Consider the following 72,089-nt stretch of genomic DNA (forward strand, 5'->3'; position numbering starts at 1 on the left):
CAATTCAATTTAGTTAAAAATACCACCTCGAAGTCATGATCAGTATTTCTTCTGGCCAGGCCACTAATCTAGTTATGGCCTTTGAACAGCCAAATGTTGTGAGTTTGAAACAAATCAAGTTTATAATGGTAGGCAAACAAATTTGGGACTCGTGGATGTCTGGGGTTGTGGACATCTACCCAGAGAAGGCATTCACTTTTAAATCTTATTCACTTAAGTTCTTTTGTTTACAAAGATCATTTCTTAATGTTAAAAAACAAGATTTCAAAGGTTACAAATTGTGAAATATTACCCAGTTATAATGGAATAAAATTGAAGAGGGAGCAGAGGAAAACTATGTGAAAACTAAATAAATATCCACTTCAAGATAAGTGTCTCAAGGAGAGGGCTACGTAAATTCGAGTTTATTCCTATTTCAGAACTAATATCGTATATAACATCCATGTTTTATAAGGTTTTGGAGGGCTGCTGAGAACATTTATGAAGGATTAACTTTTTCAAAGTCAAACAACAAAAGATGGAGGGGGCTTGAACTGAATTCACTATAATTATGCAGTACAGATAAAATAATTATCTCAATATGGATGAACAATATGGAGCCCCAATTGGAAGCTCATGGGGTCTAAAGTGGTTGGAATCCATCGTTTTTGCATTGGACTGCTTTAACATTTTCATAATCATAATCAACCAACTATGTACATAACGCACAATGCAACTCGAATGCCGAAAAAAGTTTTGTCGGAGAGTGTTGTGTTAGTAAGCATCTGTCACCGCAGCTAATGTCGTTTAAGACATCTTCTTTTGACATATGCAGCAGGCCAACAGACTGCTAAGTTGTGAACTGCCTCAAAACTGTAGTTCAACACTGCGGACAATGTTTTAATTACAATAGCTTTTGCAAATAGCTGTTTGACAACACAGACTTTAGTCCATATGCTGATATTTCGCTTCCAGTTCCTTCTCTGAACACGTCACAGCCTCTTTGTAAATGTTTGCTTCCTAGAACCATGAATAGAAATTGTCATGTAAAAAAGTGGACTTGCCCTTTAAGAGCGTCTCTTTTCAGTGGCTGTGATCCACATTAGATGACCCTGATGAAGTCCTCAAGTTGAAACACATCGGTCTAACAATAAAGTTGTTCTACATCCTGCAGTGTCGTTGGAGATTTGACCTCTTTATACATATACAGCACGACATGTTTACTGAACGCTCAGTGCAAAAACTCTGGCTCTTTTGATGTGGAGACACTGGGGGTGCACCACACGACAGGATGAGCTTGGAAAACATCCAACAGTCTTGATGAACTTTTCTCAGTGGGCGACCTCTCACAGCCACAGGTGTTTTCAAAATGCAGCTGAAAGGTAGATGTTGTCGTTAATACGGCGAGTGTAACTGCAGCTGCTTCATTCTTCACATAGAACTGGACACAACATCACTGTCTGGAATATTCTGAATAAATTTAGCCGGAGCTCATATACTGGGGTGTCAGTTTCTCTTATTGCGGATAAGGTACATTTAGTGCTTGAACCTCCACACTGTCTGTCATCCTGAGAAATCCAAGACGCCACAACATCACAACAGAGAGAGAGAGACTGCATGTAGCTTCTCAGAAAGTATGAACCAAGACGTCATGTGTAAGGCAGCACATATTAGTCTGTCCACTGTGTCGGGGAGAGGGGGATTAAGAAGATGAACAGTAGAGGAAAAAAGGGGGCATTAGTTTGAAAGCAAAAGAAAATAGAAAAGTGGGGGGAACAAGTGAAAGGGTACGAGAGAAAAGGGTAGATGGAGAGGAAAAAAGGACAAGTGTAGAAAAGGGTTTTGTAATCTTGGTATAGTGGTGTTGTGCCGTCTCCATGGCGACAGGCACAAAGGCCCGTGGTTGGCCATTGATGGCTAATTGTATTCTTCACAGCTCTTTTGTTAATTGTTGTCTGCCCAGCTCCCACTTCCTGCTGGGCCACGGCACAAAGCCACGAACAGGAGGGATTAGAAATGGCACATCAGCTCCCCCAATGCACAGCCAAGCTCGCTCTACCTCATTCTCTCGCTCTCTTTCATTCTCTCTCCTCCTCTTTTTTCCCCCCTCTTTCTTTCTCTATCACTCCCTGTCCCCATAGAGCCGCGCCTCCTTTTATCTTCACACCGTCTGCACTCCCATGACCTCACCAATTTCTTTCTTTCTTTCTTTCTTTCTTTCTTTCTTTCTTTCTTTCTTTCTTTCTTTCTTTCTTTCTTTCTTTACATGAGGTCTTCACTTGTTTAGTCACATTTTTATGATGTCCTGTCAGCCTGTTGTCTTCCTTGGAAGTGTTATTCACACATATAGATTAGAGAAGCCAATACCAATACAGAGACAGTAAAACAGATCTTTTATGGATGGATGGATGGATGGATGATATGATTAATTGATTGATGGATGGATGAATTGATGGATTGATGGTTTGATTGTTGATGAATGGAAGAGTTGGGTTGGGTAGATGTATTGATGGGTTGATGGTTGGATGAATTGATTGATTGTGGGTGGATGGATGGATGGATTGATGGATGGATGGATGATTGATGGTTGGATGGATGATGGATGGATGGATGGATGGATGAATGAATGGATGGGGGGTTGGTTGGATGGTTGGATGGAAGGTTGGTTTGAAGTGTTATTCACACATATAGATAAGAGCAGCCAATACCAATACAGAGAGTCTGGTGGTGTTTCGTCGTCAATTTCCCTAGTGGAGGTCACTGAGGTAGTCAAACATCTCCGCAGTGGCAAAGCCCCAGGGATTGATGAGATCCAGCCAGAAATGCTAAAGGCTCTGGGTGTTGAGGGGCTGTCATGGTTGACACGCCTATTCAACATCGCGTGGGAGTCGGGTACAGTGCCAAAGGAGTGGCAAACCGGGGTGGTGGTTCCCCTGTTCAAAAAGGGGGACCAGAGAGTGTGTACCAATTATCGGGGTATCACACTCCTCAGCCTCCCTGGTAAAGTCTACTCCAAGGTGCTGGAAAGGAGGGTTCGGCCGATCGTCGAACCTCAGATTGAAGAGGAACAATGCGGTTTTCGCCCCGGACGTGGAACTACGGACCAGCTCTTCACTCTCGCAAGGATCCTGGAGGGGGCCTGGGAGTATGCCCATCCGGTCCACTTGTGTTTTGTGGATCTGGAGAAGGCGTATGACCGGGTCCCCCGGGAGAAACTGTGGGAGGTGCTGCGGGAGTATGGGGTAAGGGGGTCTCTCCTCAGGGCCATCCAATCTCTGTACTCCCAAAGCGAGAGCTGTGTTCGGGTCCTCGGTAGCCAGTCAGTTTCGTTCTCATTGGGTGCTGGTCTCCGCCAGGGCTGCGCGTTGTCACCAATCCTGTTTGTGATATACATGGACAGGATATCGAGGCGTAGTCGTGGTGGGGAGGGGTTGCAGTTCGGTGGTCTGAGGATCTCGTCACTGCTTTTTGCGGATGATGTGGTCCTCATTGGATCATCGGCTTGTGACCTTCAGCACTCACTGGATCGGCTGGCGGCCGAGTGTGAAGCGGCTGGGATGAGGATCAGCACCGCTAAATCTGAGGCCATGACTCTTAGCAGGAAACCGATGGATTGCTTACTCCGGGTAGGAAATGAGTCCTTAGCCCAAGTGAAGGAGTTCAAGTGCCTCGGGGTCTTGTTCTCGAGTGAGGGTACTGTGGAGCGTGAGATTGGCCGTAGAATCGGAGCAGCGGGGGCGGTATTGCGTTCGCTTTACCGCACCGTTGTAACGAAAAGAGAGCTGAGCCGCAAGGCAAAGATCTCGATCTACCGGTCGATCTTCGTTCCTATCCTCACCTATGGTCATGAGGGCTGGGTGATGACCGAAAGGATGAGATCGCGGGTACAAGCGGCCGAGATGAGTTTTCTCAGAAGGGTGGCTGGCGTCTCCCTTAGGGATAGGGTGAGAAGCTCAGTCATCCGTGAGGAACTCGGATTAGAGCGGCTGCTCCTTTACTTAGAAAGGAGTCAGCTGAGGTGGTTCGGGCATCTGGTAAGGATGCCCACTGGGCGCCTCCCTTGGGAGGTTTTTCAGGCACGTCCAGTGGGGAGGAGACCTCGGGGAAGACCCAGGACTAGGTGGAGAGATTATATCTCAACACTGGCCTGGGAACGCCTCGGGATCCCCCCGTCAGAGCTGGTCAATGTGGCCCGGGAAAGGGAAGTCTGGGGCCCCCTGCTTGAGCTGCTCCCCCCGCGACCCGACCCCGGATAAGCGGATGACGATGAGTGAGTGAGAGCATTTTACATATTATGAGAATGTTAGCATATTGATGATAGTAGCATGGTGCTAACTGCTTCTGCACAGTTTTCAACAATCACAACTGTCTGCTTGTCCCATTAAAGAAAACTTTTACTGTGGAAAACTTACTAAATAGCTTTGAGACACCAGCTGGGACAGACAAGCAGCTCAACCCACATTTTCAAATTTATTCACACTGGTGTTAAAATGCCTGAGGTTTTAAAATAGCAATATGAACCTAAAGACTTTTATTTTAAAATATGTTTCTGATATGAAAAATAAATATAAAAGTAAGGGTATTGTTTAAATTGATTTAATAGTGCAGCAATAATACAAATAAACATGCTTGTGGATGGAATATTTGTACCAAAAAAAGACACTCAATATTTTAAACAATGTTGTCATAAAGTGTGTGAAAGTCTTTGACTAAATTGGATGGGTTTGAGAACCCTTTTTAATAAACCTTTTATAACAAATGGTTTCAAGAACAGATGATTAGTTGTTTTTCATCCACAAGTTCACCAAACAATGTCAATTTTAATGTTCGTTTAACATTTTTTCTGAAAACTCTCACTGCTGTTGAGTTTGTCAAATTATTACCTTTTTCTTTCACAAGCACAAATGACGTATTTTGTTTCCCTCTGTACCATAGGAGTGGTGGCAGATAATTTGGTGTGAGCATTCTGTTTCACTTGTTAAATCAAAGAAGCCCTTTCCCAACCTTAATTGGACCTTTTTGAACCTTTATCTAAAACTGAAAAACTGCATCCCCCCCCAAAAATTTACGTATTAAGATGATAAGTCATCTAACTAAAGAGGGAAATGCTCTTTAAAGATGATAATAATAAATGATGCAAGTCATTTACCAGATATTTCAGTCACTCTCTAAGATTTGTTTAGGTCATCTAATGTGTGAAGAGCTTCAAGTGATTTGGTCACAGTTCAGTTAACAATGACGTACAATAAGTGTGTGAGTTTAATTCACCCTTAAAGCACATGTGCAGGTGAACATGTTAAGCAGGTAACGTTCCACTTTCAGGCATCAGCCTTTTCCGAGCCTCTTCAAGGTGGGAATGTTGCACCTTTATTCCACCTCATCATTCTGTATAAATGTTATGAACCCGGAATAGGGGGTTACAGGGTTTCCACCTTCATGCCGGCAGTTGATTCACAGAGCTCAATCAATGTCTGTGTAAAAGGGAGAACCTGTGATGAGACAAACAGCACATATCATGCCATCTACAATCACACACAAGGGGGCAGTAATATGTCACCCTTGTTTCGTTCAGTAGCGAAATGAAGGCAAGAAATATTGAAGATGAAGCCCAAGGGAGGTAAGCAACTTAGCTTGCTAACGTTAAACAAAGCTGTTGAACTCGAGTCCACCTGACGCCTGTAATTCAGAAGACTATACAATAGCGTTGATGCTATATCAGTGTTTATGGCAGTAGCTGTCTGGGGCAGGTGTGTAGATTTGACAAAGTGCACAGCGAGAGTATCTCCTGATGCCATGCTGAATCTGCCTGCAGAGGATGGTAAAAACGTCATGGATGTTTTGATGGGTCGCTGATGGGTAAAGAGTGATGAACACACCTCTAGAATTTACAGGTAGAGTAAGGAAACAGATTTGATATGCTATTGCTGAGATTGACCGGTTGAAATTAAATGCTGGAGTACGCAACGAATAAGGTATGTTTCTGACTGCAAACCCCACCCTGAAGGCTCCTGCACTTACAGAGAGTACTCCCTCTCTCCAGCAGGGACTTTTTGTGGGGTAAAAACTTAAGTTAGACCCTTGTCCCTGCGAATGAAACACAGAAACTAGGGAAAAAGAGGGGCTATGATGTTTAATCTAATTACACCAGTTAGCAGAACTTGTGGTGCACAACACTAAACCTGCAGTTGGATGTATATATATGTCAGTACACACAATTCATTTTGTTGAGATGTAGAACAAAGACACACTTGTCGACTGCCTTAGAAACTCTAAAAGAAATGTGTTTCCTTTATTTGACTTTTCTAGGTGTACATACAAAGCCGTGGTACAACGACATGATTGTTGTCTGTGTATGACACACCTTTTATGACACATGTGAAAGTTATCTGCATGATGTAACTGTCCTTTAAAGATAACATGAAAGTTGAAACATAACAATAATTAAAACACATTACACCAAAACCTCCCCTTGAGTCTGTCTCTGGATTAGATATTGATGTATTGGAAGAGAGACGTCTGTCAGTGCTGAAGGGAACTATAACCCATCATAGCCATCAATAGACTGATCAATTAGTGTGTAAATATGACGAGGGGGCAAGAAACAGAAAATCGAATCTCTCTCGTCTGCTTCACTCTTCCTTTTGTTTTTGTTATTCTCTCTCTCCCCCTCTCCCCCTCTCCCTCTCTCTCTCTCTCTCTCTGTCCTGCACCTGGAAATCAGTCCCTCTCCCTTTAAGTGGGAGGTGAGCGGCAGGGATCTGCACATCGACTGTGACAGTAGGAAACCCGCAGACAGAAAGTCACCGGGAGTGAGGAGTTGAGAGCACAGGTCCGCTCCGCCATCTCCAAAACGTTTACGCACGGCGCAGCAGCATTCCGCCTCCCTCAGTCTCTCTCTCGCTCACACACTCTCTCTCCTAGTCTCCCGCTACTCCTACCCGAAAAAAGAGAAGAGAGGAAAAGGGATCCACGACTAGCAGCCGGCTGGCTCCACTCTGAAGGACCGGGAGCCGCGCACGGAGCAGCCTCTGTCCCAAACCACCGCGCTTTGCATGCGGTGAAGCAGTTAAAGTGCGGAGAGAAAGAGGAGAACGTTTTATTTTATTTTTTAAACCCGTGGACAGACCAGGGCGCACGAGGACTGGTGAGTAGTTGTTCACATGTCAGTGTCTTCAAATGCACTTCATGCGTTAATATCCTCTGTCTAATACAAATCCCGTTGGCTTGGAGAGTCTCAGCAGAAACTCTCCGCGTCGTGCACCGTTTGCTTTGAAAACTTCCCAAACTCTCCTGACTGTCATGAGTGGAGCTGCGAGGTTGCGATCAAACTATATCAGCCCATAGGGAGTTGTTTCAGAATTCCTATCTTAATCTATTTGCTTCCCTGCATCCAAACACAATTTGACTGTGACCTGACTCAACTTCTCCCCACCTCCACCTCCACTTCCACCGGCAGCAGCAGAAGCTCCATCTCTTTCAGTCCTTCCTGTCACATCTTTATTTTCTGTTTTCTCAATGTGCCAGACTCTGCTGCTGCTGCTGCTGCTGCTCTGCGTGGAAGGCAGCTCATTGGGGATTGTGGGGATGATGATGATGGTGATGACGGAGAGGAGGATGGAGGTGGTGATGATGATATCAGAACTGTTGGCAGGTGCAAATGGGCGGCTATCAGCAGGTTCCCCCAGAATAGGTACAGGCGTTAACAGTTTCCCAATGATGTGAAGTTGTCCTTAAGTGGTCCTGTTTTTATAAAATAACATCAAGGAAATACTAAAATAACATCTTGTCATGTGGCGGTTATCATGAATCATGGGAAAATTGTCTGTCAGTGTGGTCAATGGTCCCAGCCAGAAGGTCCTTTAAGAGCATTCAGGGGTCCTTAGCCAGGGAAAGGGCAGGAGTAAGTGTCTTTCTCTGCGTGCGTGTGTGTTAAATGTGGATCAACAGTGAGGCAGAGTCGATGTGAAACGCCTGAGGACCCCCGTCAGTGTGACATCTGCTAGCGGACAGACAGACAGCAGGTCTGGGACCAGTTCAGAGGGGACGTCTCAGCCTCAGCGCAGAGTGGAAAGTGTTCGAAAGCTTGTGGGCATTCTGCCACGGCGGGGGTCGCACTGAGCAGTGAAGTTGTAGATTTGTGTGTGTGTGTGTGTGTGTGTGTATGTGTGTGTGTGTGTTTGTGTGCTTGTCTTTACAGTGGATGGCTGAATACAAAGCTGTCCGTCAGTGGGGAGTCCCTGACCTTTCTTTCCGTCAGTCTCCTTTCTTTCCTCATCCGCTCTTCGCTCCCATCTTCACACCCCCTACTGCTGCCACCACTCCTTTTTCTTTCTTTCTTTCTTTCTTTTTTTCTTTCTTTCCTTCTTTTTGTCTTTCTTTCTTTCTTTCTTTCTTTCTTTCAGCTTGTGAGAGGGACTGTCATGCTGCATCTCTATATCTCTAGTGGTGAACACACAAACACACGCATACATACACGCCAACACGCAAGCAAACCCACACACACATGCACACACACACACACACACACACCTAAGGAGCACAATCTCAAGGAGGGGTTTGGCATTTCACCTTTCACCTCTGCCCCTCCTCCTCTCCTCATGTGCAGCTTTGTGTTTCCAGGTGAATGGGTTCATGGAGGAAAGGTGACCCGGGGGCTGGCTCTGTACTCTCTCTTTCAGTCGGTCGGGTTGAGTGCATCATTCTCCGCAGTAGATATTCTATGATTGGCTGGCAGGTGTCAGTTATAACTGTTTTTCAGAACACATCAACAGTATTTAAATGAACATTAATATTGGCCTGAGCTTGTGCCATATTGTTATACCTTTTTACATTCCAGTTAAAGTGTTAAACAACCAATTAACCTGAAATAAAATACCTGCCGATCTTTGATAGACAACCACATTTACTGTTCACCCTCGTCGGCACTCGCTGCACATAAAAAAAAATATTTTAACCCATTTCCTTACTCGTGCCCTTTTTATAAACCACACTGGGCGGCTGTGGCTGAGGGGTAGAGTGGTCGTCCTCCAACCTGAAGGTCGGCAGTTTGATCTCCAGTCTGACCCATCTGCATGCCGAAGTGTCTTTGGGCAAGATGCTGAACCCCCCATAGAATAACTAAGTGCTGCGAATAGATGCACTGTATGAATGAATGTGTGCGTGAATGGGTGAATGTAAAACTGTACTGTAAAGCGCTTTGAGTGGTCATCAAGACTAGAAAAGCACTATATAAATACAAAGCCATTTACTGGTAGTTAGAAATTATCTATATCTATCTATTTCTGCCTGTTTTTATTCTCTGTAAATACCCTATACAACAGCAGTAACTGTTGGGATATGACATTCTTTCTTTGATTTAAGATTGGCAATTGTTAATTTCAGATATTTGGTATGCAATGGTAATATATCAGAGAGACAAACCAATGTCTCCATAAGGGCAACCGAGCAGACAAAGGTTTTTTCCCCATCTCTTCTACTGACCTCTTATATCCGCTGGACATTGTTCTCTGAATCCTATTGAACCAGGAGTCCACAGAGAAACACTACAATGGAGAATAATGGTGTGTCTGTATGTATATGTGTGTGTATTTGTGTGTCTGTGTGTGTATGTGTGTGTGTGTGTATGTGTGTGTGCATGCTCCTCAGTCTCTCCTTCAGCGCAGTGTGAGGCCAAGCCAATCACACGGCACAATGCTGGGTACGGGGAGGCCTTGTGATCTCTTTAAATAAAACCTTCTCGCCGCATTGTGTCCTTTGGAAGAAATCACCAGAGCTGTGAACGTGGAAACACTCAGACGGTCGCCCGACTGACAAACACGCTGACAGTCGACAGTTTCATTTACACATCATTGCTCTGACTTCAGGCCGAGCAGTAATTCAGAACCATGATTTATTAACGGCAGCATGTTGTGAGAATAGAGACTACATTATTGAAATATTTATTTTACATAAGAGTTTGGGCATTTGGAGCTTTTAGAGTTTTAGAACTGATTCATTAATTGACAGTTTAATTTTCTCCTGTCAGTTGTAAAAGTAAGAGATTGTTAAATAATAACAATTCACAATTATTTGTAACAATTTTTTTTTTCTAGGATAAATTGAAACACATTGTAATTATTTGTCATTCTCCTTCATTTAACCAAATACAAAGTCTCATTCAGAATAATATCTTTAAAGCGAGACCTGGCTAAGACATTAGTTCAGGAATATAGCCACACAATAGATATAATACAGAAAATAAGATGAATGGAGTTTTATATATTGATGCAACATGTTTTAAACTTCAATACAAGTGATGCGAATTTGACTTTTTACGCTTTATTTTATTACTTGTGATTGTTCTCTTACAGAAAATAGATGGAAATTGTCTCAAGACAATTTGCTGAAAAGTAAATGATAAAAAACTTAATTTTTGTGTCAGTTCACCTTCATCGTTTTGCGAGCAAAGATGTAAAAACCTGTCTGGCTCCAGCTTTTGAAATTCTGCTTTTCTTTGCCTTGTACGATAGGTTTTTGTGCTTTGGGATGATGCTGTTGAGCTGATGGGACTTAAGTTGATGTGGGTTTGTTCTCTTTGGATCCATGTTTCTTCTCCAGTTCTCATATGTGGATAACGTGTCTCTCTTGTTGTCTGTGCCTTAAAAAGTTGATAAAAGTTTTGTCCGGGTTAATTCTTCACTATATTTCCATCTACACAGATTGTATTGCTCACCGTTTCTACTTCTGCATTATGGAAGAGGCTGTTGCCCTCATGATGAGCCGTTATGAGCCGAGAACACCTAGTTGTCAGAGATTCTGTACTTTAGTATCTCAAAGACATAAACATTCTGTGTTGAGTGCTGAGAAACTGGAGTTTAATGTACTTTAAAATGTGGTTGAGGTGTGAAGATCATCTTGGTCATTGTTTAAGTGTCAATCCCCATCTCACCTTCACTTCTTCACATCGTTTTATCTGGGAGGCAAACGGCCTGAGGAAGAGCTGTAATTATAAGTGGAGATGTTAAATGTGTCAGGAGAAGCTGCTGGAGTTCTAAGCACAAAGGTGGAGCAATTCTTTCCGGTTCTGCTTACATCTTCACATCTCTCCTCTTTCCTCACAGGATTTTCTTTTTAAAGACATTCTCCACCTGTTGCCTTGTGGAGATCAGAAAACTCAGACTTGTATGCAAACACACACACACATACACACAAAGCCACACACATACACACATATAGGGACACACAGTGGTTCGACCTGGGCGGGTGATACAAGTGCAAGTCTTACACTACTGATGAGCTACTCTCAGAGACAACAGCCCACACAAACACTCACAAAACCACTGTGAGCATCTACACACATTCAAGGTAAGAGTTCCTGCTTCACATGCAGCAACCCTCTTCTTATTTATAAACCCTCAACAAGATGAGTGACATGTTTTTGGCTCGCAGGCTTAAGTGCCTAGTTGGCTTTTAATGCGTTTGTTTCTGTGGCAGATTCTTCTGACACTTGTGTGTCTGAAAGCAGCAGTGACGAGGATCACACTCCACACGCTCAGGTTTCTCTTCCTATAAAGGTTTTTCTGAGTAAGTGGGAGATCTTGCTCTGTCCTGCACATACATGGTATGCCAGCTGTGCCTTGAATGTGTGCTCAGTGATCCGTGCAGCTTGTCATAAGCTCATAATAACGTGTTAATAATGCAGGACTGAAGCCTGTGCGTTCAGCTGTGGCTGGTCTCTTTATCAACTGCTGTAAATCAGTTTTGGCAAAGAAAGAACGGAAGCATCTTTGAACGCTGCCTTGCATTTCCCATGCCACTTTTGAACACTCTTTAATCCTTAGAAAAAAATATGCACACACGCACATGAATTTTCGGAACTTTCCCTACGTGTGTGCACGCCCGTGTCGAACGTGTGCACGGTTGTCAGTGTTCCTTCAGCACGCAAACGTCACAATGCAAGCTCCTACAGGACCAAGGTGTGTTACATTAAATACAGAGACAAGAGGGAAGCTTTTGTTGGGAAGTATGTGGCGTGTTTCAGGTTCTGCTCTTGGGAAAGGGCCGTAACTGCAGGTTTCTTTTGTCTGGCTGTTCCCGTAACACTGGACACACAACAGCCCCGTATTGTCTGGCGCACGGGACAGGACTACGCACGTTTACATGCTTTATGTGCCGCAATAAAATGCTGTAAAAGCTGCCTCTTCATTTACAGAGGGAAAAGAATAATAATGTCAGAAGTTGCATAGATAATTTAGAGTTGCTATGACCGTAATACATTTAAAGCTTAAAAAAAGGATTGTGTTAGATGTAATTAAGAGGTTATTAAGACCAAATAATTAGGATTGTAAGTTTAATAATTTACAGTTTCACAAAGATAGAGAGGCTTTAAACCTTTATACGTCTCCGCTCCTTTTACATCTTCTTCAGCGTTATCCGACAGATTTTCTTTCTCATTCGCAAAGACTGTGGATAAAGGTGCATTTCCATCCTCTTTCCAACTCATTTGTTTATTTCTGCGCCAATCGGGAGAATTCACAAACGCTCTATTGATAGAGGAGCTTGGCGTGCACAAATATAAACATGCCAGTTTCCTGGTTCATTTACATGACTTTTCCATCTTGGGCTAAACAGTGTCCCTCTGTTGTCTGTTGTCTGTTGTCATCTGTTGATTTATTTCTCTATAAAATATAATGCAGATGCGTCTGTGTGTGATAATTTGCAAATGACCATAGACCGTTTGTTTGTGACACCTCAGACCGATGGCAGGTTTTGCATTTCCTTTAAAAAATCTGTGAAATCTGAAGGGACAGTCGACCATTATGTGCCTGCTTTGTATAGGATGGTTTCTTGTTTGAATGGAACATTTATGGCCTGTGAGAAACTTCTTTATGCCACAAAATGTCTATGACTACGTTCTGTTTGACACTTTTCTTACTTTTTGAGCAACAATCAACAGGCATCTAATTTCACCTCCTGCGGCAATGTCTGTGTTATTTTATCAGTAAAGTTAAACTTATTTCCGAGGTTGGCAGCTTTTTAGCATTTTATCTTTATCCGAGCACGATAACGTCGTGAAAATCTCCAGCTCACTCTCACATCCTGCACAGATAGATAAGTATTCTCTGTCTCTGTCATGTATCACTCGCCATACTCAACACTCAGATGTAAGTGATCAGTGAAAAGAAAACGGATCATGTATGATATAAATCAAAAAGGTTGTATGAGCACAAACCGTCTCGCCACACGCCGTCAGTGACAGACCCTAAACTTTTGTTCCTATACTTCCTCTGCTGGCTGTTCCCAGGCCGCTCGCTGTTCCCCTGCAGGCAGATAAGGATTTCTTTCCGTGTTTTAATTCTTTTTCATGTGTCTTGGTTTTCATCATTAGTTGAAGTGTAACACAATTGAGGGAGAAACCACCCTGATAAATTTGAGCATGTGGCATTTGACTAATTTATCAGCCTGTCACCTCCACAAACAAAGACTCCTGCAGACTGTGAAGACGTCAGTACCATTTAGAAGAGGGAAGAAAAGGAGGAAGAGTCATTTAATAAAACAGATGTATTGTGGCGTTTGGAGTTGTTATATTTTTTATTTCATAATTTGTGAAATTGAGGTTTGTTGTGGCCTAACTTCAGCATTGGGTGAAACCATATTTGGTGCAGCAGCAGGACGTTGTGTGTGTGGGACTGAGTCACAGTGAACTACACTGTGTGTGTTTGGATGCTCATGGTGATAAAGACTCGGCCCGGAGCAAAAATGTGGTAAACTGATGTGTTTAAATAGTTTATGGGCAAACAGCAGGGGGATGAGGATGATACAGTATGTCACTGCTTGTTAGCTGGATCACATCATTTTTGGTTTTGGTCCTTTAATGGATTTTAATTAGTAGAAAGTAAATAAAGAGAAATCATTAGGGTTGTTCTTCTACACAATATTGTTTGTTTTATCAGCCGTCATCTTCCCCTGCAGCTTAAATTTCGACCTCTCCCCCTTTGCTACTCATTTGTTTCGTTGCATGCAGGAGAGAGTTTCAGTTCAGGTTCTCGGGTATTGATCTGGTGATCAACAATCACAAACCCTTTGTAGAGAGGAGACCAATGGATGGATCACCCAAACATTTTACTTTTAAATGTCCTTTGTGTAAGATTTAGTTGAAATGGATCTATTGGCGGAAATTGAATTTACAGTTATCTTTGTGATGTTTTCACTAGTGCGTTTCATCTAAATTCTACAAATTGAATGGGCCCTTTATATTTAAATACTTTATGTTTACTTCAGGAGAGGGTCATCTTTACGGAGGCTGCCATATTTTTTACAGTAGCCCAAACTGGACAAACTAAACACCTTTTGAGTCTTTATGACGACTGAAGGCTGCCTCAGGTTCTCTTCCATGTTTGGAAGAGTAGGGTCAGGTGAGGGGTATTCAGCTGCAACATGAAACATCACCACCAGTTGTCACTAAATTCTACACACTGAACCTTTAACTGAAACTTGATCTAACCAGGTAATTTGTGTTTATAAACCTAAATAAACCTCAACCACAGCTTCATAAAACGTTCCCCCCTCCAACAATAATTTGTAACAGTTTTGGAACGTGCAAACAAACCATCCAGCAGGTTGGTGTGTCGGTTCAGAAAACGCCTATATGCGTTATTATAGAGGGCGTGGATGTATTTTAATGAATCCATTTAAAATGTCTTAATTTTGTTTAATTCATGCTCCACCATGTTGAACAGTTTGTGATAGAGCCTTGTTACGTGACCTGAGGCTTACTGGTTCTGAAAAATAATTATGTTTGGTTTTTATCACAGTTGGTAACGTCGGCACATTTAACTGTACATGCAGTAACTTGAACACTGAGCAAAACACTGAACCCCAGTTTCCCCATGACTGCTGGGCTGACAGTGAATGGTGCTCACTGTCACTTTACCACATGCTCGTGCTATGGTTCATACATCTGTTTTACCATCCACGCAGACAGTGAGACCTTATAGTTTCATCTGTGGAAGACAATTCATTATTCTCGCTCATGCAAGAACGTATCTTTCTCTCTTCACTCTTCCTGTCGCTCGGTATCTGTTGACAGAGACTGCCATAGATTGAATTCATTGAAACTGTGTAACTCTGTGTATAGTGCTTTGATTCGATTAGATCGGAAACAATAAAAAAATGCGTGACAGTTTTCCACAAACCCAGTACGGCATCTCACATTGGCCTGTTCAGGTCGGTTACTCGGCTGTCTGACTCCGGTCGGGTTCGAACATGTACGCGGCCTGAGCTGCACTCTGGTGTAGTTACTCTGTCTGCCTGCTGCTTGTTGCTGAGCAGGTAGGGTGTTTTGGCCTTTTTAGAGCTTATTTGTTGAAAACAGCTGCTGGCTGCGGCTGAAAGCCACATTCAATAGGCTGGGAGAGGAAACCAAAGCATTCGAGTTGTGGGCTGGACAGCTAAATAAGAGGAAAGTCACTGTAAAGCTCTGTGAAGCCGGGGGGGAGCTGCAGTTTCAGGTGATAATTCTCTGTACATTCTTACACATTACAGTAAACTGATATTACAGAAACACTCATTATAACAGTGTCACTTGTACAGTAAACAAACTCCTGGTGCCTGCTGACATTTCCTCCTTGCTGTCCATGCTCCTGTCTTCGACATCCTCTCTGCCTCGTAACTTGACATATCTGTTTAAATGGATTTCTCTTAACATAAGGGTTAATGGAGCATAGCTTAATTCATTTTGTATCCTCCCACCAGTGTTCCTCCTGTGTGTTTCCTATTTCCAGATGCTCTGTGGATGTATCAGCTGTGTAGACAGTTGTGTGGTCAAGGCCTGTGTTTGGAGCCAGGCAGCGTGTCATTACGGCGGCCGGCCAGCAACTTCAAACATGATCCTTAGCTTATTGGAGCTGGTTAAGACCTATGGTACTAAGTTGTTTGTAGCATAAGCGGCTATACTTGTGAAACACACTTATACACACACACACACACACACACACACACACACACACACACACACACACACACACACACACACACACACACAAACACAGAGAGCGGAGACCTCCTGCAGCTTCTCAATGCGGAGTCGAACAGGCCCTCAGCAGAATCACCTGTTGTGTTTCTTACTGCTCAAAGGCGTTTCCATAGAAACACCTCAGAGCCCAGGCCCTTTGGTCTATAAGACCCTCAGCAAACAGAGACCCCCACCACCTCCATCACAAACTCCATAAAAACACACACATGCACGCACACACATTGTGCACACGTGGGTGCTTTTAAGAAGCAGCGGTGAATGGAGTGAGGATATAAAGTGTGCCGGGCTAAAGGAGAGAGCACATTGTGAGAGTCGGGCCTCCTTTGTCCGCGCCAGCCTGAAGGAGCAGGGGGTGGGGGGGGGGCTTTGTGAAGGAAGAGGAAGAAAAAAAAAAGTGGCCTTCATACACATCCTTTCTTCCCTTTCTCTTGTTCTATTGCTTTATTGGGAGTGCGTTTTGTCTTCTCTCCCCCATCCTCCCTCTCCTCCTCCTGCGCTCTGATAAATGCCACAGTAGCCTTTCGCTAGCCGCCACAATAGACGACCTGTTTCAGAGAACCCGAAGGGGTGGGGTGGGGGTGGGGGGCACGAGAGAGAGGGATGAGAGGGAGAGAGGCATGAAAAGGAAAAAATGGCTGCTTTTTAACCTGTGCGTCTGAAAAGCAGAAGAATAAAGGGGCCGTGACTAAAGCCAGAGTCTTGTTCTCAGCTCTTTTCTCTCTCGTCAGTGTCTTTGTGAAGGGCACAGTTGTGTCATTGGCCTATTTATACATCTTATTTAGAGAGAGAGAGAGAGGAGGAGAGAGATGCAGCAGGATGGAAACCTACCAGACACTTTATGGACATGTTATGATTGTTTAACATGTAGTTTTAACCAATGTTAACACTCATAAGCCAGTAAGTCCCATGACTCTATAAACTGATCGCTAAATTATCAGTGACTTATTTGGCTTTATGTCATTAATATAGATTTTTTTTGTGGGACATTAGTACAGTAGTATTTAGATATATACCATAAATATAGAAATACCATTCTATAAAGTAATCTATATGTGTAAGTCTAGTATTGGAGGTTGACTGAATCAGTCTCAAATGTAAAATGCACATAAGGAAAACATTATGACTACTGTGCTAACAATGTAAGTATTTTTAATCTGAATACACTTGAGTCGTTTCATCCACAGCAGCAAATTATATTTTACAGGATGATTTTGGGTTTTGGATGAAAAGTCTTGATTTGCTAAATAACAGCTGTAAAAATGAAGTGGACATCCGTTTTTGGAGCTGAAGCACAAAATAGAACGTAATACAGTAGTGGACTTTTTAAACCACTTTTAGCGCTATAGAGCATTTATAACCTGTTTTTTTTTTTTACATAATTTAAAGTTACTGTTGAGTTAAACGTGGTGGTCTTTTAACCACGTTTGTTCCCAGTTTCTTAATCATTTTCCTTTTTTCTGGTTATTCCATAGTGAAACACAGATCACATGGAGCTATATCCTGGTGTGTGTGCATTTGGTTGTGCACTTCCCTTCAGCATTGTAGGGACATAACACCAGGTCACGGACCTTAGCTGCTGGTTGATCCTAAACATCAGGTTTAAAAGTTTTGTCTGAACTGCACCCTCCAGTACCTGTTACCTGGTGTTTCGGGTCTGGATGACACTGAAAATCACAGTTTGAGCCTGAAAGTGCTGCATTGAAGCAGCATATCATCTTAAATGTGCACTTACCTTGGTTCAGATCAGACTCATCTGTGAAAGTTCGTCCTTTCAACCTCAGTGGCACAAACCATGTGGGAACTTTGAGCGTTTAAAGTTGTTTACACACAGTTTTCTGTTTCATAACTTGTATACAGGAGTTCATGTGGCTTTTATGTAGTATCAAAGTTTGCAAGCGCAAATTGACCAATCGAGGGAGGAAAGTCTCAAAATTCATCTTGACTATTGACCTAACATTATTTTCTACTCTTATTGTTCTACACGCTTAGATTCTCATAGCCCCTTGTTTGAGCAAACATTTTAAATAGAGACCTAACTTCACTATAAAGCGCCATTCATTTATTTTAGCGTGAAAGACTCAGCATCACGCTGTTCGTTTGTCCTTGTTGGGTCGATCTCACATATCCTCCTTTCCTCCTCCTCTGTTATCGATCTAAAATGTATTGAATCATTTGGTATGACCGAGTGAAGTGTGAGATAGAGATATGTTGCAGTGTATGTCTGTGTGTGTGTGTGTGTGTGTGTGTGTGTGTGTGTGTGTGTGTGTGTGTGTGTGTGTGCGTGTATGTGTGGTGGGCGGGCCTCGATGAGGGCAGCCCCTGAACTCCAAGAGGAAAGAGGGAGTAAAATGTAGTCTTTGTGATGTCTCTATCACTCTATCGCAGTGCTGGAGTTCTCAACACTGCTCTTTGTGTGATGAACTGACCAGCGACCGCAGAACAACAGCACCATATCGGGGCTTGTAGCTCTCTGGGTCCGATTCTCCACGCACACACAGCCACACACAAATACTCAGAAATACAAAAAAAAAACTAAATAATTTGAGGAAACTGACTGTGTATTCTTGATGAGCTCATTCTTTGGACTGTGCACTATGGTTCAGTACCCTTGACATCAAAAGCCCAAGAGAACAGAGGAAGAGAGGGGAAGGAAAGGAGAAGAGAGCGAGGCTTTTGTGTCTCTAGTCCTGAGAGCTCATTCTCTAATGAGGCCCAGTCAGCAACGCAAGGAAGCTTTGTTCAAGAACTCTGTGCGTGCATTCGGTTCGTGTATGCGTGTGTGTGTGTGTGCGTGCAGGCGTGCTTATCACTCTTTTTAAACATCACTTGAAGGCAGTAAGATAATAGTTAAAAAAATACTGTGTGATATCAGGTGTGTAAAGTAAAAAGGTAAAAGTAAAAATCTGTCTGTTTCGCTGAAGGTGTGAAGATTTCTTGGAGACTTGTCAGCTGGTGTAAAACCTGTTTTACCGAGTTTCTGCTGTAGGTGTTCCCTGAATTCCCTAAATGTTATTGAGTGTTCCTTACCAACTGAGCTCACACCACCTAATTCTGTCACTCCTGATGTCAACTCCACACAGCTCAATAGAGGAGTCAATGCCGAGTGAGGCCTCACAGCAGACAATCAGACACTGTATGCTCATGCAGCTCTATTTATCCTGGATTACACTGGATGTCATAATTCATATGCGTGTTGACACACTCATGCAATTGGTCCATGTGGTTCACGTGTTCAACCTCAAGCCAGGTAATCAATGCAGACATAATATAAACTGATTAATCTGGGTAATTTGAACTTCATGGGGTATAGTTTGCATCAAGCCAGCCATGAAGTGGGGAGAACAAAGAATTAAATTGTCGGATCTAAATAGTCTCAACATAGTTTGGTCAGTAAATGTGGCGGTGCCATAAAGCATCTAACTAACGCTGCAGTGGAGTGAATGTGGAATATGTAAACAGTTACAATGTTAATATTCTGACCTGTTGGTATTTTTATGATTTAGATTTCTATACACTTACAGGAAGTAGTGTTGTATAATTGACATTTGTATTTTTTTGGGACTGCCAGTGAACTTAGGGGTCACTGTGGGGTTAAAGTTCAAATTGTTCAAACATTGGGCCTCCAAATCTGTTAGAAAAATAAATAACAGCCTTGCATATTATGGTAAAGCCACATGTTTTTCTCTTTAACGCACTTAGCATGCACTCAATGGTTAGCTGTTGACGAAGGCTGGATAACTTACCACTAACTCAAATAAAATGTTCTATATAAAATGTAAGAGGGTGGCACTTGAAAAAAAAAATTTTTTTATAACAATGGTTAATTTCACCTTTCCCATGGTCACACACCTGCAGCTGCTGTAATCAGAGTGAAACAGAAATAAAACCTGTGTCGCACGGCTTTGTTCTGCTCTGTTGATCACATGGACTGTGGTGGCCCCCATCTAATTCAACACATTTAATAATGATTACAATTGATTTACACTTCTCATAATAACCTGAAAATGTCATAATTGCAGAGCTGTGTGCAGATTTGCCCGGCTTTCTTTCTCTCTTTCTCTCCTTCTGACATACACATTGACCTGTCCGTCACTGTCACACCGGGTTCTGTCTTTGTGGCCCATTTGACTGTCCATCAAAACTTCCATAACGTTTTTACCATCTGTGGCAGGCAGACCTCTTTGTAACACCTGCTCTTGCTCGTCACACTGGTGAACAGAGAGTGATCAGTGAGCCGTCGCACTAATAACAGGTCCGGTCCCGCTTAGTTCTCAGCGTTGTGGACAGCGTGTCTTCTGGGTTTTTATTCAGACAAAGCTCTCATCTGAAAGGTCACTTGGTGTGACTCTCCAGTAGTCAGATGGTAGGTGGGTATTCTTTCCAAGTATAGCAGCTCTAACATGTTTAATTGCTCTTAATGTGAACTTCTTTGCTTGGTCTCCATCACTTTGTCTTGTTCAATTTAGTTCCTACTTCATGTTTCTTGCTGTACTGAAGCTTCGGGGTCGTCCCTCAGTTGTAGGTCACTTTGGATAAAAGCATCCGGCAACAGAGAAAATGTTAATATTGTTTTTGTGTATTTCTAAGGTAAAGATCTGCATATTGTGACTACAGACAGAAATTTTCCGCAACAAACAACCCGCTGTTCAATTTCTTCAACAGTGGGTTGTGATTCTCACTTGTTTGCTATGTTGTGTTATTCTCTGGCCTGGACAATACGTCTCTGTCATTATTCTGATCACGCTCTTCCCAGGTGTGGTCACATGTCCAGGAAATAATAACTGAGGATAAAGCCAACTTTGTTAGAAAGTGTCTGAAGCTACGATGTTATCACAGATTCGGTTGGTTGGATGTTAGGTAGGTATCGTGCACATCAGAGCTGCGGCGAACGGTTACCTGCGACAGCATGCTAAGCATGCAAATGAAGCCCCTGCGCGGTGGGATGTGAAGAGGCTCTTTGTACTAACCCCTCATGAGTGGAGAGATGGGGGTAGGAGGAGGTGTAGGAAGGGGAGGTCTGCTGGGTCAGGGGTAGCAGAGGAGTAGAAAAGACAGGCGTTAGTGGTGTGGGAGCACCAGGCGCTATGACTTGTGTCAGCTGTTCAGTTCCAGTCTGGGAAGGTCGTTGGATCCACTCACATCCCCCGGCTGCAGCAGGTCAGTACTCACGACTGAAAGAGAGGAGGGGTATGGATGGGATGACACTACAAGGTGTGTTGTGTTGAATTTAGTTATAGACATATAAATGGCATTTATTTCATTTTACTCTCAGCTTTACAGTTTATTTATTTTGAATAGAACTTTCTTCTTTATCCATAAACTTCTGACTAACTTAAACTGAAACTTTTTCTCTAATATACTGAATGTACATACAGATATCCCTCTCAGATTACTACTCAGAGGTTTAGGTTTCGAGAAACCTCTTGATTCACAAGCAGATTTGTTATATTATTCATATTTTGATATGATGACATATGAGATTCAGCTTCTTCCAGCGATGTTTCAATTTACTTGAATCTCTTGCTGTGATCGACCCGGGTCAGGCCCTGTGGGCATGAAGGCACCAGCTGGCAACGAGCACTGGATTGTTCTATCAACCTTTTTTTTTGAACAATTTATTTATTTCAATTTTTCAAACAAACAACAGTGATACAGGGCATCAAATCCCTGCCCCCCCCACCCCCACCCCATGGGCCAGAGTGGAACGAAAAAGGACAACAGCAATAACCACAGCAACAAAAAAATAAATAAATAAATAAAATAAAATAACAACAACATCAGCGAAGATAATCAAATCAAAACAAAAAAGATAAAAATAAATAAAAAAAAATAAAAAAAATACATTAAATAAATAAACAAAAATAAACCACAACAAAATCCAGATCACACACAATGTAACAACATAACAACAGTCCCATTCAGTGTATCCAGTCCTATCTCAATGTTGACCACCCGTGTCACGCCCAGGAGCAGCTCCACTGTGTAGGAATGCCACAAATCCTCCCCAACACCTATCAAAAACTGATGGCCTCCCCCTGAGACCACACAAAATCTTTTCTGATGGTAAATATGATGAGAGCTCTTTAAGCCACAAGGAAACACCAGGGGGGTCCTCACTTTTCCAGTTGATAGCTATGCATTTGTTAGCTGCAATCAGGGCTAATCTGATAAAACGAGTGTTGACTCTCATATTAATTGGTAAAATCGACAGGTCCCCCAATAGTGTCAGCCGTGGATTGGCCGGGATTTCCACCCCTACAATTCTTTTAACAATGTCCAAGATAGAGCTCCAGTACTGCTCCAAACAATCACACGTCCAGAACATGTGGAGAAGGGATCCTATTTCAGTCTTACACCTAGGGCAGTATTCAGAGTAGTTACTACTTATCTTATGGAAACGATGAGGAGTCAAGTAAACCCTGTGTATAAGATTAAACTGTAATAATTTGTGTCGGCTGTTATAGGAGAATGATTGAGAGCTACTACAAATCTTCTTCCATTCAGAGTCCTCAAAGGCATAATCAATGTCTGTTTCCCACTTAAGTTTTACCTTCAAAGCTGTATTTTCTGACAGGCTCATTAGTCTGTTGTAAGCATAGGATAAAAAGCCTTTAGAGTTATGCTTGTCTCGCATCATACTGTCTATCTCAGAGTCCTCTAAGGGGGTAAGTTTCCCACCTTGCTGTACCCTAATGAAATCCCGGACTTGTAAGTATTTATAAAAATGTGCAGAGGGGAGCCCAAAAGAGAGCCTCAGTTGCTCAAAGGATCTCAAATTATTGTGCTCATATAAGTGTCCAAAGGTGCATATACCTCTGCTATACCACTCTCTAGTAATACCATCTCTCAAAGCCCCAGGTAAGGCCGGGTTAAAATGAAATGGAGTAGAGCCATACAGTGTGCGAACACTATGGGACTTTGCTCTGATTTCATCCCAGATTTGTGATGTAAACTTTATCATTGGATTTGAGGATACAGGTTTTTGCTTGTGATAAGAGTTAATAAATGGAATGCTACACAAAGCTTCCGCTGTATGAGACTGTTCAATCTGTTTCCAAGCTGGAGGGTGTTCTAAATCTTTAATCCAAGTCCAGATAGCTCGGGATTGAGCAGCTAAATAGTATAACCGAAAATCTGGTAAATTTAGCCCTCCCTGTTCAGGGGGCCGACAGAGTGTTTTGAGCTTGACTCTGGGAGTTTTACCATTCCACAGAAATCTAGATATCAGTCTGTCCAGGTTTTTAAAGAAAAATTTCGGAATTGGTGTTGGCAATGCTTGAAACAAGTAAAGAAATTTGGGTAAAATATTCATTTTAATACAATTTATTCTTCCAATTAGGGATATGGGAAGAGACTTCCATCTGTCTAGGTCTGCTTCAACTTTTTTAAACAGGGATTCATAGTTGAGAGAGTAAATCTGATGTAGCTGGTTGGATATTTGCAGACCAAGGTAGCAAATTTTACAGGGGTCCCAATGAAAGGGAATGTCTCCTCTTGATAATCCCTGAGCAGCTGGGTTAAGAGGCATCATCACACTTTTCTGTTTGTTTATCCTGTACCCCGAGATGCAGCTATATTCCTCTAACAGGGTGCAGAGGGCAGGTAGCGACTTCTATCAACCTTAAGCAAATAAAGCTAACTATGAAACATTTCCCCAAACATTTGTTTATACATCGCCGTGCACTTGTCACAACACGCCAGCACAGCAGGATGCAAACTTACCGTAAGAGCGCTGTCACGAAACGTCGCTCAACAATTGAACGTTGTGTCAGAGACGTATTGTTAAATGTTTCCAATTCAGGGCCAAGTAGGAGGGAACCTGGTGTGGAAATATGCAAAGATGTAGGTGGTAGATATTTTACATTCTTTTTTATTTTTGATAGATCGTTGTACTGGAGCCAGCTGACAGAGGCATACTTTGTTTTGTTTTTCTCTTTGATGTGTTCCTGCAGAAAACTTCGTGCCATTACACCTGTCAGTCTCAGGGATGACAATGAGAAAGTCTTTATTTACTTATCACCAAGTAAACCTCTTTAGATTTCTAACACTTTATCCAGCTGCTCTCCACTGCTGACACACTCTCTCTCTCTCTCTCTCTCTCTCTCTCTCTCTCTCTCTCTCTCTCTCTCTCTGTCAATTGTGCACTCTATGCTATTCTGCCTCAGGCACTAGTTGGAAAGTGACAAGGAGGATATAAACCCAACAAGCTGCTCCCGACGGGAGGGGGGAGAATGAAAAACACTGAGAGAAAGAATAAGGAAACAAAGGGAGAGAGGGAAAAAAATAAAAAGGAAGAGAACAACCAAAAGGATTTGCATTGCCAATCCCCGGGGGTGAAATGTTAGGTTTTTACGTGTTAAGACTTGTTGGGTAACTGACGGTTTTGTGTGAAGTGATTCTTGTGTCGTGGGAAGTGTAAGGTTTCAGTGTTGTGAGAGCTCAAAGGAGAGGAGCTGATTTTTATCTGAAGGTGGAGACATGTTCCCTGTGCCCCCTGGCAACCTCCATCACCTCCTCCTCTGCCGCCACCGGAGCTTTCAGTTCACAGTGGGGAAGACGACAAGTGGAGGTCTTTAACAGCACATTAACAGCTTCTTTGAAAGGGTTAGTTTGCCCAAACCACTAAAAGGGCCATGTTTCACTACGTCCTGCACGGAAAATGCTACTAAAAAGATTCATTCCCACATTTCTATTACATAGTTAAATGTTTTTATTGTTTCATTCCCATATTAAAAAAAGTTGTTTGCTCATGATAAGTGTTAATATGCAGAGAGACGGCAGCGACTAGCCTTTCCCAGCGAAAGCTGACGTGCAAGGTTAAGGTCTTTATTCTGTCATTCTCACTTTCCAATAACTAGTCTTAGAGATACTTTGAAATTAAATAATAACTAATCGTACCCAAGCACACCACTTACAAAACAAAATTTAACACTGTGCTGTGCCTTAGCGCTAGGAGCTATGCAACTCAAAATAAGTAAAGGGCAAACATATGGAAACACGGTCCTCTGTAGTGGTATGGTACCTGCCGCCTTTGACGATTACACTTTTTTGCCCTTTTCTGCACGGCAAAAGCACCAGTGCAACATGTGGCCCTGCAGTGAGTCTGTGGTGCCATGAACAAAGTGATGCTTCCTGCAGCTATATCGCAAAGCCAGCACATCACTTCAATATGATTGTAAAATAACTTATCCTTGTTTCTTCACCATGATTTTAGGTTTATTTTTGCGATTTTAGTCTTCACCTTTAGCACTGACATGAACCATCGTTTCATCATCCAATTGACAAGCCAACAAGGAAATTCTCTCTATGTGAACGATGAAAATTATATGTTGGAACAATGACAGAATCAAGTCTCTAGACACTAACCGGTTCTCATTTCAAAGCATTTACAAAAAAGCTCATAATACAGGTGACTTCTGTTGTGACTGCTCTCTGTATGTTGACACTGATCTCATGTGTACAATTTATCAAGATGTGAAAAATCCCTCATCATCTGCTCACCACTATGCCGATGGAGGCGTGGGTAAAGTGTTTGAGTTCACAAAATACTTTTGGAGTTTTAGGGATCAACAGCGCTTCAGACAAATCCAATACTATTGAAGTATTATTGATAAACTACAGAAATAAATTTGACCTGAAACGCAGTCATTTAAATCATATTTTCTATCCTAAATGCCCTCTGATACAGTGTACACTTGGCTGAACTTGAATGTCACTCAGAAGAGTGCATACCTCCTCCAAGGCTCTACAGTCTCCTCATGAGACCACTTTTAAATTGACTAGATCCTGGATTTGGATTTGGATCTGCACCAAATTACACACATCCACAAATATCAGTCCCCTAAATATGAGAACAGCTTCAGGAGTCTCCAGCAGCAGTTTTCAGTCACTTTGTTTTACTTTGTGAAACTGCAGCTGTTCTGAAGTCTTTTATTCTGATTTCTCTGCTGCGTGTTGTGAGCGCCTATAAATGCTGAACAACAGTGTAGGTGGTTCGAAAACAGGCCTCAATCAGATAACCTTGGAAGAAGGCAGGGCTATTCAAGTCATGCAACACACACACACAAGGTCGGGTTCCACATGGGCGCAGTCAGCTGCAGATAGGCTAAGTGTGTGTTTAACTAGATGAGAGTGATGTGGAAGGAAGCGATAACCTTGACTGGTTTGCATTGTTCCGGCTGAGACACTAAAGGCATTGTTAAAAAAAATAAAAAGCTTTGTGCACACACACCTTGCCACATTCCTTGCTGTCAACAGCTCTGTGGGTCGCTGAGATTCTGTGCATACCTCTGCATTGGGTGACACACACACACTCTCTGTCTGTGTGTGTGTGGAGGCGTGTGAAAGCCACCTGTGGCAGCTCTACGGTCCAGCCTCTGTGGAACGTAGAGGGGAGACCCAGGAATAACTTCCAGCGTGGGACAAAACTCAGTGTGCTGCCACTGCCAGGTCCGACCCCCCGCCGTCACACAATCAACCCCTCGTCGATACCAACATAGGTTGCTGCCGTGTTGGCTAAACAATTTGCCGCCTTTCCCTCTCCACCCCTCCGTTCTCATTCCTTCCTAATGCTCTGCAAAACCACACACCAAACCTGAAAATAGCAATCAGACGAGATTAGGCTGATACAGATCCTTGTGGGTTTGAAGCTGCTCATGGCTGATGTTATTCCAGTGGTTACCAAAGATGGCCAGTACAATGTCAGGGTGGAAAGACACGACAACTGAAGAACCAAGTTCTTCTGTTAAATCTTTGCAACAAGAGACACAGCTACACTCACACACACACACAAGTGTGATATCAAAGTCAACAGTGGTCAAGCAGGTGGCATCAGAGAGCGGTCCGTCCTCCACTTACAGCTATTTGTAATGTGCTACAGGGCAGCTGTGAGAAATGGATTTTATAGGATTCATGGTTTGAACACACACAAACACACACGCACACACTCACACACACTTGGCAGACCAGTGGCTTTGTGTTGAAATGCAGTAATAATATTACTCATTTGGCAAAAGGCAGATGATTTTTATTACGTCGCCTAGTTATAGGAAAGCACATCCAAGAAGCTATTAATGTGGTTATCCTTAGCAGTAAGTGGATCACCTGGTTTAACATTACATGACATTTTTCGGTTTTGTGCTTATTTGCTCTTTAGTCCAAATCTCAAAGGAAGATTGAAAGGTACAAAAAATAAGTACCTGTCAATAACAGTAAAAGATCTAAAGCAAAAAGTCCCACAGCAGCAACAGATTTTTTTGTTTCCCAACAATCATATTGTTTGATTTTCACGTTATTCTATATCCTTTGTCTTCTTGGACAAGTAAAAAGTAAGGTTTTTCAATTTTTTTTGCCTGTCTGAGTTTGCCTAACACAAAGAGTGGATCTTGTCACACAAATTAGTGGAAGTTGCTTTCACAGTACAAGTGATATGAGCAGTAGTTGAAGCAGTAGGCTAGTACATCCACTTATGTTAAATACTTTACTTGATTCTACCAATTTGTCACCCCCCTCTACCATTCAGGTAAAATTGGTTTGAATCATTCCATCTCTAACCTTTGTTTGTGTAAAATGAATAATCTCTGGGGGGCTTTTCATTATATAAATGAATAAATTCACACTCATTAACACTGGGATTATACATTTAGAAATCACCCTTAAATCTGCTCGTCTGGTTCTGCTTTGAAACATGTGATTGCAACTTGAAGGCAGCAGCACATGTGAGATTGTGATTCTTTTTCATTGTTACACAATCGGCCCAATGGAAGACAACAAAAGTGTTTAGCATCGACATTCTGAATCAATACCTGAAAATGTCATGATCATGATTTTCAATTTGGATTTTATTACCAATCTCCCATTTATCTTTTCGATCCCATCTGACTAGGCTGTTATTGGTCACATGACTCACTTGACCAATAGGAAGTGAAATGGACCTTGTTAGTTCTAAGAGACTCAACAGTTAAATCATCTTAATGGCAGAGGTACTGCATGTCAACAATGGTAAATAGTCTGTATCTATAGCGCTTTTCTAGTCTCAAAGGGCATTACAGTACAGTTTTTTACAACACTTTTTTTTTTACTCATTCAAAGACACATTCATTCATCTATAAATATGTCACAGCCATCAGGGGCAATTTGGGGAAGACTGGGATTGAACCGCCGACCTTCTGGTAAGAGTACGACCCGCTGATGACTCACAATTTATTCACCTTTATTTATAAGACACATATTATCATAGTGATACTTATACTTTACACAATATAAGGGCCAGATTGCAGTAAAAGTTGAAGTTTGAGAGAGTTAAGGTAGGGGGCAACTTCTTAGAGCTGATATTTTGAGTGTATTTTAACAGTATCAGCAGGTATGTACCCACGTGAAAATGCAGAGGATGACATACACATTGCTACTGACAGTGTCCCTCGGTTCGCCGACTCATAGTTGGTGGTGGCAGTTTGCCAAGGAGATGTCGTATTGTAACAGCTAAACTAAAGCTAGAAGCACAAAGGATAGTGGTAGCTAGCAAACATGGCCCTGATCATGTGAGTCAGGCCTCAAGCAAACAGTTAGGACACAAAGAAGGTAAACATAAGTGTTAAGTTATGGGTAAACCTTGCACCTGTAAATATAAGAAGGTTTTGACTGGAGGCGAACAACACGTTAATTGTGTTGAGCCGTCACACATAATTAAATCAGTGATTGTGCTCTGGCTGAGCTGTTGTGCCTGTTGTAACACACTTTTGTGTTGCCCCAAGTTTTTATTTCATCGGTTCCGCTGTGGAGAAGATCACCAGCCAGCGACCACAGAGAGGCCGACCTCATTGCATCTCAGGTTGTGTCAAATGACCTGGTCTTTCCTGTTTTCCCTTCAAAGCTGCATTTTATTGTGCAGCGTAGAACACACATAAACATGCACCTACACGTGCCCACACGCACATGACTGAGGTTTGGAGCCTTAGACCCTGGCAGACAGGTGGCTTTGTTCAGAATCACAGTGTGCAGGCTGGGAGAGCTGGGTGAGGTGGAGTGGTGGGGAGCTCTAATCATTATTATGCTTCCCGCAGAATGGTGGCGCTCCGCTTTTTTTTTTTGCCGTGTTCCCGAGTTGGTCGGCACATTCCGCTGGCATTGTTATCCGGCCTGTTTCCTCCGGCCGGCGGCTTTTGTCAGCCTCTCCCCCATTGTCCCGGCTTCCTTTGTTCCCTGGCTCCAACAATGGCTTTTTTTCTGCCTCTTTATATATATGTGCACTTTTTGCCCTTGTGTGTTCTGTTTGTTTTGTTCTGCTGTCTGCTGTGTTTTTCTTTCCTCCTGCTGCCGAGCTGGGAAATAACACACACGCATACGCACACACACACACACACACACACACACACACACACACACACACACACACACACACACACACACACACACACACACACACATACACACACAAACACACACACACACACACACACACACACACACACACACACACACACACACAGACAGAGGCAAGCTCAAGTTGATTGTTCAAGTTCACTGTGGTTCAAACATCCCTCACTCTCTCTCCTCTCTCTCCCTCACTGAGATGTTGTCTGCCTCCCTCCTCTATACCCTCCTATTATTTACTGTCAGACACACACACACTCGCTCATACACACACTCAGACAATTAGCGTCTGTGACTTTAGCTGATGGTAACACAACCAGCACCTAACCTTTGACCACTGACCTAAAACAGTGGCTCCTAATTGGAAAGACACACTTCAGAAAGCAGAGACTCCAGCCCCCCCTCTTGTCTGGATGAATCTAGTATAATATACTTTCAATCACATCTGATCTTTCCTTCTTTTGATCACAACCATGAATATAGGATCATAGCCACAATCCCTCTTTCTCAGGTATACAGGGTGTTAATATGAAACATCTGCAGCTAAACTGCAATAAAAAAACAGCAAAGTGGCCTTGATCGTTACGAGTGAAAAAATCGTTATGTCAAAATACAGCAGCCCAACATTCATGTATTTTGTATTCATTTGAAGAGGCAACTTATATAGGAGTTAAAGAACATTTTACCATACATGACATCTATGTCATGGTGTACATTTTTGGATCAGATGTTTAATTTAGAAAGTGAAGTTAAAGCTTTTTAAACTCATAACCTCTGCTAAGGAACCCACTGACTTTTGTTGTGGATCTGGATCAGGGGGCAGATCCAGTAATTTAACTAAACTTTTTTGTTTCGGAGTGGCAGCCCCTCGCCAGCAGGGGATACTGCAGCCCCCTAAGCACCCCTGTTTCCAGTTTGCTTGGTTATAAAGTATGGGATTTATTTTGGTGATCCCAACTTTTCATCAACTTAAGCTTCACTGTTTTTGGTTTGGACTGAAACGTCTAAAAAACTCTGCTCTGGTTTATGACCAACCAGATGTTGGTTAATATTACACAGTAGCTACCATTTTGCTTGGCATTTAGCTCAAAGCACCGTTGTGCATGACAGTTGTGGTTTGTGTTTGTCCTCCAACAGAATGGTTGATCCCAGCCCTCCGGCGCTGCACCTCCTCTCTGGCGGGAATGTCAGCATGGCAGGTGTTGGTATCAAAGAAGAACAGGAGGAGTTTTGTGAAGGAGGCGGAGTCATTACCATCGTGGAACCCCCGAAAACATCTCCCTCACGCGATTGGTCAGGAAGTCAGCCACTGGAGGCCCGCCAACTAACCCCACCGCTGTCCCGCTCCCCTTCGGTAAGGACATCAGCAGGACAGAGCAAGAGAAGTTGTTGACAGGCCCATACGAAATGTGGGGAGCATCACAGTTTCTTATATGTCAAAGAAGTAAACAGGCTTTTCCCGATCCTGCTCTCATGATTTGTCTGTTTCTTTTCCCTGGGTCCTGACAGGAGGGCTCGCCAGGTAAGGAGCTGACTCACAGGCAGAGCCCCATGGGACTCAAGGAGGTCAGGAAGCATGATCGACCAGAAGTGCAATCCAACTTCAAGGAAGGTGTGTCTAAATAACATAATGATAAGAAAAAGATCTCTTGTTTGTGATCATGGTATTTAGAAGATGATTCGTGGCTGTGCACATTGAATGGTCAAAGCCTGAGCCTTGAGGCCTCCACACACCACATACCAACTGCACCCAATCCACACAATCTATATCTGTACAAAGGCATTAATTCAATTTGCACTATTATCATTCTTTTAATTACGTATTCTATGTTGTTCTCATGAGACGGGCAGGCTACAAACATATGATCTTATAGAATATAATGTATTACTGCAGATTAAACTACCCATTAATGTTAAAGATGTGGTTAGAGGGTACATGCTCTCTGAAGACATAAAATAGTATGGGCACTATAGTATGATATAGTATAATAATAGATCATATAGATTTAATATAATATTAAACCACTGACTGGGGCCTTACTTTATTTACTTTTAAGGTTAATAATAGGACATTTATATTCAAGGAGTATCTCCACAGTGTAGTATAAGTCAAGTAAAGTCCAGAGAATTGGCCATGAGGTGTATAGGCAGTTCGCTGCGGGAGATTCTCTGCACACATGCAACTCCTCTTGAGAGAATACGGAGTTCAGTGCATGTCTGAAAGCAGCTGTGGTGAAAGTGGTAAACTGTTAGCATGTGGACATTATTTCTTTTGGCCTTAATGAAATAACATTGTTATGCAAAAGTCATCGCTGGTGTCTGAGAGCACTTGAACATCACTTCATCACATCACAAAAAGTCAGACAGGATGATCATGCAGATTGTAAACAAGTTCAAACATATTAAAAATGAGCTCCTGTTGAAAGAAAACTATGGAGCCCCGAAGAGATCAATGTTTTGAGGATTACTTTTGTGTTCCATCGCAATAGGTTTTGTGTCTGCACACGCCCGAGCCCGAGAGAAAGGTAACCCAGCCCGACCCGAACCTGTTTTTTTCTCTGTGATTTGAACGTAGCTTGCTTACATTGGTCAACGGAGGTTGTCGCAGACACTGAGCAGTTTGTGTGTTACGTTGACACTGAGTTTACTTGCTGGTACCAGCTAAATTACTACAGCTAGGATGCCACAGGTAGTCTGCGTTTAGTATGACCAATAGTTTAATAATCGATTGTGTTCATCAGCATGAGTCAGAAGACTTGATAAAATCCGACCTGAGCCCTGTAAGCTGTACATAGAGTAGAGCAGAGTTTGTACTACCTTGCACTCTTACATTTGAACCTATAACAAAATGCAAAAGAGAAACTATTGTAAGGTAACAAAAAAGTATTGCAAGAGTAGGCAAAACGTATCCTCTTCCAGGGCTCTGTAGGGGATTTTTCAAATTTGCATATTGTGTCTCTTTTTATCTGATCCGTACACATTTTTTCAAATCATTTAAAACTGAAGTTGAGGCAGTTGTTTATATTTTAAACAAGAAAGTGTTTGGATCTGAGTAGTCACCATTTGAAACCTTTGTATCAGTGCAGCTCCACAGTCTGTGTCCGTCCTGCACCTCTCCCCTCATCATTCTCTCTCTTGCTCACTCACTGCATATACACTTCCATACACAATTTTCTCACCGGCCAGGCTTTGACGACTCCACATCTGATGGGTTTAAGTGCACTACCTTCTGCTGCTATTCAGCATTAAACAATAAAGCCTGCTGAAAATCGATGTGTAGAAGCGACGATTTTCGAGCGAGGCGAAGAAGCTGTTCCTGAATGGGTTTCGGGGAGTCTGGGTGCTTTTTGTTTTTGTACGATTTTGTTCTGTCCCTCACATGCGGAGGAGAAGGCTGCTCTTCAAGATGCTCCTTAGACCCTGCCTGCCCTCAAGTCTTTCACCATCCTGCAGTCCTCGCCTTCATTTTTTTCTCAAATTCTCCCTGCTCGCTGACCTTGGATTGTTCCTCTGCCCAAATATTGATCCACTCAAACACTCAAAACTTCTCCAAGACACACAAACAACCTCAGCCCTTCGCCACCTCAAATGCCTTCTTCAATCAATGCCATTAGGGAGGCGGAGGAGCAGCTGAGATAGAAGTTTGGCGTTAGATGGATTTTATTTGAGAGAAAATATTTTTCACACCATCTAAAGCAGCCTGTTGTGTCCTGTTAACAGTGATGCCCACCATTGAGAAGCTGCTGAATGCTAACTGGAAGGAGAAGCTTCTGGATAAAAGCACAGTGGGGGCAGGACAGCTGAAAGGTCAGCTTCCAGACACCATCCACACCTACATACGATTTATTTACAGTAGTATTATTTCACACACAAGTATCTGTTTTATGTTTAAAATCTGCTATGAACGTCATTTGCTTTATTTCAAATGTGATATCTGGCTTTGGGAACTGGCTCGATCATTTTGCTGTGAAAATTATTGTTTTTTGCTGGTGTTCTTTCAAAAATGTGGATACATTGTGACAACATACATAGCAACACAACAAAGACGCACGTCTTACCCCCTCCAGGTACCCCCGAGTCTCTTGCAGAGAAGGAGCTCCAGTTGTTGATGATGATCAACCAGCTGAGTGGTCTGAGGGAGCAGCTGCTGGGGGCGCACTCTGAGCAGAGGAACATGGCCGCCCTGCTGCTGGAGAAGCAGCAGCAGCAGATGGAACTGGCTCGACAGCAGCAGGAACAGGTAGCGCACGCGATCCAGGCATCTGCTGCCAAATATCATCAAGACAGGCAAACATGGTGTCACTTTAAAACAAATTTCTTTGTCCGCACTGACCGTTATCTTGATAACAGTTGTGATGGGACCTTCTGACTAAACAGACCCAGGAACTGAGAATCCTCTTTGTGCATTGCTGTTTGTGTTTTGACTGCATATGACGAAGCGGAAGCATTACGCAAATCAGACATATAGAACTGTATAGGGATCTTTCTTGCTAGAATAAAATTTGCATTGATGCTGACATTGTCCGTGGTATTCACAACTGTCAGAAAGGAGAAGTGAGGTGGGAGATTGACACCCTGTCTTCACTTATATGAACGCTCTGCAAAACAAGCTTTTTCCTCTGTGTTTAATCTCAATCATTCAAACACCTTCATAAACCTTGGGGAAGCTTGGGAAACAATGTCATCACAGTTTACCTCATACATGGCCATGCACTAGAAACAATACAAATATTTATTACCGGTTTCTCTAGTTTGGTCTATCAGTTTGCATCTAAATTTATCCTCACTGCACCCCATAACGGGGATTTATTATTCATTACTTAATATTACGAGTTTATAATCGCCATATATTTGTTATCGTAAATTATTTACTCTTTTCTCGCAATATTCCCCTAATATTATGATTTCATTCCCCAAATCTCATATTTCTTGTAAATGTAGGTTCTAAAATTGATGAATGGATTAATTGCTGTCATTGAAAACATCCAAACCGGCATCCCTTAAATATGATATAATCAAATGTGTACGCATTGTGGTATGCTGTGGTGTATCAAGCTGAGATGATGAATGAAGAAAGGACGATGGCCACTTGGTCGCTGTGCCACTTGCAAACCCTTGTGTGTGAAAATGAACATGTTTTGTGTCACAGATTGCCAAACAACAGCAGCAGCTGATCCAGCAGCAGCACAAGATTAACCTGCTCCAGCAGCAGATCCAGGTCAGCTCCTCTCAATACACTCAAACATCTCCACACATCACAGCACGAGCAGCAGGCGATAAGGCCTCTTCATGAGCTCATCAGAAACCTGAGCTGTTTTGTAAGGTGTGTTTGTCCTGCCCTGTCCCAGCAGGTGAACATGCCCTACGTGATGATCCCGGCTTTCCACACCAGCAGCCAGTCCCTCCAGGTCACCTCTGACTCCCAGATGACCCTGCCATTGCAACCAATCCCCTGCAAGCCAGGTCAGTCATCAAGCTAGCAGAGAGGTGTCATGGTCCCCTGTCCCGTTTTGATCCAGATATTGCTTGTAATAACAGTTGATGGCTCAATTAAACTGGGAGCTGGAAGAGGACACAACAAGATAATGTAATTCAAAAAGTGCCCATCAAATCTCAAATCAACAAGAGCAATGTGGAAAAAGAGAATAGAAATTGGACAGCTCTGTCTCAAGCATGATGGATTTGAGGAAAGATCCTTCACCTTTGTCTGGAAAATAATAAATGTGGTCAAAATGCCTTAATTTGATTTAAAGGTGAACTACATGATAACTGTATTCAGCACTTGTAGAATAACTACTCTGCTCGTCCGCACTACTCTGGAGTTTTGGAGCCATTGGAGATGTTTGGAAACGCTGCTGGTCTCGTTTTAGTTAGAAAATCTGCCGACATGTAGACGTTTGGAAACGATGACACTCACAGGTTCATTGGTTTGGCCCTTTTTATCACAGCTTCATACCGTGGAGAAGATGAGCTTTTCTTCGAGCAATCTGGGACAATCCGGAGAGACTCACATGCCCAAGAGGTGTTCCCATGATATATGTGTTTTCCGGATGTAGCCTGAGAGGATAAGAAGTGGATTCTTATATGAATCTACTGAAATGATTCCTCTAATATACGATTGAGGGCCTGTTTGATTGCTTTCTGGCACAAATCGCTACACCATGGTTGATAATAATGTCAGACAGGATTTTACAACTCAAATTCATTTTATTTTGATCAGTAATTTGCTTTATTCTATTTGGTCCAAGGCTTCCATACACTGACAACACTGGGGTTTATCAGTTCTTTCATATTGTAATCTTACATGGCCTGTTATGAAGGGTGACAATGACTGTGTTCTCTGAAGGCCAGAAAGTTAGTGCTGAGAAGTTGCTGTCACCGTCCATCCATGCTGGTAACTCCTCGCGCTCGAGTGCTTTTCAAGAGAAATTTCAGCATATTTGTGCACTTCAACTCAAGGCCTGTATTATAGAGAAATGAAAAGGCATAGGTGAGATACAGATGTAGACTTCAGTTGGACAATATGGCAAATAGAACCTTTCATACACTCATGCTTGTACAGTTAGCAGGCTATAGAGGCCACCGCTTAGAGAGACGCAGCTTTGTGCAGTTTTGCTTTCACGATTCTTAAAAGCTGTGCTTGTTGGTGACCTTGTCCTCTCTATCTTTTCAAACCAAACTGATCCAAAGTCGGTCTTTAAAACATTGTAGGTGGAATTTATGGATAGCCATTCATTTGCTTTCTTTATTTGAAGAAATGTGTTTGCCTCCGGATGTTTTGGCGGATGAATGCTGGAGGACTGTGGGGTTGTGTGGAAGAGGCCAGCTGTAGCTAGAAATCCTCTTTTCTCTGCTACACTCACACTTTAATTTCAAATAGTAGTATCTTTTTATTTGCCTGTTCATTTGCATTATACTTTGCAGAGTCTCATTTTAAGAATAATCTTTGTGAAGATAAAACATATTCTAATTCAGAATTTTTTTATATGCTTTGACATACAAAGAGTGAGAATAAGTAATTTGTTTGAATCTATCTTAAACCATGCAGCGTGTAATAGAGTCTTGCACAGGTCCATTTATATAAATCCACACCTGCAAAGATCCACATTGGATGCAACCTGTTACCTGTAATTAGCTGCTTTCAAGACATGCACTGAATTGAGGAGAATCTTTAGACTGTAGGCTCTGGACTTTCTCTGGAGTTTATCCTGCCAGCCCCCTTTTGACACCACACAGAAACAGAAATGAACAAAATGAAATGAATACAGATATATCAGGATGAGAAAGAATAGGTCTGTTCTTGGAAAAGTATCTGTAAATTGTGGCAACACCTGAGCTCCTGCAGCTGTTAGTGAGTTTCCTATGCGACGACATGCTTGCAGCTATCAAACGCTAATACTTGCTAGTTGGGTATCTGTAGTAATTTGAGTGGACATGAAGAGGTCAGGGGTGATGTCACAGGCGTTCACAACAAAAAAATCCTTACAGCTGACTCACAAAAGATGAATTAGATGTTAAATTTAAATTCTCACTTACTGCTCTCTCTTATTGGACTGTACCCGTGCCTGAACCTTTGAATTTATATGAATATAAATGTTATCCCGTTACACAACTGATCCAGTGCTGGAGTCTGATTTGCAGCGCACCACATCTGGGTGACAAGCCTTAATGTGAGCCTCTTTGATGTAGTTGTGTTACCTCACCTTTAGCCAGGACTTCTCCGTCTGTGAGGTATCAAATCTAAAATGCTTCCACACACATTCAGGCCGGAGCTCTTAGTAGTTCAGTATGACTCGCTAATTCCCTCCATGTCGTGTTTGTGAAGGGAACACAAATTGCTTAATTCCACTGAACGGGCGAGTTACGGCCTGTAGGGCCGTGAGTTTGGTTTGGGCAATTAGGCGATTTACCCCAGGCCAATCGAAATGTGTCTAAGATTCAAGATTATGCCATTCTGATTAAGTTTGATGATAGCTTTCCCCTTAATAATCCCGGCTATTGCTATTGGAAAAAGAAAAACCTGAAAACTGCCAGAAATAAAGCATTGAGCTGAATTTTGAAAAGACGTTATGATAATCCTGCTGGATCCTAGTGACGCTTTTGACACCATAGATCCTAAGACTCTGCTCCAGAGACTGGAACAACAGGTAGGGAGAAAGGAACGGCACTAGACTGGTCTTAGTGATATATATCAGACTTGTTGTTGCTATCATTAATAACATCTTTACACTCCTATTGTTTTCATTATAACCAGTCAGAGCTGAAACCTGATGGAGCACAACTGTTCCTGGTCCCCCAGTTATATATTGCAATTTGTTATATTCAGTACATTTAAATCTAAGTTTCAGCTTCAAGCAGTGACAGTGTCTTTTCATACTCATCCTCCGCAGCCATGGACTATCCTATGCAGCTGCTACCGAACCCTCACCCCACCCAAGTGAAGAGGAGCAGTTCCTTCCGACAGGTACAACGTCACCACAGATTAAATGTTAAACAGTTATTTAAATGTTCATCTCACTGAATCAAACTATATTCCCAAGTTTGCATTCACCAGTGGAACAGGAACAGCGGATTATGTGTTCTCTTACTGTTTATGTGTGTATGAACAGTGTATGTGTTGCGCTTTGTGTGCAGTTGGTGTAGTTAAAGAAAAGCTCTCCAGATTATAAAGATAATGTAGTGTCTTGGTATGTGGAGGCTGAAAAGCCTTTAGAATACACCACACCCTCTCTCAGAGGTTTAATGTTTGTAGTTTAAGTGTCTGTGAATGGGTTCATCCATGTGTGTGTGTGTGCGTGTAGGTGTGTATTCAGGATGAAGTGTATTTGCATGACTTGTTCTCAAGCAGAGATAGACCAACACAAAGGGGAGGACAGGATGAGGTGAGCATGGAGACAAAAGACCAGAAACGCTACAAAGGTGTGACGGATGCGCTGCGACACGTCAAATCTGCTGTGTATAACCGAATACGTGCACACCCTCGCCTTTTACAGTCACGCCTCGATGTGTGTGAGTGGCCCCACCCTTATTCATCTGCTCTCCCTGTGTGTTTAGGAGGCGAGTCAACCATTGAACCTGACCTCCAAGCCAAAGGGGATGGAGCAAGGGAAGACGCCCAGTCCACATAGCCTGGAGCTGGGATCCCTGGCACTGCAAGGGGTTTACAGACTGAGGGATCTCCAGAGAGAAGTGTCCCACAGTCCACCCCGATCTGCCCTCAGTGAGTTCCATTGAAATGGGAGTGCGTAGTGACGAAGGAGACAAAAAATCTTCTTTGAGGTTGTGCAAAACAACGTTGTGATTACAGGGTTTGAGAGGCCACCCTCATGCTCACACATCATGTTCTTAAAGATACTGTCTCTAATATCTTGTCACCTACACATGTAGACAGTTGTATCAGTGTAAAATAAATTATTTAACTCCACAAATGCCGCTAGCAAAGACAACAGGGTTAACAACACTTGTAAATTATTATATTATCATTATACGCTGGTAGCCGAGGCTAATGCCGGTTGTTTTCTTCCTAAAGAGGGTCATGTGATAGGAGGCTGACGATCAGCAAAGGCTACGTCGTGACCAAAAAGACCCAATCAGCAAGCGGTTGTGAGTGTCTACATCATTTGTTCAGAGTATCTCCGTTTATGCCCGTCCGGACTTTAAAGCAGCACCAGAGTTTTCAAACTAAAAGTGTTAATGTGGACGCCAGGTGTATCAATAGGAGAGTTGCTGTTATCGTAATAGCATCTTTGTTTGAATCCGCACATAGCAGCTTTAAATGAAAGGAGTAAAAACCTTCTCCGATTCAACCCAAAGCCTCCATACTTGGTGGTGTCTCCTGCCTCTTTCCTTTAAAACATGTCATGCAGGGCAACAAAAGCAATGCATTTTCACATTTCTAAAGCATATGTTATGCCATAAACAAAAGGAACAAAAGTGAAGTCAGCGCGGGCTCTAGTAGCCAGAGAGTTAATAGACAAGTGAGCAATGGGAGCTTTCGGAACAGTACCACCCCCAGTGTTTGATTGACAGATGATGTGTCATCTGTGCAGGCACACCACAGTAATGATCGCCTGGCAACAAACATGTGGTTAACTTCAAAGCAGGATCTGTGGGTTATACCACTGGAAATGAAGCTTTTTGTACCTTTACATACGCAGGGAAAAGCTGAGCGGTAGCTACTTTATGTATGTGAAAGTAGTAACTGTGAGACAAGAGCTCAGGTGACTGACCGCTCTAAATGCTAGTTCTTCTCTACTTTCACAACAGACTGACGGCAGATCGTCACAGACTTCTTTATGCGCTGGTCTAGTTCAATGATGTTCTGTCATGTACCATTTTCTGTGTTTCACTATTACCTATCAGGACTGTCACACGTGGTCAGAAGAAAGTTCTCTTTTAAGGAGGCCTTAGCAAATATGAATAACGTCTGCATAACGGGCGGTTTGAGATGAGTAAGAACTGTTTTTTGTAAGACCTGTGGATCTTGCAAAGCTATTGTAGGAGAATACAAAACAATATTTTTGTATATTTTAAGAAAAGCACTTTGTCATCAGCATAATTTCAGTACAGCTGCCTCTGACACTTTCTCTTCCTGTGTCTAATGCCGTTTTTCTCTTCTTTTCAATGCTCTCAACATTTGTTTACCTCGTTGTCTCCCGGTGCTTTTTGTCTGCAGGTTTCCTTGGAGACGGCGACGTGGTCACCCAGGCCATCCACGATGCCCAGCTGCTCCTGAAGAGCAACAGCAGCGGCGGGCGAGAAAGAGAGAGAGACGGCGGGGAAAAGATGGTGAGTTGATCGCCCCCAGTTAACACACAAACACACGCTATGTCTGCACGATATGGGATAACGTTGTTGAATGTTTGAATGTTGGATGCAAAGCTCCACTAAGTCCACTTACAGTGACCATTTGGGGTATTTTGGATACATGATTGGTTACAAGTTTTTACCCTGTCTGGATTTATACGTCTGACCGATCACACTGTTTTTGTGTCAGATCACACTGTTTTTGTGTGTGTATCAGTGTGTGTGTGTATGTGCATGTCAGGGGGAGGAGAAGAGAGCGAGCGAGATGGGTTGATGAATGCCCGCGCTGCTCTGAAGAAAGATTTGACTAATTTAAGAAAAGTATTGATCGTTATGTGACGATCAGTGTTCACAGTGCTCCGTCATTTAAAACAAATCCACTTTAAACTGTAGCGAGTCAGAGACACCAGCTAAGTCTGTGAGGGAGAAGGAAGTGAGCAGCTGAATTAGTGTGTGTGTGTGTGTGTGTGTGTGTGTCTGTGCGCCATTACCTTTCCCTAAGGTTTGGCTTCTATAATAAATATAGAAAATCAATTTGGCCCTAGACAATCTTAATCACTAGAGTTTTTTTGTGGGACGCAAGATTATCATTCATGTGATCTCAACTTGATGAATATTCACACTGTATTAGCTCTGTTTTTGGCCTCCACCACCTCCACGGCTTTAGCTGCTGAATGCTGCAGTATGTCCATACTTTCTAACATGTGGAGGTTTAATCAGAGGTCAAAGTCCGGTTTAGTTTGGTGTTTCAGGGAGTCTTGCCCCTCTTGAGGATTTAACTGACAGAAGCTTAACCCAGCTTTAGTATAACCACACACAGAAGAGTATTTTAGGTGTTGCCCTCTGGAAAGTGCAGATATGTAAACACTGCACAAAACAGACAAAGAAGTTATGTCTCTTCTGATTCCATTATTTGTTATTTATGTGCAAGCTATTAAAACTTATTGAAATGATCTATTTCATCTGGAACCCGATTGTAAAAATTCTAGTTGTGGTCTTTTGGGGGTTTTGGTTGTTGTAAAAGTTGTCTTCTATTCTGGTCTTGGTTTTCGTGCTCTGAGGTGGTTAAAGCTTCGGTCCCTGCATCATCCTGGAGCAACAGCTGCTGCAGCCTCACAATACCACAAAGGCCTCAGTGTGGCATTGACTGAGCCACCTGCCCTCTTCTCTTTGTCCTCCATAATACTGTACTCTGTGGCTCTCCTCCTCCTGCTCCATTATCCTGCTCCATCGGGCCCGTGCTGCTGCTTTAACACCAGGACTGTTGACTGACCTATTTTGGTATTCCAATCCAGCGCATGCGGGATAAATAATGTTTACAACAGGAGAATGAATGATAGATAATATGGCAATGGTACGATAGCTTTGCAAATTCCGAAATGGTCCCATTCCCATTTCTGCCTTGTCTCCTTGACCTTTCCTCTCTCAAACAATAAACATCATTCTTCCTCGTCCATGGGGTTATAAATCCCTTTCTTTGCATTTACAGCTCTGCATTTAAACAGCAGCTGATACAGCGGACGTGACCTTAAATAGCAACCTGTGTAACACATGTGTGCATGAACACAACCCTCGGACATTAGGTCATCTTTTACTGCAGTCCAAATTCAAATATTCCCTTTGTGCTCGAGTGTGAATATTTGTGTGCCTGTATCTGACTTCACCTGTCTTTGTCTTTTTTCTGACCACAGGATTATAAAGAGTCTCCTCACAGCGAGAGAATTTCTCACTCCGCGCGGGGTGACGTCAGACATGGCCGGCCCAGCACAGAGGACCACCTCAGCAGTGACTCTGAGGGTAGGTGTCCCTGGAGGAGCCTATTAAATACTCTTCAGTGTTAGGAAGTAACACATTGATGCTAATAATTTATAGGTAGTATAACTAGTTGTGTAATATCAAAGGCACTGCAATGGTTACCATTATATATTTTACTATTATTCCATCCTTAGAATATCACATTGAAATATAAGGTATCTGAAATTAACTTCCATCATTCTTATATATAAATAAACATATTGTAAAGATATAAATACAAACGTATGGAGGTTATGAAAAATAGGTGAGGAAAGTGAATCATTGTTCATGCCAAAATGTGTGCTAGCTGGTAGTGTTGACATACACGTGTCCATACAATGTTGTTTTTCAACAATCCACTTTAAGTCCATTGTAAAGTTGAATAAACTCCCAAGTGTCACAAGCATAGATTAAGCCAGAGAACAAGCGGTGGCTTGTGCTCTATTAAAGGAACACTACACCACTTTGAAAACATTAAATTAAATAGCTCCTTCACGATAACAAATATATACTTATCTAGCATGGTTAGCCCCCCTGTATATATATATATATGTTTGTATATATATATATATATATATATGTATACACACACACATTAAATGTCCAAAAGCTACAGTGTACATCTTCTAAGAACCAATGAGATTACATAGCCTGGGATTTATTCTTGCCATTGGGATATTTGTGGGTGATAAGAAACTTTACCTTTGAAGAGTGACGTTTAATAAGCAATAACCAAAGGGTCAATAACAAGTACTGTTCCCACCTTGCAACAGAGACATTAAGTATAAGGAGGAATTAATATCATATTCCAGCTCCAGTTTAGTGTGGTCCTCTAACTGTAGCCCTGTCCCCTGTAGGTGCTCTGTCCGTTTCTGTCCCAGGCAGCTACGCTGAGGCCCGGCCCCCTCCCTCCTCCGTCCACATTAAGAGACCCATGAATGCCTTCATGGTGTGGGCCAAGGACGAGCGCAGGAGGATCCTGCAGGCCTTCCCGGACATGCACAACTCTTCCATCAGCAAGATCCTGGGTGAGCCCAGCACTGGGTAGGGGTGGGTTTCACTCGGTGTCTCTATTCTGAGACACTGTCTGGCACATGTGAGGGCACAAATATCCACCTGCTGCTCCAACACACACACACACACACACACACAAATCCTAATCAAACAGACTCCTGCCAAGTACTTGGTCTGGTATGACAAACAATTTGTCACTGAGTAAGTCAGCGTGACTAGTATCGTTTTCACCTGCGTGTCTGTGTGAATAGGGTCAGAGTTAGTGTGTGTGTGTGGTCCAGGTATTCATGTTGTGGGGACCTCCATCTGTTTACACAGTCACATTATGGGGACATGTCTCTCTTATGGAGATAAGACGCAAATTCCTATAATGTAAAACATTAAATTCTAAGGTGAGGACATTTAGGTATCTATAGTTAAGGTTAGAGTAAGTCTCCAGGAAATCATGCAAGTCAATATAATGTCATGACCTCAGATGAAAAAAAAAGTGAGGAGCTTGAAGTGACTCTTCCTGCTGTAATTTGAATGTTTTCTTTCTTCTTTTTCTACTCTGCCCTGAGAAAAGGCCCCGTGAGACATATTTGTTGTTTACCGCTCGTGTTCAGGTCACAGTCACTTAATTTGAATGACCCATCAAGACAGTTTTGGAACATTTAGGGATGTTTCATTATTTTGTAATTAACACTTGTGGCCACAGCGACTGCGTATTCAGCAGAAGTCACACAGACTAGTCTCACTTTAAAAGGGACTCGTTGACATTGAGTCCAGTAATTTTAAATTGTGATTTTGAAGTTTGTAAAAGAGTGTTGTCCTTGATTTTGTATTGATTGATGAGAAACAAAAGACAACTGCATTTTAAAGGTAACTTTTAAGGTTTGACCTAAATATGACTCAAATGTTGACTGAATTCTAACTTAAAAGAAAGTTTGACAAAAGGAAAAATTATGAAATCCATTTTGCCCAAATTGGACAAGAAATACCATTAGAAAAGCCTAAACGTGTAACTAATGAGCCGAGCTGGTGAATCTTTGTCTGTAGGTTCCAGGTGGAAGTCCATGTCCAACCAAGAGAAGCAGCCTTACTATGAAGAGCAGGCGAGACTGAGCCGGCAGCACCTGGAGCGCTACCCAGACTACAAGTACAAACCCCGGCCCAAACGGACCTGCATTGTGGAGGGGCGGAGGCTGAGGGTGGGCGAGTACAAGGCCATGATGAAGAGCCGTCGGCAGGAACAGAGAGCGACCTACACGCACAGGTAGAAACCAGTGCACACACACACACACACACACACACACACACACACACACATAGGCCAGTTCGCTGTGTGCACACAACTTTGAGATAATGTGGCTGAATTTGTCCCTGGAAGAAAACACTGACAATTCACTCAATTAACAGGAGTTTGCTCTACACCTCTCAAAGCTCTTCTTTATTCTTGAAACACAAACAAAAGCAGAGTACTGATAGTGCACCTCGGCTGTTTTCGCTCTGTCCTCGGAGATGAATAGCATCCCTCGCCATTGTTGCCAGTAAATCCTTCAACTCAGTTAAGCTGGAGCAGTTGGAGGTTTGGAACTGTTAACAGTGGTTGTTTTTTAGAGGTTTTGTGCGTCGCTGTCGTTTTTCTTTGATTCAAAGATGTACTCACCACATCTTTTCTCTGTGAGACTCTTTTGAGAGGGAATTGCTTTTGTCACTTAATTGAAATCCAACTTTTTCGGGAGCTACAGAGATACTTTTAATCATATTTGTTGATATGATTAAAGTAGGTTGCTACCATTAGCATGACTTACCTATTGCTATAACGTGGGACTAACCATTGACTATGGAAAAATGGACGAGATGACGTCTCCCCAAATGTGAAGCCAAATCGTATTGATTCGCTCCCTTACATTTTTCTTAAAGATGTTTTTTGTCATTTTAGATAGTTCTCATCACATTAATATATGTTCATGTTCATAGTGTTTATGCTTCTGATAAGTTTGGTTTTAGTTACAAATGTTATGCTATAAAAAATAGGTGAAACGTTGTGATTTACTCAAACTGTTCAAATGACGTTATTGGTGAAATAGGAAAGTGTCCGTATCTGGCACATTTTGGCTTCATTTCTTGATAGTGGCAGAAGGTGGTGTTGTCCATCATTACGCACAGTCTATGGTAATGGTAGCAAGCTAGGCTAACTGGCTGAACTTAACCTTCTGATGTCTTCACTGTTAACAAAAATAGAAACAAAGGACCCTCCCAAATACTTGTACTCATGTAGATTGATATTATGACCATCAGTTTAATGTCTGAGAATCCTGTTGTCATTTTGACGGATGGTTCTAAATATAATTTGAAATATAATATCCATGACCTTCAGCTACAGCTGGATTTTCTTTACAAAACAAATCAAAAAATATGGTTACTCAATTCATCCAGAATGGACTGAGAACCCTGGAGACAATTCATTTAAGCTGTTTAACAGCACCATGTCCTGCAGCTTTCACCCTCCATTAGCAGCGCATGGAACAGAGCTTCTCATTCAGGGATCGGACGGTTTATGCATGCAACGAATCTTGGTAATCGCAGTTAAAATGTTCCTTTACGTTGTTATGTCCCAATGCTCCCTCCTTTGACTTTTTAAACAAAGTACAAGAGGTATTTTTTTTTCATTTTTCTACTTATGATTCAACCAGCAGATATTTATATCCATCTAAGCAGAGGTGCTTCACCTAACATGAATGCACCTCCAGAACCAGAAGAGTCTTAAGATACGGTGACTCCACGCCACTTGATGATGGACATAGAAAATATCCGCCCCGAATTGGTGTTTTTTTTCAAGAAACAAAAAGTCATTGCAGTCTATCTTTCCTCGCACAAAAATAAGAATTACACTTTTAGCTCAACTTTGTTTAACAACCAACAATCCAAACATCATCATTCACATTAATTTAATTTACATTTAATAAGAGGGTCACCCAAACCTCACCACCTCGATCATAAGTAAGATATACTGTATATATATGTTTGACAACCAGCATGTTACAGTCTCTCTGTCTTTTCAGTCAAACAGAGCCCCAGCAGATCCACTACTCCCACAGCGATGGACAGTACGCTGGCAGCGCTGGCCCGGTGTCCGTGGCAACCATGCCTTTTCACCCCGCGTTACTGGAGCATTACCTGCCACAGGTCCCGCCTGCCCCACGTCGAGTGGAAGCCCACGTCACGCCCACTTCCCTGCCCAGGGAGAGGGAGAGGGAGCGAAAGAGGGAGCAGCCTCTGTACAGCGAAGGAGAGGAAAGTGACGGGGGCGAAAGGAGTGAGGGAGAACTGGTGCTCCTGACAGACTGAAGGTGGGAGACCTGAAGAAGAAAAGAAAAGGAAGATGGAAGCGAGGGATGGGAGGGTCTGCGAGGGTCGCTTTGGAGGAAGTAGTGCTCTTTGTTGACAGCCGGAGAGGATGAATAGAGAATGAACCAAGGAAACCCGGGAGGGATGGCTTGGTTGTCATTGAGTTAGAAAAGTGCTCCTCTGTAAGGAAATGTCACACATAGTCCCTTGTCAATTAGTAGTCTCCAGCAAAAATCAGCCCTACACACACACACACACACACACACACACACACACACACACACACAAACATATATATATATATATATATATAAAGGTAAATTTGTAAACCCTTATCTTAGTTATTTCCCTTCATAGGCATCATTTCATCCGCAGCTTTGTATTAGAATACAGAATTTGAAGTTTTAAAGTCATTAATGTAATTTTTATGGTTTAATCCCTTACACTGCTTTTTTTAACTCAACCATGTTTACTTGGTTAAAAACAAAATACCCACAGGGTTAAGGTTCACCAGAGGAAAGTGTAGAATGAACCATAGAAGTTCCACAGAGTCTGTTGAAGGAGCAGCCAAGCAACGTCTATGGCTGGAGCAGTAGGCCTACAAGTTGGATGTGTTCAGTGTGTCAGTACTGCCCCCTGCTGGTAACGGTTGGTTACAGCTAAATGAAGACAAATCATATGAAGACATACGTCTATTAATGTATACTGTTACATCCAACCCTGATTACTCATGGCTCACATTGTCGGGGTTTGAAGAGAGTTATAGAGAATTATACAAACATCTCATAGGTGCTATACTGGTTAAAAAGCAGCGTCAATGGAAAAAAGTTAGACCTGCACGCTGGTTCCAAAACACAAAATACTGTATATTTATAAGGACAGCATTGCAATCAAAGTCAGACCTTTTGCTCTGCTGAAGGTACACAATAGACCTAATGAAGATGAATTGCACTCGGATCAAAATGTCTTGGAACCATTTTGTGCTTTGGAGTCAGTGTGCAAACATTATTGGATTTGGGCAAGTTATAACATCGATTGGATTTTAAAGAAAGACATGGGAGGGGTATTTTCCGCCTTCAGTATTACATTTGCAAATTGCAAAGGGACAGATTAGTTTAAAATAACAAAAGGTCAAATATGAAGAGGCAGATGTTAAACCACCAAACACACTGGATCCTACAATTCCCACAATGCTAATTGACACTGTCTTTCATTAGAGATGGGAAGAATGTAACTTTATGTTGTATCTCTCTGAGCATAAAGTGTGTCTCTAAATCAGTCTCTAAAAAAACAAAAAAAACATGGCAGGTATCTGGTAAATTGGTGGTTCAACACAGAAGAACACCGGAGTAAATTGTCTAGTTCTGGGATCACTTATTGCACCTATTGGTTTACAATCCAATATCAATGAAATCATTTTTAACCCTAGCACCCGCTGTGGCCCGAATAATATGCAGCACATCGGCCAACTCCTCTTCCTCGCCCTCCCGACATCACACTGTACAGTTGAGCTGTGCTGCGTTAGCCTGTATTTGTGTGTCTATCAGTTCTCTCTTCATAGCACGGTGGGTCGACCTGAGCCCCACCTGTTTTTTTATACCTCTGTGTTTGATTCTTTGAGTGTTTATTGATTGTCGTGTTAAGACACCTCCTATCTTTGTATTCAAATGTCTTTTAAAACGCAGCCTTCCGCACTACTGCAAGAAATATTCAAATGAAAGATGTTTTTTTTCTCTTGAAAAAAGACATTCAAGATTTTCCAAGAATCGTAATTTTCTTGCTGCTGGTGCATTGGGCCTCGTTCCGGGGGATTGACATTCTGACATTTTTTTCTAGAATTTCCGGAAGCTTCACTGGAGTTGGTTTCTGACTTGAAGACTGAATATGAAACTAAATGTTTTTTGCAGTGACATATCAGTCAGTAGGCTAAACAGTTGTCTTCTCATTTCATCTTTTACTTTGTTCCACAAACAACTAACAGATAAAACAAATAATCCTGGAGTCCCTGTTTCACACTGGAGCAGAAGCTGCTGGTGGATTTAGCAAAAAAAGTAAAAGGGACACACTTAGTTTTACATAGACTTGAACCACTGGTCAAATGATGAGAACGAGACACCAACAATATCCACAGGGCCCCATTGGCTGTGTTGCTACATGACAAAAAATTATGATTTATTGAAGCACTTAGCAAAGGCCTATATGTTCTTAGAAATTAAGGTGGGATTTGTGGATGGGTGTAATCACACTAAACTGGTTGACTTGGACATTACACCTGAAAACCACAATTCCTTCTGTTGTAGAAGCTTATACAAGTTTGTTTTGTACATGTTAGCCTTTTGGTTAGACATGTTGATTTGTGTCATGCTGCAGACTGTGTTTTAAACTTGAACGATTCAAGTGAGAGCACCACCTTAAGAGTGGTTGTATTTTGGTTGGATAACTTCAAAGGAAGCAAGATAGCCTTTGTTCCAACAAGCATGGTACCTGATGCTAACGGTTTGCTTTGTGCTAAGTGGATGTACATTCCAAAATAACTCAGCAACGGAGAAATGCTGAGTAATCTGAGACAAGCAGTAGCTTAATTAGCATTCCGGTGCAGTTCAAACAACATGTAAGACAAAAAAAGGCTAAGTAGCCTCCCAGAATCACTTATCAGCAGCTCAATATGAGGCCACGTCAAGTAAATACAAACATAATGAAACATGTTATAACCTCCTCTACAGCATGATCACTTTATAGCATGTTGCTATTATGTCGGTGTCTTTGTTCTCATCACTCAATAAACGTGTTGACCGGTGGGACAATGTAACAAAAACTCAACACAAGTTTGACAAATCAAAAAAGCGGGGAAAGGGAGATACCAGACGTCAGGGCTGTGTAGAGTGAAGATGCTGGATTACGTGTACAGAGATAGATATCAGAGGAAAATGTTTATCTTATTTTGGTGGAGACACCCTGAGGAGTCTCTGGCCGTTACCCCTGCTGATGTACATATAAAAAGAGACTATTTTGTTTATAAGAGCTTGTGTAATTTAAAGGTGTACATTTCTCTATGTTTTCAGAGTTGTGTTTTTTTTCTTGAAAGACAATAAATTGGTTGTGTAAATTGTGTGTGCGTTTTTTTTTTTTTTTAAATAAGCATAAGTTTCCGGGTTGTTTGAAACTCTCCTTACAGGTCCTGGTTGGTTCAGTAATTACTTTGCTCCATAGTCCAGGTCTCCCAGAGGAGACACTATGAACCTGAACATGGTGTGAATGTTTGCCAACATTCACACATTATGACCCCTTATTCTCCCATTACATATATTTGCCTTACACATGTCAGTTATTCAAAAACCGACCAGGAAACTTGGAGAAGCAGATATTTGAACACAGAAACAGCAGTAAGTAATGACACTGGTTGATATTGCTCTAAGTACTTCACTTAGTTTCACACTTTAAACGTAGAATTAGCATCAGTAATATTTCATCAAATGCTTTGCAGTTATAGTTAGTATGACTTTAATGATCAATAGTGGTATTACAAATTTCTAATGAGCCATAAGTAAAAGTTAGTTAGTCATATATATTAATAAATCCTGAGTTCTACAATCCATCATGTCTCCAGCTATGAATGTATAAGCAGTTTTACATTTTGATTGTAGACAACTGACTAACAACCATCTAGGTCATTGTAATTAACACTGTGCCTAATTTGAGTGACCTCACCTGGACATGACACAGCCCATAACTGTTAACTAATGATTCTAAGAAATACATGACATCACTGTTGCAAATCTCTAAGACGAAATAACCAGAAGACAGAATAGCACGGTCATAGTAAAAAGCTGATTGACTTTATACCTTTTCACAAATTATAGTGAGTAATTTATTAAATATGATAGCCTGAATTTATTCCAGTATAACCACTGAGATTATTTTCTTAATATTAATCCGCCCCAGATTCTGAAGGCTGCACACGTGTCACTCTCAAAACACAGTCGCTCCCACTTGTGGTTTGGCAGCTGAATACGTTTGATTATACTACTGGCACTGATATAAATGTGTAGGAAAAGAGAAAATAAAATAAAAGCGATGTGTGTGTGTGTGTGTGTGTGTGTGTGTGTGTGTGTGTGTGTGTAGCAGGATGTCCTCCAACACAAGTTCCGCCTTTCTTCCTCCTGCCAGGGCCACGGCCCAGGGTCAGCTGGCACACAAGACACAAACACGGGAGGAAACTGGAGTCTCAACAAAAGAAAATTCACATATTGGCTGTTTTAGGAATTCCCACCACTTCTGAGACAACAGAAACAACCAGTAGACACAAGTTTTTTCCCAATTTTATACATTTTTATGGAAATATTCACTGACAACTGTTAAATAATTCTCCTTGCCACTCCTACAGAGAGGTGAAGGATCACTGTAGTGTACAGTAAGCTTCACAGTATTTATTACAGTATGTACATCCTCCATCTCCGCTGGCCGCACACACTGACCCAGTGGATGAGCACATTACAAAGTCACATCTACAGGCCAAACACTGGCTCGCTCTACATATCAAGTCAAACCATTTACAAAAAGTGAATATCGGCATAAAAAGAAACAAAAATAATCAGTTATCTGTACAGTGTTTGCACACAAAAATAGTTATTCTCAAATGAACTGCAATGCAAACTCTCTGAAGGTAACCATTTTGGTATGATTGGAAAACAATGAAAGAAAATGTGTGATAAACAGTGTTAGATTCAGTTAATAAATAAACCCTTTTTAAAAATGCTTTCAAAGGCCAATAGGAAATTCAGAAAGTCAGTCTTGAATCAGAGTGGTCGCCACAGAAACAGTGAAAGTGTATCATGAACTTCATGAAATATTCACATTAGCTTCTCGTTTGCCTCAGTGTCACCTTACCCAGTATGTAGTGATGAAGTCAACGTTGCTTCTATTAATGTTAATAAGAAACATACATTATTCAGAGCATGAATATGATACTTGCATGAAGTTTAACTTCTCCTTTTCATTCTATGGCTTGTACATCTGCAACTGTCAGTTCAAAACCTTACGCTAACTTCAGCTCACCTTTTGGTAAACAGCATGTCAATTTTCTCCCTTCCAATCACTTGCCTATGAATATTTGAAAGCCCATGAACTTAATATTTTTTTCAAGTTGTGTATTTCCACATGCCTACAAAGAGTTGGTCGACTCATGTTCTGTAAAGCTAAAAAAACATTGAAGACCACGGAAAACTAATTCCCTCATTCCACTTACTACCTTCTTCCAGGCTTCATATTCTTTTATCCTTTTCCCTTGCAATACATTTAATGAGACGTATTATTTGATTTGCTGTCTTTGATTTTAAAAAGACATTGTAGTTGCTTCTTGTTTAAAAAATAGTTTTTCCTCTTTGTGAAGCCGGTCACGTATGTTTTGAAAGGCGGGATATGAATAAAGTTATTATTTAACAGATCTCTCTACAGATCAATATGTGAATTGAGAAAAAACTATTAACCAAGGCTATATATGGTGCATCTGAAAGCTCCTGAAAAAGATAGTTAGAGTATATTGGACTTGAAGTTATGTCTAATGTGTAACATAGGTGTAGTTTTTGTATTTAAAGAGAAACTAAATACCAGCTAGAAAAGGAGTTAGAATTCTCAATTTGCTGCAGTTTCTGAGACACGGGACTGAACCAATTTCGGTAACACAAACAATTGGTGACAAACATTGTGGTTCCACACTACATGGTGGGTAAGGTGAGCAAAAATGTGTGCACTCCTCTGGAATGTTTTCAATTCAACCCTACAGCCTTTAACACTAGTGTCCAGACCACATCAAGAACTAGTGATGTTGTTTCAGTGGAAATATAATAAGCCTGAACCTAAACTGTGTCAACAGATTAGGTCCACTCAGGGACAGTATCCTTCATTAGGTGAATTGAGAAGCTCATCGAGTGCAAATGTCCTCTTCATCTAGGCTAAATTCCGAGCAGGATATTAGGATTGTGTATTCAAGCAGCAAGCTCACTAATTTGGCCTTTGTCTGCAAATCTACTAAGCAGATTACTCCACTATTAGTTCCCTAAAATAAGAGCCTCTTGATTATTCTCACCCTAAAAATTAACAATTATTGTGCAGGATTGCACTTCTTTTTTTCAGGAAGATTCTGTTGGTTGGTTTTTGCTCCCATATAATTTCCTTCATATCAATTCATCTTCCACTAAGTAACCTCTTAAATTAATTAAGCCTCACAGAGCCCTAAAATGAGTTATAATTCACATTCAGACAGCTCTTATCATCACTAAGATTCATGGACACATTTCAGACATAAATGTGACCCCTCTAAAAGCACTTGAAAACCAATATCGTCAGTTTGTCTCTGTCTGTTCTGACAAATAAGCTCAGTGTCACCCCCTCAGTCAATTTGTGTGGTTGTGATAGATAAGTCCGTCCTCTTCTCTGGAGCCCAGCTTGAATGAACGGCTTCAGAGAGATTGAGGTATGTATTTACCAGTCGTCGGACCGGACAGATCAGTGAATACGTCAATGATGAGAAGGAGGACTGAATCCTGTCCTGTTGGTTATGGAAGTGCGTGTGTGGTGTTGAGTTTTAAATAGAATAAATGCTAAATTTTCATAACCAAGACAATTAAGAGACCACTTATGGACTCTGGGAAGCATTCTTTAACAAACGTTGACAGTTCATAGACTAATAAATAATCAAAACAATAAGTGATAGTAAACATGATCATTAGTTTGACGCAGGTGATATCAATTGAGCAGTGTTAATTTTGTTGACTATAGTTTAGTATAGTATAACTTTATAAGCTTTGTTATCAAATAAGTTTTACGGCTCCAGACACATTTTATTTGGGGGAAGAGGGGGCAAAATAAGTAAGTAAAGGTTGCCGACCCCTGCTATAGACCTATGCTGGTAGGGATATCTAATGGACAACCTAAGTACTGCAAGCTAGACTATTATGCAGTTTTAGACACAACACAGGGTCCCTGGGCCTGAGAAGGGAAGAAAAGGAGTTTACTGTGGCTACTAAATGTGACTAAAACTAGACTAAAATGTAATTAGTTTTCGTCGACTAAAACTAGACTAAAACTAAGAAGGATAAAAATGACTAAATGTGACTAAAACTAATATGCATTTTCGACTAAATCAAAAATAGCTGCCAAAATTAACACTGCAATTGAGTCAGTTCAGCCTGGAACTGGAGACAACAATCTCCAAATAGAAATCCTTTACTGAAGAAAAGTCAGTATATTTCCGCTGATTCATTTCTGATAAATATGTATTAAAAATCTGTCTCTTGGCTCCCCCCTAAATGCAATACTAAGAGTGGACATGGTGCAAATAGCCCCAATGGGAATAAAACCATAGCCTCAAGCATAGATGAGGAGCAGGTAACTATAGTGTCACATTTGCAGAGTGAAGTCAAATTTGGAAATCTGAACATCTACATCCTTGTTCAAATGTGTTCATTGTGCATATCACACATACAATCCATAGTCCAGGAGCTATTACTCCTCTCATGTCATGTGCTACATCACTACTCTGTAAACTCACTTATTTCAAACTCCACATCTGTAGACTTCTGTAAAGTCTCCAGACCACACAATGGCTGACTCAAGTGAGGTCACTTGAGTCAATCTTATGATTTCATGCTTTGAAATCAACCTTTTTTTCTTATTTAAAAAAGTATTTCAAACACTGGAGTCCCAGTTTAAGGGTTCAAGCTTTGTTTAAGTGTTGATTAACTCCTCTCTGGAAGGGACAGAGGTGGTCTCATGATGGACAGTGAGCCACAGAAAACCCATTCCTGGTTCTTTTTTAAAGCTACTTTCAATTTGACCCTCGACACGAATTACGCAATGTGTGATTATGTAAGTAAAATTTTGGCTGTAGATCTTTGATGTGACTGGATTACAGATTGGAGCTTAGAGCAGTCTCTGATGTTAAGTTCTCCATTGGAACAGGCGTTAAAGTCTCAACATCTGTGGGCAAAGGGAGGGATGAAACCTGACTGTGGTGGAAGGAGAATAAAGATGGTAAACTGATGAGCAGTAAAGCATTAGAGGGGAGGGAATTTTCCAAGAGGTCTGGAAAGTTTAACAGAGCGTGTCCCTTTAACCATAAAAGTGAAGGGGGTGGAAAAATGGTTTGAGGACAGAAATGGACAGAGATTAAAGTGGCCTTCACACCAGTCTCCTTCATATCTGCTGCTGCTCCCCTGCTCCAATTAAAACCAGCCAAAGTGAACAGAAGTTGACCTGAGATAAATAATCTACAAACATAACAAAATGCACATTTAGTTTCTTTGTATCACTGACTGCTAGAACACAATAGTGATTCAACCTACTACCAGTCATTGAGAAGCTTCTCTTTTTGTCGCGCCACACATCTTAAAGTGTCAGGTTGGTCTTTCGAGGAGAAAAGTCCAGGAGCTCAAAGAAAAGTAGTTTTCCTACTTCAGCAGCAGCAACAGCAGTTTGCTGAATAGTTAGAGGAGGAACCGACAGAAGCTCAAACTGCATCAATCAGAGGAAAGGAGACGGCACAGTGCCACTTGTAGCAATAGATGTACAGGCGGACTCTGGGAAGTACAGTGCAGAGATATCACAGCAACAAGCACTTAGCACCATAAACTGAGAAATGCGAATGATGGATCAGGTAGATTAGAATTGTTATAAGGAGGAATGATCTCACTGCACACCATATGCAGAATTTGAGGAATCCCAGGTGAAAAGCATCTGTAGCCAGTTTCTAACTGTAATGAGGACGTGGCATTGAGCCACAGATACAATGCACAGAACAGGAGAACCTAACTGTCCTTACAGTGTCATCTCGCTTTTGACCTTCATTACCAGCGATTTGGAACACTTTTGCCCTGGTGTGAAGGACAGTAAAGCAGTGATCTCTACCCAAACTCAGACTACTGTGTTCACTACGACTGGTTCAGCTGCTGAGGAAAGCAAGGCGTCAGGTTTATAGAGAAACTAAGAACATACACACAATGAACTCATGGAAGTTTTATAGTTGTTGAGCTAGAGTTGTGACAGATGTGGAGCCAAGTCTGGAGGAATCAAAGAGCAACTGTGCTTGTTGCAGAAAAGAGATGCCGGGTAGACCAAGCAGTGCTCAATTGGCAACTGGCTCACTGAGAAGAGTTCCCACCATAAAACCTTTTACACCCTCCTGCTTGTCTTCTCCTCTCATCCGGTCTCATTCTCTCATCTCTTCTCATTCTGGGATCTGCATGGCCATCACCGCAGGTTTGGTCTTGAAGTACTGGTTGAAGCGAAGCACAGCGTACCTGCAACAAACATATAGGAGGGATCAGTCCAGTAGAGAAGTAAAAATAAAATTCGAACATTTTCCATCCTTCAAAAAAAAAAAAAGGTAAGCCCTCAACTTTTATTACAAAATTGACTTTTGCTTTTAGCTCATTACCATTACAGATTTCTTTGTGCATTGATTACAAACAACAATTTTTAAGGAAAGATCGCTCATCAATATGTTTCCCTAAGTAGAAACTAGTTAGCCTAGCATGCTAGTTTCTACCAGTGGGGGCCTGTCAATAAGGGGTGATGCCCCCTCCAACATCCTGAGAAAAAAAAAATGTAATTATATATTAATATAATTATATAATAATATTTTACTAGTACAATGCTCATTGTGGGTGAGTTTTCAATAACAGCTGTTTTCATATTGTATTTGCTTAATTTTTGCCTGAATACATACTTGGTGTGGGGCACCAGCCAAATTACTTACAGTGAATTTTGTATCTATTTACGTTTCTTTACATCTAATGTGATTGGTCGACCATCACTGAGTTACTTCCGCTGCCGAACTGACCGTAAAAGTTTTGGCGACTTAAGGTGGAATTGCTGCTAATCCAGTAATTTCGTTACAAAAACATTCTTTCATAAGGAAAAAAAATAGGATAAATGAGCTCGGTACAAAGCAACCGATTTACAGATTCAGCATCCGGCAGGTGATCGAGGACGAGCGTACACCTGGAGCTTCTCTCCTCTTGTTATGAGAAACAGAGTTGACTACCTGGATGTGGTGTAAGAAATGTCTTATATTGCTTCCCCTGTTTTAAAGTGTTGGTACAGAGGTACTTTGGACAACGACTGGGTGCGAGACCTAAAACATCTCTCTGAAAAATGCAAACATAATAAAAGTTCCCACAGTCACGTAGACAACACAATGGGGCTACTTGTTTGCAACGATGAAGGCTACAGGACTGGCATATTGTGTGTTGTTCTGTTTTGTTGAGTCTAGCTTAAGTTTGTTTGTCCAATACATTTTATCACTAGCTGCCACTGGTTTCCACCTATAAAAGGTGGAATTCAAAACGTGCACATAAAGCTTACTAGTTCCCACAAGGAAAATTGATTATTGTTAATTTAGCTTGCTATAAGTTGAACCCTGATTCAAACCAGACTTTATTCTCATTCATTTCATCTGCTGAGTCACTTGTAGGTCTCATACATTCATTGTTGTGTTTGTCTTACATTATATAAAGGAGGATATCTATCTAGCATTAGCTGTCTCGCCTTCATTGGTCCAGTTGTGGTTACAGCAAATCACCAAACTGTCAATACTCTTTTCATACTCTTTTCTTTTCATTCAGGATATAGTAACTTAATAATTAACTTTACCAGACAAATGTAAAATATTTATCACCCACTCACCCATAGACTAAAAAGCCACACCCCGTTTATCCAGAAACATAAATATTAATACAGACGTTTTTTATAAATATCAGCTCTAAGTGCGAGTGGTTAGAAAAGAGCGGAGGAGCAGAGTTACTTGTTGACCATGGTAGTACTGCACCAGAGGGGGCCATCCGGGGCCACCCTTATGCAGTAGAGACTAAAGATGCAGCACAAAGGTCTAAACTGAAGGAGTGTAAAATCAGCATGGAGAGCACTGACCACTGTTACAGACTGAGATATTTGAGTTAAAACCCTTATTTTGTCAATTCCAACACTAGCGGTAACAGTAACAGTCTAAAATACTATTTTAAAGCACCATAATGAAGCTAGTGAAGATGCAAACCTCTAGCAGTCACACAGTGATAGAAAATTATTCGAAATTCCATTTGATCTCCTTTCCAAACCACTATTCCTTGATCCTGATTTAAAACGTCCAGAGGTCAAGGTCGAAGATGTGAGAAGCCGTAAGGACTTAGAAACAGTGAGTTAACGAAATGAACAATTTAACTGCACCCTTGGTTTCTGTTAGTGTAACAGGTGTGTGGGCACGAGGTGTTAAGTGGAATGGATGCTAAAAAATGAAATGAGAGGCATGCGGACTATAGGTTTTTCAGTTTCAGCCTTTCATTAAGTTCTGTTTAACCTACACAGTTAAAAAAATGTAATTTGATATGCAATATTCTACACAGGGGGGCACCACACACAGTCACACACGCACACACTTACCCGAGGAAGTCAAAATCGATGGAGGAGTATTTTGCCTGGATGAGTGCCCAGAAGCCCCAAAAGAAGTGAGAAGCCTTTGGGGAGACAAATCAGATATCAGGTGAGGTCAAGTCATGTGAGACACAGGGCGTGTGATTGCGTGTTTGCCAAATTTTCTTCCTCACCAGAGCAAACTTGTTGACCTGTACATAGAGTGTCTCCAGCTCCCGCGGGCTGACATCCTCTGTGTTCTTGGTGAAGAGTTTGTAGGCCTGCAGGTAAATTTTGAGCCATTCCATTTGCATTTCCTGACTGGGGTACAGCCCATAGTCCAACTCAGCCATACCTGTTCACACACACACAGTTGTATAAGAAGCTATACTACAGTACATGGATTTAAGATTTACCCTCACAGACAAATCACGCTTTGGTTCAACAAACCTGCAAATTCGTTGAAGTGGTTCCCGATGTCGAAGGCCTGGTAGTTGTAGCTGGAGTATTCATAGTCAATGAACCGAACATGACCTGAAAACAAATCAGATGTACATAGTATTAAGATTCTGAAAAAAATACCTTGGTATCTCCACTCCCAATAAGCAACCGAGAACAAATTAGGTCTGAGAAGGGTGCAGCCTGGTGCAGCTTTAATCCTAGTTATGAAAAATGGAAAGCCTGACTTCAGAACTCAATTGACCATTGATGTCCTAGCAACTCAGACATTGTCAGAGAGGCCCTTTTCTGCGTAACAGTTTTCGACTATAGCCAAGTTGTTGGACATTAATTCCAGAAAATGTCTAGAGAAATTGGTCAGAACATTTTGCGGAGCTTGCATTTCACGTATGAAGAACGCATTAGGAAAACAGGACATAACTTTGATGCCTTATAAATTGTGGGAATTGTAAAGCAACATACGCTTCCTCCTGTGCTCTTAATTCACGGCAGGTGCGCAGGCCCTCCCCAGCTCCATGGTTGTCCGACTCAATGCGTTCCCCATTCTCAAAACCAACATTCTGAAAGTAGCTTTCCATCAACCACATCTAGATCACCAGTCTAATGCTACTGACCTTCTTCCTTTTCTCTCCTCAAGAAACCCACCCTCAACCTATCTGAAGTTAACCACTACAGACCTGTCTCTCTTCTTCCTTTTCTCTCAAACGCACTTGAGCGTACTATCGTTAATCAACTCTTCTCCTACCTTCCCCATAACAACCTTCTTGACCCTCACCAGTATGGTTTCAAGGCAGACCAGTCAACTGAGACTGTCCTCCTTGCTGTCACTGAGCAACTTCACATTGCTTGAGCAGACTCTCTCTCCTCTGTCCTCATCCTTCTAGACCTTCCTGCTGCGTTTGACACATTGAACCACCAGATCCTTATTTCCTCACTTCAGAATCTGGGTGTCTCAGACTCTTCACTCTCCCTGCTCACATTCTACCTCAAAGGCCGCCTCTTCTGGGTAACTTGTAGAGGACCTGTGTCAGAACCTTGTCCTCTCACTACTAGCGTCCATCTATGTTTCGTCCTGGGTCCCCTCCTTTTTTCTCTGCCCACCTATTCTCATAGCGGTCATTCACTCACATGGCTTTACCTACCACAGCTACGCAGATGAAATCCAACTAATTATCTCTTTCCCCCAATTTGAAACACAGGCAGTAGCACAAATCTTTCCCTGTCTGACCAACATCTGTCAGTGGATGTCCGCACACCACTTAAAAATCCACCTTGACAAGACCAAGCTACTTTTCCTTCCAAGGAAAGGCTCTCCCACCTATGACCTTACTATCACCATTGACAACTCTGTGTTAGCCCCCACCCAGACCGCAGGGAACCTGGGTGTGACACTCAACAGTCAACTCTTCCTCACTGCTAACATTGCTGCAACAACCAGATCTTGAAGATACATGCTGCACAACATCAGGAGAATAAGTCCCCTTCTCACTCAGAAAGTGGCGCAGGTTCTGGTGCAGGCTCTGGTCCAGGCTCTGGTCATCTCACGCCTAGACTCCCTTCTGGCTGGTCTGCCTGATAGTGCCATCCGACCTCTGCAGTTCATCCAGAGGCTGCATTCTAAAAACACATGTCCCTCTGACTACACCTTGGTTAAGAAGATGATAGACTAATAACCATCGTCAAATCTCAAGAAGTTGAGAAAGCTGGGCTTAGCTGCACTTACATGTAGCACTTTGTAGTTTGGCTTTTTTTAAGCCTATGTACTTACATGATTGTTGCTGGTCTGGGTTTGTTCCCTCATGGTTGAATAAACTTATTTTAAGTTGCTTTGGAATAAAGTGTCAGCTAAATTATATGCAATGTAATATGACATCACTTCACATAATATATACAGTATCTGTATGATGTTTACCGCTGCAATGTGATGAGATCAGTCTGGTTGTTAATTGATGAATAAATGTGGGATGCTGGGATTTACTAGAGGGTACCCACCCTCTTTGTTGTTGTGGATTATGTTCTTGCAGAGCAGGTCATTGTGGCAAAGCACTACAGGGGAGCCAAGTGTGGATAGATGCTCCTTCATCCAAACCATCTCCTCCTCCAGAACGGCCTTGCTGGGCACCTCCTGCTGGATCCTGAGCAGCAAACACAGAGACAGATCAAGAGAGAAGAATTTGTCAGCACACTTCAGGTACTACAAACACAACACTGGGCCCTGTATGCATGGTAAGGGAAAGTGACAGAAACTGTTTTACTACTTACATATTGTGGATATGAATAAACAACCTTTCATTGTTTTGGTATCATTACTGAGCAGGAACAAACTGTGTGGGATGTGAAAACATCTGAGATAGACATGCACTAACAATGCACAGGCTGGGACACTACCTAGCTGTTCTCCTGGGATCTAAGTGACAGCTAAACAGGCTCCCATTGGATACACATAGTGCTGCAGCTTCTAAATCAATATGGACACAGTGTTATGTCTCCTATGACTCTAAATGTTTGACCTATGATCTAATCTATCACTATTTGGTATTCACTTATCACCATGTATTAAAATATTTGACCTTTTCCAACTGTGTGCGTATGACACAGGCCGACTGACCGTGATACATCCTACAAATGTTCAGCCGAAGTTGGGCGACACGCTGACCCATTCAGATCACCTGTGTCTGTCTGACAGTGGTATTATTGGCTAGCGGAGAAAGGGTTAAGTCAACGTGTCAGTGGCTTAGCCAACCAGACCGAAGTGCTGAGCAGAGACCCCTGTGCTAACTCTAATGTGCTTATGAGATTTAATCCACGGTCACAGTCAGCCTGATAGCAGGAGACGAGAGAGGGAGGCTGGGTAAACAAGCGGACACATAAGACATTATATAGACATTTAAATTAGTTTCCTGGAGACTTTGTCAAATCTTAATAATAACTACCACTAGCCTGACTCCCTTACTCTCTACCCCGGAAAATGTGCCCTCACTTTATGGTTAAAAAGGTCCTACAAGGACGTTGTAATTTCAGTTGATTTTGGCCCCTCTGTGGACAAAAGCACTAGTTTCCACTGTCACCTGCAGTAAAAACCTCAGTCAAGAGAGTATAAGCAATTATACTGATCTCACATACCCATTAACTATTAACCACGTTTATACAGGTACAAGAAATCCATACTTGCCGCTCCTCTTGTGGGCAAATGGTACAGTCCACCTGAGAGAACACCAAATCAGGAAGAATCCCCACACACATCAGAGATTCTTCCTGACTCACTGCCTCACCTTTACCTGCTGCTCCTTCCAGAGTCTCATCTATTCAGTCCCTGCCTCACACAAATTTAGCACAGACATCGTAATGTTGATATGTGGGGATGTAACCAGTGTTTTATGTCATCGATAGTGAAATAACTTTAGATTACACGGGAATAACACACGTCACACAGACATCTGCCAGTTCTTTGCAAATGCACATTAAAATGTGAATTTTTTACAGCGTGATCCAGACGGTGTTGTAACAAGTGTCTGCTGCCCAGGAGCTGGGCACTCAAGATATCTGTGTTACCAAGGAGGACAGGAAAGTGACCCGATACACAGAGCTAAGCAAACATCTGCTGGCCCACTGCATGCCTCAGACTCCATAATCCAGTCGCCTGTTACTGTTACAGTTATATAAACCACATGCTGGACTTAATTTAATAGCCATTAGAACAAAGATATCAGCTGTGACTGGGCAGGTGGCCCGGATATGAAACTGTCCACCTTTGTCCACAGGTTGTGTCAACTTTGTCTGCTCAGAGAACAATCTGATTATCATATCAGCAGATAATCTATAGCCTTGACCTCTAACGTTCCTTTCTTTCATTATTACACACTATATCAACAGGCTTTAGATTGATTGCAACACATGAAAGGGTTTTTGTATTTAATTTTCATAATCCACATTTATTTCGCTGAAGATCTTAATTAGGTTCTGTTTTTTTTAAGTAGACAATAATAGCATTTACAGCTGTTTACTCATCAATTGGGCAGAAAGATTGTGTGGTCAGCATTACACTTAACTCCTTCACTTACAAAGAGCTGTGTCCAGCAGTGGAAAGCAGTGCTGGTGTCAACTCTTCTCTTGCTTTTATTCCGATCACTTCTTAGCTTCTACTGAAGTTAACTTTCTATCCTCAGAGGGCGTATTTTTTCCTTTTGGTTTGTAAATGGGATGATGACAGAAGCTGTCGGCAAGTGACCATGACCACCACATGCAGATACATATAGCACTTTTAACTTCTAAATAACAAGACTATGAGTCTACACAGCCATGCTAGCAGCTCTGCTAGTCTGTACTTATGTATGTAACACTATGTTTGAAATCCTAATATGCTAACTACATTAGCCCCACGTAAAAAAATGGTTGTGTCAAAAATCCCTAGGGTTCGTTCGACGACAATGTCTGACGGGCATCACGATGTTGAGCCTACACTGTAATTGGGTCATTGTGACAGGATTACGACATTCAAGAGCGACAATCTGATCATTAAATGTTTATTTTACACTTAATAGGAGTTCAATGCATGATACTTCATGTTGCTCAGTTAGTCACCATCTGTGGTTCAATACTTTTGTATCCATAAACTGACATTACCACTGGAATTCCTCTAGTCTGACACCTCAAGCAGCTTATCTCGATATACTTAATATTGAATCACATATCGCGTGAAGGGGACATTGTGTCACCTGTAGCTCACCCGATGAGAGGGGTGATGTTGCCGCGTAGCTGGCTCCAATGCATATTTTTTAAAGATACTCGAGGCTTGGATAAATATTGTCCATGTTTAGTTTCTAAACAGCGGGCGGCGCACTTAACATGGCCCCAGGGTTTAGTTAGCTAGCATCTCAGTGCACAGCACACACAGAGGCTTACTTAAGTCATTTCTGCAAGTCCTCTTTTTAGTTTTGAATGATTCAGTTTGACTTTCTGACTCCCCTTCGTCATTAGCAGCTTTCCTCTGCTCCATTTTGCTCGACCCATCACACAACAAAGTTCTCCCTCACCTATGATTCCCCCGCTAATGATGCGTTCAGGTGTTAATGTGACGGTCAGCAAAAACAATGACACCTGCTTTATAGGTCAAATAAAATAAGAACAACGTGGAATTTAAATCTCATGTCTGTTTCAAAACCTGTGATGATTACTTAAAAAAAAATCAATCATACATGTTTTGTGGTAATCAACGCTCACTTCAAAATCTGAAACTTTTTTATCTATTTATTTTCTGATGACATCTCATGGCCCACCTGCAGTGGCTTCACGGCCCACCAGAGGGCCGCGGCCCACTCTTTGGGAATGACTGGACTAGACAATTATATGTTAACTTCAGCTAATCATTTTTGAATGGAGAGAGTACCTGTGTAACACCTGCTCCTACAGATCTGCATCATGCTTAGACTTAATGTTTCTAAGCCAGAGAGCGTATTGTCATTGGGCTATAAAGCAGCCCACATCCCTCTCCAACCAGATATAATTTATAATACATGGGGTGGTTTTTGTGTCGGGTTGCATGGTGCACATTGGCTCTCACAAAAGATTTGGCTGGACTCCTGATCTGACCTGATGTTGGAGGCTTGGTCTGTGAACTCTGTGGCCACAAGAGAGAAGTATTTTCTCATCTTGATCCAGAGGTTGGGTTTGGGGATGCAGCCGTTGTGTGCGTGGATTGCATGGATACGAGCCATCTCCCTGGATATCATTCTGAGAGGAGACACATATATCCACACAGAGAATCACAATGGGATTTTCAACATGAACGATTAGACTGTTTTTTAGGATCCAGTGACAGACAGACATAATTCAGAGTTAAGATAATGCTATCTACAAGGTTAGACTAGGACAAGAATCTCTTGCAGAGTTCCTGAGAGAAGTCTAATGAAAACTAAACTTCATGTAATACACACTGAGCTGACACAAATAATGCGGTAAAAAACATCAAGGACATTGAGCATTACCAAATAAAGTATTACAATTGATTGCTTTGGGCACATTTCTGTTGATAATCCAGGACGCCAGCAATTCTTTTGCACAAATACTTTTGGGATCGGCCCATGTTTATTTGTTTTCCTTTGTATCATCTGCATGTAACTTATTTGTGTTTGCTTCACTTTGGTTTCTCCTGCAATGTTGAGGCATTGTAAAATAGTCTAAGATCCTATGTGGAAAAAAGAAACCACAAAAGAGTTCTGAGCAAAAGGGTTAGCTCCCAATACTTTATAAATGTATCGTCTCTGGGCTACGTCAAAATCCTGAGCAGCCCAATGACTGTACCATGTCCACACCTGAGCAGGGAAGGATCCCGGACATCCTGCGTCCCAAGAGCGTCCCCTTGCATAAACTCATAGCAGAGGCCGTTCTGAAAGGTGCAGTAGAGGCGGGGCGCACAACCGTTCGCATGTAGTACCTAAACATGAAGCACACAAAAAAAACACAGCACATTGAACAAATCTGTGGTGCATAAGGAGAGAGCACATACCCATTTGTTTTTGCATTACCTGAAAGCTTTTGAGCTCATTGTCTCTGTCCACGATCAACTCTGTCTTGTTGCCGTATACTCGCACCAGCACCACATCGTCCGGACTGTCCTCCACATAGCAGCCCACCAGCTTGTTGGTGGTTCCATCAGTGAAGAGCTGGGAAGAAAATGAGTCATATGATAGTTAGGGGAGAGCGGGGTAATGTGGGACATCGGGTGATGTGAAACACCCCCTGAATTTAGGCAATGGAACACATTTGTGGTCATGTGACTATTATGTTTTCAAGTCCCTCCCACTCCCCCTTGCCATGAAGGAGAAGTTGGTGCTGTTGCTGTGGAAAGTATGCTTTTTTTTTTTGCATGTAAAAGTACATTTTCTTGCTTTGAACTTAATCAACTGTTGTATCAAAACAAATTGAATCAGGTAGAAAAACTTATATCATACATGTTGGTGAACTTCCAACATATAAAACCATGTGATTGATGCTCGCTGAAGATTAGCCTGAATTGCTAAAAGATGTTGTTTTTCTAAAATTGTGGCTTCGGGGTAAAGTGGGACAAATGCTGTGGGGTAATGTGGGACAGTGTCTCTCTTTACCCCACCATGAAGCACAAGTTAAGTTTAGTCTTAAACATATTCTAGTGTTATATTACATTATATATGTTTTATTTTTAATGTCATAAACATTGTAGAAAAGCCATCATGCCAAGAAACTATACACCAGGAAGACAACTTGAGGCCAAACACCCCTCACAGAGATGGAGAGTGTAGCCACTGAGGTCATGCAAGGAAAGAAGTCCTTAAGAAAAGCTGAAAGGGATAGAAATATTGACAAGACTACCCTCAAAAGATTCATAAAGAAAAAAGAGAAAGTGAAATTAAATCAGTAGCCTGGGGTGCAGTAGCTGAGGTAAAGAGAATATTCACAGATGAGATGGAGGAGAAGCTTGTCAAACACTTGAAACAACTAGCTGACCAGTTCCATGGCCTTGCTCCAGTTAAGTGCCGTGAACCGGCATTTGAACACTCAGAGAAAAACAATATCCCTGTCCCTGTGCAGGTAAGCTAGAGATCACATGAATCATAATAATCATAAATATGCTTAATTGACCAATCACCATGATTCTGTTACTAGTCCGATATTAGTTTTGGAATGTGTGGTTGTCAGGTTTTTAACTATTACAACATGTGTTGTTATGGTAGTTTTAAAGTGGAAAAAGTAAGTGGACCACTTTACCCCAGCTATTTTTTTAGACAATCTTATTTTCACTGCCCTTTGTCCTGAAGACATTCTGATCATTTCCATTGCTAGAAAACACCCTGAATTAATTGGAAATGTGTACATTTTACTGATATATCAGTTTAGCTCGCCTAGAGGGGAGCAAATGCAAAAAATGTCCCACATTACCCCGCTCTCCCCTATTTATTATTCATTATTATTCTTATTAACTTCAGTTATTCATATCTTCATATGAATAACTATTATATGAATTAGAGTTTCTGCGTGTATTTCTTAATGGAAAACTCATGAGGTAATTTTATTAACTGAGGCAGTATTGCTGTTTTGTTTTGTACGATTTGAGCCAATGCATTAGGCTGCACAGCAAGACTCATCTCAAGCCAATACTTTCTTGTTGTCTTAGGTGTTGTTTGACTGGTTACACGACAAACCTAAACTTCTGGTGAATGGTTTTTTTGCTTTCTACATTGGAACAATGGAGGCACATTGAATCTTCTGCAGGTTGGAGCTGCTGTTGGATCAGTTACTGAATAAGTGCCACCCAAAGAAAAGTCTCCCCTGCATCTGACGTCGTAGGGCCTTAAATATCTGTATCGCAGCATCACTCCAGTGGAAGCCTTTGGGCCAAGCCCATCCCACTGCTGCAAACACAATAACAACATACACATGTGCCCCCAGCCTGGACGCTCACTCACGCATATCTGACATTCCACACGTGACAAACCACAAAGATGGGCACACAAGCATCCCTGTTATGACCGTACATACACAAGCATACACGCCCTTGCTACCACACGACTGATCCAGTCTACCGGCCACACAATACGCCGCTAAGACCGGCAATCAATACATCGACAGACAGCGATAAGCTTGGACCCAGACAGAGGTAAACATTCATCCATATACTGTCTGACATTTTATCCCCTCCCCCCATCAGTGAGTCTATGTTCGGCGGTCTGATTGCACGGCCCTGAACTGAATTCCTTTGGCAGAGAAGACTCAGTCTGTCTTCAGCGTGAGAACGTTGTAAAAGGAGATTGCTGCTCTGTTGCTACTGGCACAATCTGTCTGTTTTCAGAACCTCTGTGCGAGTGGGAGATGTTTGGAAATGACATTGTGTATTTACAGTAAAAGTCTTCCTGTCCAGGTGGAGGGACTAAGCAGCTGTTTCTGTCAACAGTGCCCTGCTGCTCCCCACCACGTTTAATGCTTCCCGCTTTCATCAAAACAACAGCCCTGCTGCTCAAGAACATCCTTCCTGACTCATCCAAAATAACCAACACTAAACTTAATCTTACATTGTCATCCTCACTCCATCATCTGCTGTGACTTGAATATAATGACAGTCATGCAGCTTTGCCATTGCACACCTGGACTATAGCATCCGGTGGGAAAACGTTGTTTGGGGTGACGGTCATTGAGAAAAGCCCTGGAAGTGAGGCCTTTCAGCAAGCGATGTGAACACTGCCACGTTCTGGGTGGCAGGTGTGTAGTCCGATCCACAGAGATTAGCCAGCAGGATGTAAACACATGGTTGCCATAGCTGGGTTAAATCATGGCACCATAATAGTCACAGCAGTAAATGGTGTCACTCCATTGACTTTGATCTGACAATGAAACATGAGTCACTTGATCCTTTATGAGGAATCAACTATACAATGTCCTTTGCCTGACATCGTCATCAACTATTTACCAAACCACCACCTTCAGCATTTTTTTAAGTGACTCATGAAAAATACATTGTGCCTCCTATCATGATCAAAGACCACACTTTATATGGGCACTGGGACTTCACAACTTCTTGGCACATAAGATAATGACACAAACAGGTTGTTCTGCAATACACTTTAATAGACATAGACTGATGATTGATATGCTCTTTCATTAACTGGTAGAGCTAAGTGTTTAATTGACATTGTGAATGCAACAAAGAGCAGAGAGCCAACCCTGGATTAAAAGATTATCTTGGAAATATCAAGAATACTTGATATGACTACTTTACTTTCTGTTTTTATTTGCTGCCTAAATATTCATTTGAAGAAATCTGTTAAATGTCTCCTTTTTCTTTTCGACTAATTTTTAAAAGCTGGGACCGTTATGTGTGGGGTTTGAATGTTCTCCCTGTGTCTGAGTGGGTTTTTCTCAAGGTTCCTATCATATTCAAAACACATTCGGGTTATATTAATTGGAGACTCGAGACTGACTGTAGGTATTAATGTAAGACTGAAGGGTTGTTTGTTGGGTTGTATGTCAGCCCTGTGATGAGCTGGTGACCTGCCTAGGGTAAACCCTGCCTCTTGCACAATGTGGGCTGCATGGGATTGACTCCAGCAACCATTAAGAAAGGGATAAGCAGGATAGAATTTTTTTTTTTTTTTACTTTTATTCTAATATTTAAGGATAAGATTTCATAATGTAAACGGGTTGATTAACTGGTTGGCCAAAAGGCAAGCAATTTATCAACAATTAATGCGATGAACCATTTATCCTTTCATTTATTTTATAAAATATTACAATATGATATTATTTAAGTCCCTCAAATGTGAGAAGCGGCTGCTTTATTATTAGTTTAAATATTTATTTTTTCTATATTATTCTAAAGTTCTATACATTTGTGTTTATTTGTTTTTCTTTGATTTAGAATAAAGGCTAAATTAAGTTTGGTTAAACTGTCACCTACCAAGCCAATACGTTTGTTTATCATAAAGATTTGATAACGAACGCCCTTTTCTTAGATAAACATTGGCCGATATAACAGAATCGAAAAGGTTTTTACCAGTATTGGCCCAAAGAATCCATATCAGCTGGTTTTACAGAACAATCATTATTTTGATGTTATTCTGATGTTATGGAGCTTTGAAAAATATTGATTATGAAAAACATCAATTGTTGCAACCCTGCTTTTATTTTCAGTAATTTATTAATATTATCAGTAGCAGCAGTTTAACTTTCAATGTCGATGACACCCAACTGATTGGATTTGACTAAAAACTCAATGTGACACAATTTAACAACATTAGTGCTGTAACTATTACATGTACACCGTGTTAGTGAGAGCTAAGTCTATCATTGAAATCTCTGACTTCAGGATGAAGCTCCGTCCCACAGACTTTTCCTGAAGAACTGGTTTTACAGTGTCTCCTTCATCCAAAAAACATGAAAGTTTGCCGTGACAACAAGGACCGAGTCTACAGGAGCAACAGTTCCTCTCATGCACCTCTGGACCATCTGGTTTCGGCTCCTGTCACTTTGAATTCATTTACAACTTTTATGGAATTGAAAGGCATTAAAACTAACAACATCCCTTTATTATTTTAATATCTTGTGCAATTATATTTCAATATAACTTACTTCTTTTATCATTGTCATTAACTCATTTCTATTGCCACTTTAGTTTAGTGTAAGTTTCTAATCTGTTGTTATTTACTCTTTGTCCGAATGACAATATTCTAACAGACAATAATAATCTCATTATAAAACATGAGGATTTGTTTCTTTATTTTAGAGAGTATTGTTTGCATGCGGTGCTGAAATGTACAGGTATGCAAATGCTTCGTGGGCATGAAACTGTAAACAGCACAGCATATGTCACTGAGCTGTTAAACCCATATGAGGTGTTAGTCAAGAACTTCAGGGAAGTAAAATCAACACTTCCACACTTTATATACTTCATAAAGTGTGGTAATAATGTCTTTGTCTTTTGGCAGTATGCAGTGACCAGACGCCACCAGGACATCTCATGTTTATATTACTTGTAACACTGGGGCTGATATCAGCCAGCTGTGACAGCCTCCATTAGGTGTGTCTTCTCCCATGAGAAATTAACAATCCCCAACCGAGCACCATGTCACCACCAGCTGACACTGACACCAGGTGACAGCATGACTTGGACTTCATGCAGAGCACTTTGGTCACATAAAGCTGTCTGATAAGGGAAATGACGTTAGCTCAATAGATATAATATTCCCCTGGTGTCTTTTATGCTAATCTACTAACCGGCATTAGCTTGCTAGCACAGACAGGAGTTCCAACTGGCAACGTCTTGCTAGCTTAGTCCACATTGTTCCAAAAAACACGGAAAGAAGGTCCTCATTCATAAATGAGAGGGGGAGCAGGTCTGCGAGTGTCGTGTGTTAGAGAAGCACACCGGTGTGTCGTGTTTCCACGGCTCCCTCACACCAATGTAGAGCTGTCAGGCTGAGCCTGGCCACACGGGGCTAAGCTAGCATAGCAGTAAACCTTACCTTGGTCTTGACAAGGCTGGAGTCCCACGCCGGTCTCAGCTCTTTGATGAGCTCCATCGCTCCCCCCGCGACGTCGTGTTCGTCCACGAAGATGGGGATTTTCCTGATGACCGGCGAGCCGACGGGCACATGTATCTGAGTCTCCATCCTACAGCCACGTAACTGGGTCGTTAATCTTCGCTTCCTTCACTTCCAGACACCGCAGCATGCAAAGTGTCGCTCGGTTTGCAAGCAGCTAAATCCTCCTTGTGTGTGTGTGTGTGAATGATTGTCAGGCTCTTAACTTGCGAAGGGCAGCAGTGGTGATGAAGAGGAGTTTGAAGAAGATGAACGGTAACACTGCCGGTAGAGATGCTGGCCGCCGGTTTATCTTGGGAGCAATCAACCCACTGTACCACTTTCTCTTACTTGGCTCCGCCCTCCCGGGATCATCCGATTGTACCGCGGCCTGAGATGCCGGACACGCCCACTTCCCCCCTCACGAGTGCAGCCGAGTAGAACCCGAGTTGAGCCGAATGGAAATAAACTCGGCTGCCTTCATAAGAAAAGGATGAAATAAGTTTGATTCTTAATTCCTTTATTAAATCCTATGATACACAACACGGGTCAAAAGTTACCAGGCATTAGTTTGTATTTTCTTTATCTTTGCAGTGAATGAATTCAATCATTCAGTATGTCAGGTATTCCCCAATTAACTTGTTTTTAATCATCACAAATCATTATTTTAATTTGAACCTTTTTCCTTTTTAAATAAAATATTTTTGTATCACTAACCCTCTAATGCAAAACATGGATAAAAAATTATTGGCTTTATTCTTATAGCTTATTCTCCCTTCTACATTTAGGAGAAGGCTCCTTTCATTAATTGGACGACTCACCTCCTATGTCATCACAGGAGCCTAAGGGAGCCTAAATATCTTGTTTTTGATAACCAAAATAATTATGTTCCTTTCTTAACTTAAATTTTGCATCCCTACATGACTTTTACACACATGGGTTAAAAAATGACCTGTATACACTATGTTTTCACAGAACACCTGCCATTCATTTCACAAAGCTGCTTTTGCACACTGTTTTAGCAAAAATGTGGACACCCTCATCTAAACACACAACAAGTTAGGTGAAAACCAACCGGTCCTGTCAATGAAACCAGCCTGAAGGTGTGAGTAAACACACAAGAAGCTTCTGCTGTTTTTAAACACTTGCATAAGAAGTGTCAGAAGACTTTTCATTATTAAAAATGTATTTGCATGAAGCTTGAAAATACTACCATGTTTAGTCCACATTCAGATAAAGTGTCCATGAATGAAGATGATCTAGGTTTGTGTGTTCTCATAGAAAAATGAGATAAAGTCACTGTGCGTTCGAAGATTAGCAAAGTGATCCCATCATCATCCCAGCAGTGGAGAGATCTTCGTGATTTAGGGGTGTGATGCTGCCTCTGGAGCAGCTCGACATCAGTGAAAGGATAAAGTACTTCCCGGGTTTATTAAATGCTTCTTGCAGGAGGATGTCAGGGTGGCTCTCTGTCAACCGAGGATCAGTAGAAGCAGGTTGAAGCACTAGTGACCCTACATTTCAAACTGAATCTACTACAGATTGAGTTCAAACACAGAAAATCTGAAACTTTAAAAACATAGAATCTGAAGCAGCTCTGTTGGAAAGAATGGTTGAAAATTCCTCCTGAATGTCCTGCAGGTCTGATTACAGATACCAGAGCTTCGGGTCAGGTTATTTCTACCAAATGATCAAATTTGCCTCTGCTTTAATCTATAAATGCACTTACTTTTTCCACCAGCACTTTGAATATTTTTTTTGTGACAAAACAAAAAGCCAAAGCACATTGTGTTTTATTTAGACATTGTGTAACTAAAACTTTGTACACACAGCCTGAGAGGAACATATCCACAACCACAACCATTCCAGTA

General features: G+C 41.7%; 2 protein-coding genes across 8 annotated transcripts; one reads left to right on the forward strand and one right to left on the reverse strand.

The window, feature by feature from the left end:
- The first annotated feature begins 6,762 nt into the window (after positions 1-6,762).
- On the forward strand, positions 6,763-49,415 carry LOC128458783 (transcription factor SOX-13). Of its 7 annotated transcripts, XM_053443782.1 has the most exons (16): positions 11,253-11,322; positions 11,452-11,541; positions 30,500-30,716; positions 30,872-30,974; positions 31,852-31,887; positions 33,083-33,169; positions 33,430-33,602; positions 34,512-34,580; positions 34,711-34,825; positions 37,753-37,826; positions 38,417-38,582; positions 40,038-40,150; positions 41,860-41,965; positions 42,820-42,990; positions 44,015-44,231; positions 46,024-49,415. In XM_053443782.1, the coding sequence occupies exons 3-16, from the start codon at positions 30,501-30,503 to the stop codon at positions 46,307-46,309; spliced, it is 1,932 nt and encodes a 643-aa protein (XP_053299757.1). In that variant the 5' UTR covers positions 11,253-11,322; positions 11,452-11,541; position 30,500; the 3' UTR covers positions 46,310-49,415. The 7 variants fall into 7 exon arrangements, with proteins under 7 accessions (XP_053299732.1, XP_053299766.1, XP_053299773.1 ...); XM_053443757.1 differs by lacking the exons at positions 11,253-11,322; positions 11,452-11,541 and adding an exon at positions 6,763-7,123; XM_053443791.1 differs by lacking the exons at positions 11,253-11,322; positions 11,452-11,541 and adding an exon at positions 6,763-7,123 and having other exon boundaries at positions 34,714-34,825.
- A 3,013-nt stretch (positions 49,416-52,428) lies between these two features.
- On the reverse strand, positions 52,429-70,580 carry etnk2 (ethanolamine kinase 2). Its single transcript, XM_053438065.1, has 9 exons — positions 70,162-70,580; positions 64,696-64,833; positions 64,483-64,604; positions 63,761-63,901; positions 60,164-60,306; positions 58,163-58,246; positions 57,907-58,067; positions 57,743-57,816; positions 52,429-55,605 (listed from the first exon to the last, which is right to left on the reverse strand). Exons 1-9 carry the CDS (start codon positions 70,306-70,308, stop codon positions 55,533-55,535), a joined length of 1,083 nt encoding a protein of 360 aa, XP_053294040.1. The 5' UTR covers positions 70,309-70,580; the 3' UTR covers positions 52,429-55,532.
- Positions 70,581-72,089: the final 1,509 nt, after the last annotated feature.

The sequence above is a fragment of the Pleuronectes platessa genome, chromosome 2 (assembly GCF_947347685.1).
Source record: "Pleuronectes platessa chromosome 2, fPlePla1.1, whole genome shotgun sequence".
Lineage (NCBI taxonomy): Eukaryota > Metazoa > Chordata > Actinopteri > Pleuronectiformes > Pleuronectidae > Pleuronectes > Pleuronectes platessa.

Bases quoted from the DNA above. Each gene is read 5' to 3' on its own strand.
- etnk2 (XM_053438065.1), bottom strand. From the start codon at position 70,308: ATGGAGACTCAGATACATGTGCCCGTCGGCTCGCCGGTCATCAGGAAA. The intron at 64,834-70,161 runs GTAAGGTTTACT...TTTTCTTCCCAG, and splicing joins CCAGCCTTGTCAAGACCAAG to CTCTTCACTGATGGAACCAC. The intron at 64,605-64,695 runs GTAATGCAAAAA...CTTCATGTTTAG, and splicing joins ATGAGCTCAAAAGCTTTCAG to GTACTACATGCGAACGGTTG.
- LOC128458783 (XM_053443757.1), top strand. From the start codon at position 30,501: ATGGTTGATCCCAGCCCTCCGGCGCTGCACCTCCTCTCTGGCGGGAAT. The intron at 33,603-34,511 runs GTAGCGCACGCG...TTTGTGTCACAG, and splicing joins CTCGACAGCAGCAGGAACAG to ATTGCCAAACAACAGCAGCA. The intron at 37,827-38,416 runs GTACAACGTCAC...CTGTGTGTTTAG, and splicing joins GGAGCAGTTCCTTCCGACAG to GAGGCGAGTCAACCATTGAA.